General features: G+C 35.4%; 1 protein-coding gene across 1 annotated transcript; it reads left to right on the forward strand.

Annotated features, from left to right (window-relative positions):
* Nucleotides 1-3,432: 3,432 nt before the first annotated feature.
* On the forward strand, nt 3,433-52,723 carry Kif11 (kinesin family member 11). The gene is made up of 22 exons (XM_015500122.2): nt 3,433-3,804; nt 14,871-15,003; nt 15,231-15,328; nt 15,424-15,502; nt 17,492-17,677; nt 17,789-17,913; nt 18,916-19,006; nt 19,383-19,625; nt 21,116-21,211; nt 24,995-25,083; nt 27,969-28,056; nt 29,870-30,058; nt 30,718-30,925; nt 31,990-32,162; nt 35,023-35,148; nt 35,372-35,530; nt 38,599-38,705; nt 42,296-42,575; nt 45,122-45,344; nt 46,554-46,705; nt 47,035-47,151; nt 51,189-52,723. Exons 1-22 carry the CDS (start codon nt 3,728-3,730, stop codon nt 51,318-51,320), a joined length of 3,171 nt encoding a protein of 1,056 aa, XP_015355608.1. The 5' UTR covers nt 3,433-3,727; the 3' UTR covers nt 51,321-52,723.
* Nucleotides 52,724-72,089: the final 19,366 nt, after the last annotated feature.

Consider the following 72,089-nt stretch of genomic DNA (forward strand, 5'->3'; position numbering starts at 1 on the left):
TTCTTGGCCCCTTTATTGATTGAGTTATTTGTTTTTGGGGTGTTAAGTGTTTTTTTTTTTTTTAATTCTTTATATATATCCTAGAGATTGGTGCTGTATCTGATGTGCGTGTGGTAAAAATTTGCTCCCATCCTGTAGGCTCTCTCATCACCTCACTGATTGTTTCTTTTTCTGAGAAGAAGCTTTTCAGTTTGAATCAATCCCATTTATTGATTCTTGATTGTATTTCTTGCGCTATAGGAATCTCATTAAGGAAGTCATGGCCTAATCAGACATGATGAAGATTTGGGCCTACTTTTTTTTTTTCTATTAGGCACAGGGCCTCTGGTCTAATTCATTGGTCTTTGATCCACTTTGAGTTTTGTGCATGGTAAGAGATAGGGGCTTATTTTCATTTTGTTGCATATGGATTTCCAGTTTTCCCAGCACCATTTGTTGAAAAGGCTATCTTTTCTCCAATATGTTTTTGGCACCTTTGTCTAGTAGGAGGTAACTGTATTTATGTGGCTTTGTCTCTATGTCCTCTATTCTGTATCATTGGTCTACAAGTCTATTTTGGTGTCAATACCATGCCATTTTTGTTACTATTGCTCTGTAGTATAGTTAAAGGTCTGGAACAGTGATGCTACCTGTTTCATTCACTCTTCTTGCTAAGGATTGCTTTGGCTATTCTGGGTCTCTTATTTTTCCAGAAGAATTTCATGATTGCTTTTTCTATTTCTATGAGGAGTGTCATTGGGATTTTGATCGGAATTGCATTAAATCTGTATAGTGCTTTTGGTAGTATGGTCATTTTGTCAATATTAATTCTGTCTATCCAAGAACAAGGGAGATCTTTCCATCTTCTAAGGTCTTCTTTAATTTCTTTCTTTAGTGTTCTGTAGTTTCTATTGTAGCAGTTTTTCACTCTTTAACTTATCCCCAGTATTTTTTTTAGGCTATTGTAAATGGGGTAGTTTTCCTAATTTCTCTTTCAGAGAATTTGAAAGACTGATGTACAGAAATGCCTTTGATTTATGGGTGTTGACTTTATATCCTGCTACTCTGCTGAATTCATTTATTAGTTCTAGAAGTTTTCTGGTGGAATTTTAAAAGTTTTGATATTTGCTAATTAGAAGAAGTTTGAGATTATTTTTGTGTCATGCTGTTGATTTTTTTGGTACCTGTGACTGAACCCAGGGGTGCTGAACCACTGAGCCACATCCCCAGAACTTTTTGTTTTTGAGACAGGGTCACATTAAGTTGTTTGGAGCCTCACTAAGTTGCTGAGGCTGGCCTCAAACTTTAGGTCCTCCTGCCTCAGCCTCCCAAATTGGTGGGATTCTGAGATGTGCCACCACACGGGGGCACTTTATACATATACATATTATTATTTTAAACTTTATAACAACAATAATTATTATTATTGGTACTAGAGATTGAACCCAAGTACTCTTTACAACTGAGGTACATCCCCAAGCCGTTTTTTAATTTTTTTATTTTGAGATGGATTTCACTAAGTTGTTCAGAGCTTTGCTAAAAAGCAGAAGTTGGCTTAAATTGAGGACTGCTTGACTCAGCCACCAGAGTCACTGGGATTACAGGTGTGAGCCACCAGGAAGGGCAACAATGATTATTATTGAACCACTGAGCTACATCCCCAGACCTTATTTTATAGGTACTGGGGATTGAATCCAAGAGAGCTCAACCACTGAGTCACATTCCCAGCCCTCTTTATTTTAAGACAGGATCTCCCCAAATTGCTTAGCGCTTTACTAAGTTGCTAAAGCTGGCCTCAAAACTTGTGATCCTTCTGCCTCAGCCTGGGGAGTCACTGGGATTACTGGTGCATGCCACCATGCCAGGCAAGCTTTCTATTTTATTTTTTCCCAGCTTTGTGTTTTAAAACACCTTTCTTAGCCAGGCAACTTAGTGAGGATCTGGGGATGTGACTCAATGGTCAAACACCCTTGGGTTCCATCTCTGGTAAGAAAGAAAAGCTGCCTGAGATCTGAAGGATAATAATGAGTAAGCTATGCAAAGTCAAAGGAAGAGAGTTTCAGGTGGAGGGCACACTAAGTATAAAAAGGTCTGGATGCAAGACCAGTGGGTGGGAGTGTGTGTGTGGGTGGGGGGGAGGTGGGGGAGTGGGGGGGAGGGGTGAGTGGGGGGAGGGGTGGGGGGAGGGTGGGTGTGGGGGGATAACACTTAGAAGCTGTTTTGCATGGTAGTGAGGTATGGAGAGAGTGGATGAAGTTTATGGGATTGGCAAAAAAGCAGACAAAGGGCATAATCTGATTTTTATTTTTTAAGATACTTCCCATGCTGAGTGAATACAGGAGGGAGAGGAGAAAAGAGTAGAAATAGACAAGTAGACACTTGTTACCTGAGAGAGCTGAAGGTTCTGGTTAGCACCAATTGTCCAGATGAGAAAGATTAGGGTGCAGGTAAGGGGGTACAGACCTCCGTTTTACCTATGTCCACTTTGAGACGTCAGTGAGCCACCTAAGCTATAAGCTGGCAGACTGCAGAAGAGAGATGAGCAGGGGTCTGAACGTCAGATGCTTAAGGGACATGACAGCTTTCTAGCGCACCCAGCCATTACTTATGAGGCCCCAACAACGTCTAGGTTCCGGTGAGTTAGGATCCTGGAACTGACTACCGCGTAGCGACAGATTTCAGCACTTCCAGACCCAGCGACCCACACCTTAACTGGGCGAATCAAAGACGCTCACAGAGCGCCTACAGAAGGCCGGAGGCCGCCCGAGACTGGCAGGCGCGGGTGAGCAAGGCATGCTGGGTTTTGTAGGCCGCTGCTGCGTGTTTGCGTTACCTCCTCCGGACGCCGGAGGACTGCGGTGTGTCTGGCGCTGCACCGCGGTTGTTCTAAAAATCACAAATCTTCTCTTGCTTTCTTGTTTGGGATCATTTAGCGATGACTTCTTGTCTGCTAAAGGATAAAGTTCAGAGTCCATCCATGACACTCATCATGTCTATTTCATCACGATTGTGTTAGTTTTACCTCTTAACACTTCCTAATTATTCTGGACTGTCTCCGGAAGTTCGGTTCGTTTCGGACTTCTCTTCTGTACTCCAATACCACTCTTTTAAAATTAAAAATTTCTTGTAATTACAACCACGGTCGGCCTTTCCTGTGCACTTACTATAAAGTGCTGATCTAAGCTACTGAGCCGCACAAGCTCATTAATTCTCACCACAACCTTCTGAGATGGCTACTATTATTTCCATTTTGTAGTTGAGGGAATTTTGGGTTAACAACGTTATGTAAGACCAAGCTTGAAGGTGACGCTTTGACCCCAGATCTCTCTCCCCGGCTACGAGTTCCGGGGGCGCGCGGACAGACGGGTTTTTCACTTTCCCGCGGGCCACGCCCCTTAGGCGGGGATCCGGCGATGACATCACGTCCCATGGTGCTTTGCGCGCCCGCGCTACTATTGGCTTGGCAAATAGGCTCCTGTTTCAAATTGTGGCGCCGAGTCGTTGCAGAGTTTCTGGGCAGTGACAAGATTGGGTATTCTGTCCGGCTAGAGCGGGACAGGTCACCCACCGCCAGTCAGAGTCCTGGGTGGAGATCCGGGACGGCTAGCTGCGTGCGTCGGTCCTCCTGTCCGCGGCGGCACCCGGCGGAGGAGGCAAGCACGCGGGCCCGCATAGGTCGCCGAACCTCTTCAAGCCCCACAGCGCCCTAGTCCGCCGCCAGGCCTTGATTTTTTTGGCGGGGACAGTCATGGCGTCCCAGATAAATTCCTCCGCGAAGAAGAAAGAGGAGAAAGGGAGGAACATCCAGGTGGTGGTGAGATGCAGGTAGGAGAGACCTATTGGATTCTGAGAGTCGGTCTTTGCTGCTGGGCTCCCTCCTGCGCAGTCCCAGGAGAGAAGAGTTTTGTTTGCGTTTCCCGAGGGGATCCGGCTTACGGGTTTCTTGGTCCGTATCTGGTTACGTTCTGCTCAATAAGAATGATACTAGTTGGTGTAAGATGTAAAGTAGGGTCTGTTTTTCAGGCGAAAAAAAGGATGCTTGTGTTACAGGTTATAGTTAAACTGCTATTCAGGAGAGTTTTTGATCATTGTTCTTTACGGGAAGGTGCGTTATTTTTGAACTAATATCGATAAAGACTTAGGTGTCAGTTTTATGCGGTTGATACTCCATGCATTTTGTCAATTTAGAAATAGCACTGCATACCTACTTTGCAGATTGATTAGCGTTTATCTTGGGGTTATCTCCCATCACTTCGAAAAAAGTAATTGCTTACTTTCTTTAACTATTCTAGATACAGTATCTTTTACATCTCTGTTAAGTAAACCTTGCTGATTTTTTTTTAAGAGAGAGAGAGGGAATTTTTTTTAATATTTATTTTTTAATTTTCGGCGAACACAACATCTTTGTTTTATGTGGTGCTGCTGAGGATCAAACCAGGGCCGCACGCAAGCCAGGCGAGCGCTCTACCGCTTGAGCCACATCCCCAGCCCCAAACTTGCTGAATTTAAACATTGCAAGTTACGTTACAGAAGAACTAGACAGCTTAAGTTAGTGTAGGTGTCTGGTTGTGCGGCAACTTGACTTTCCTTTGTGGAATCATTTGTTCATATACCAAAGGAGACAGAATTTTCGGGATGAGGGGTGTTTAGGGGTGTGTTCAACTCCCTCCAGACTGTTTTCCAGATAACTTCTCAATCTTTGTGTTCTTTAAGAAACTGGGGTTTCGATATTTTGTCAGGCTGGCATTAACTCTTGGGCTCAAGGGATCCTTCAGCCTCACCCTCTCAAGAGCTGAGATTACAGAAGTGCGCCACCGCGCCCCAGTTTAACTAGTAGAAGAAGAACATAATTGTTGTAGAAACTGCTGCTTAATTAGAGATTGAATTATTCAGTTTCTTAGAGGCTCTTCACGTATACTGTATATGTATCTGTGTGTCTGTTTTTGTTGCTGTTGTTAAAAGTTGCTCTTGCTACTTTTCTGTACCCAGAAGTATCCTAAAATTAAAATGTTATTTTAAAAAACCTTTATCAACAAACTTTCTTTGATTTTGGTTTACTCAAATATGGTGACTTGAATTGTAGGTATCTAAGGTGATGACTGAGTTTCCAAACTAAGTGTCAGAGAGGAAATTATGTAGGAACCTTAAGCCTAGTCAATGATGACACTTGCTAGTTGAGGTTCTTGGGCTTTTTAAATTTTTTTTTCCAAATGTAATTTTTTTTTATTTTGATGTCTAAATATAAGGAAATGTGCCTTCTGTGGAAAAAATATTTCAGAATTATAAAAAGTTATGAAGAACACTGTAGCAAACATTGAGTATCTATCACCCAAATTAAGAAACATAATAATCCTTATAGCTGGAGTCTCCCATGGACCTCTCCCTATGCCTCCTCATCCATCCACAGTTAACCATTTTCTTGACCTTGATGTTTATTATCTTAATATATTTCAAGCCTTACCTTTTTTTTTATATATCTACTTTTTTTTTTAAGTTGTAGATGAACACAATACCATTATTTTATTTATTTGCTTTTAGGTGGTGTTGAGGATCAAACCCAGTGTCTCACACATGCCAGCCCCAGCCTGAAGGAGGTTTTTTTACTTTATCACCAATGAAAAATCCTCTGATCTAACATGTACAATAATTTTTATATAGAGAGGGTTTCTACTTTTTCTTTTCTAGTTAGGCTTTTCTCTTTCCCTTCCTGGTGCAAGTCTGTCATTAAGCATAAATAAATAATAACATGAATTACTATGCCTTCAGGGATTGGCAAATATTTTCTGTAAAGAGTCTGGATAAATAAGTATTTATTTTATTTAAATACTTTGCAGGCTACACATGGTCTCAGTGACATATTCTCTGGTTTTATTTTTTTTGAACAATACTTTAAAAACTGTAAAAATTATTTTAGATCTTTGGCAGGGCAAGAGCCAGATTTTATACAGACCTCCTGTATTCCCCCTTCCAACAACTTCCCTCTTTTCTATTCCCCCAGTTTTTAAAATATTCCAAATGCATATAACATAAAATTTACCACCTTAATCCTTTTAAGGAAACAACTTCAGTGGCATTTAATATATTCATAATATTGTGCACCCATCACCTTCATCCATCTGCATAATTCTTCATCTTGAAAAACTGAAACTCTATACTCACTAAACAATAACTCCACATTTCCCCCTTTCCCTGGCCCCTGTCCATAGTTTTTCCACTCATTACCTCATATAAGTGGAATCATAATGTAGTATTTATCCTTTTGTGATGGATTTATTTCACTTGAATAATGTCCTTAAGGTTCATGCATGTTGTAGTACATGTCAGAATTAGTTTTATGTTTAAGGCTATGTGTAGTACACCATAGTATGTATGTATCACACTTTGTTTCTTCATTTATGTGTCTGTGGACACTTGGGTTTCTTCCACATTTTAGCTATTGTGAATAATGCAACTAGGAACATGAGTATACAAATACCTCTTTTGAGACCCTGTTTTCAGTTATTTTGGGTATTTAGCCAGAATTAGGATTGCTAGATTATATGATAATTCTATTGCTAATTGTTTTGAGAAGCTAATATCCTGTTTTTCACAGTAGCTACATCATTTTACATTTCTCACACAGTGCAAGTGTTTCACTTTCTTTGCGTCGGTATCGGGATTAATTTGCGTCTGAATTAATTTGCGTCTGTATTAACATTTATTATTTTCTGCTTTTTTTTTTAAATTTTTTTTTAGTTATACATGGACACAATGTCTTTATTTCATTTATTCATTTTTATGTGGTGCTGAGGATCGAACCCAGGGTCTCACACGTGCGAGGCGCACGCTCTACCGCTGAGCCACAACCCCAGCCCCATTTTTCTGCTTTTTTTTGATAGTAGCCATCCTAATGGGTATGAGGTGGGGTATTTCATTATTTTTTTTTTTATTGCATTCCTCTAATGATTAATCATGTTAAGCATCTTTTGATGTACTTATTGGCCATTTGTATATCTTCTTTGGAAAAATGTCTAAGTCCTTTGCCCATTTTTTAATTGGATTTGTTTTGTTGTTCACTTTTAGTTCTTTACATATTCTGAATATTATATTAATCCCTTTTCAGATGTATGATGTGCACAATTTTTAGCCCATTCTGAGGATTGTCTTTTTGTATATGCCTTGTTGATTGACAAGGGCATTTAACCACTGAGTGGCCTCCCTAGCCCTCTTAATTTTTTGAGACAGAGTCTCACTAAGTTGCTTAGGGCTTTGCTCATTTTCTGAGGCTGGCTTTGGAATTGTGATGCTGCTGCCTCAGCCTCATGAGTTGCTGGGATTACATGCCAGTGATACAGTCTTTTGATGCCTACAATTTTAAAATTTTTATTAAGTCCAATTGTTTATTTTCATTGTTGCCTTGCTTTGGTGTGACATCCAAGAAATCACTGAAAAGTTCATTCTCATGAAGCTTTTGCCCTATGCTTTCTTCTAAGAGTTTTTAGAGTTATAGGTTTAAAGATTTAAAGTCTGATCCATTATAAGTTACTTCATTCTTTCGAATGTGGATGTCCAGTTTTCCCCACCATTTGTTGAAAAGTCTCTTTCCCTACTGAATGGTCTTGTCTTCCTTGTAAAAAATCATTTGCCCATATATGAAAGGATTTATTTCTGGGTTTTCTATTCTAATCCTTTTGTCTAATTGTCTGTCTTTATGCCATTACCTGACAATTTTGCTTATTATAGCTTTGTAGTAAGTTTGGAAGTCAAAAATTATGAGTCCTCCAACTTTCTTCTTCAAGATTGTTTTGGTTATCTAGAGACACCATATGACTTTTAGGATGACTTTTTCTATTTCTGCAAAACATGCCATTGAGATTTTAATAGGGATTATGTTCAATTTGTAGATCACTTTGAGTATACATCTTTTTATATATATATATATTTTGATATTGAGAATAGAACCCAGGGATACTTTAGCACTGAACTATACCCAGCCCTTTTTATTTTTTTTACTCTGAGACAGGGTCTCCCTGAGTTGCTTAGAGCCTCAGTTGCTGAGGCTGGCCTTGAACTTGCAATCCTCCTGCCTTAGTCTCTTGAGTCACTGGGATTACAGAGATGATCACCACACTTGGCTTAATGTCTTAATATTACTCCTCCAGTTCATGAACATAGATATGTTTCCATTTATTTATGTATTTTATTTTTTTCAGCTATGTAGTTTTTTTTTAAGTACAACCCATGTGATCCTGTGAGTGTTTTCATTCATTGTATTAATATGATATATTATGTTGATCATTTTACATCCTTGGTTAAATTAATTCATAAGTATTGGATTCTTCTTGATGCTATTTTAAACAGAGTTGTTTTTGTAACTTCCTTTTTAATATGTAGAAATGCAACTGACTTTTTTGCATGTTGACTCTATACTTTGCTGAATTCATTTTTTAAAAATACTTTTTAGTTGTTGATGTACCTTTATTTTTTAAATTTATTTATATGTGGTGCTGAGGATGGAACCCAGTGCCTCACACATGCTAGGCAAGTGCTCTGCCACTGAGCCCCAACCCAGCCCTGAATACATTTATTAAACAGTTTTTTGTGGAATCTTTAGGGCTTTCTACATATAAATTATCATCTTTGAACAGAGATAATTCTACTTCTTCCTCTGCAGCTAAATGTCTTTTATTTATTTTTTCTGCCTAGAACTTCCTGAACTTTGCTGAATAAAACTGGTGAAAGTGTACATCTTTGCTTTTTTTTTTTTTCTTCCCAGTTACCGGGTATTGAACTCAGGGGAGCTCTACCACTGAGCTACATCCCTAGTTCTTTTTTTTTTAAATATATTTTTTAGTTGTTGATGGACCTTTTAAATTTTATTTTGTTCATTTATTTATTTGGGCTGTGCTGAGAGTCCCTGCCTCCCACGTGTAAAGGAAGCACTTTGCCACTGAGCCACAACCTCAGCNNNNCCCCCCCCCCAGCTCTTTTTATTTTTGGCAGTGCTGGGGAAATTTAGGGCTTCATGCATGCTAGGCAGTGCTCCACTGCTGAGCTACATCCCCTGCCCTGTTTTTTTTAGTCAGGGTCTCATTAAGTTGCCAAGACTAGCCCAGGGGGCTGGGGTTGTAGCTCAGTGGTAGAATGCTTATCTAGCACACATGAGGCACTGGCTTAAATCCTCAGCACCACATAAAAATAAATACATAAAATAAAAATGTTATATCCATCTGTAACTAAAAAATACTAAAAAAAAAAAAAAAAAAAAATAAGACTAGCCCAGAATTTAGGATTCTCCTATCTTAGCCTCAGGAGTCTGGGATTACAAGCATGTTCCACCCATGCCCAGTTTGCTTTGCACTTGATCTTATTTATTTATTTATAATTGTAGTTGGGCACAATACCTTTATTATTTTTATGTGATGCTGAGGATCAAACCCAGAGCCTGCATGTGCTATGCCGCTCTACCCCTGAGCCACAGCTCCAGTCCCTGCACTTGATCTTAAAGGAAAAGCTTTCAGTCTTTGACCATTGAGTGTGATATTTCTGGTAGATTTTTCACGTATGACTTTTACTATGTTGATGTACTTTTCCTTCTATTTCCCCATTCATTGTTTTTATCGTGAAAGGGTTTTTGTCAAATACTCTTTTCTGCACCAGTTGATATGATTCTGTGTCTTTTTTCCCCCCTTCATTCTGTATCACATCAATCAGTTTTTGTGTGTTTAACCATCCTTGCATTCTGGGGATGATTCCCATTTGGGAGTGTATATAATCTTTTTAATATGCTACTGAGTTCAGTTTACTAGTATTTTGGTGAGCCTTTCTTTTACCCTGTGCTGGATATGAAATCCAGAGCCTCATACAAGCTAGTTATGTGCTCTACCATTAAGCTATACTCTTATCCCCTTGTGGAGCATTTTTGAATCAGTGTCCATAAGATATACTTATCTGTAGATTTCAAATGGTGTGTTTGACTTTGGTATTAAGGTAATGCTGTTCTCATAGAATGAGTTAGGAAATATTCTCTCCTCTTCAATTTGAGAAGATTTGGTACTAGTTCTTTTTTGTTTTTATTTATTTATTTATTTATTTTAATATTTATTTTTTAGTTTTCAGTGGACACAACATCTTTGTTTGTATGTGGTACTGAGGATCGAACCCGGGCTGCATGCATGCCAGGCGAGCGCGCTACCGCTTGAGCCACATCCCCAGCTCAACTAGTTCTTTTTTGAAATATTTGGTAGAAATTACCTTGAACTCATTAGTCTAGGACTTTGGCATATTTTTGATTATTGCTTCAATCTGCTTACCAACTACTTATAGGTCAGATATTCTATTTTTTGTGATTTAGTGTGGCTAGGTTTTATATTTCTAGGAATTTGTTCATTTCGGTTATAGTTGTTGGTGTGCAATTGTTCATAACACTTAACAATCCTTTTTACTTCTATTGAGTCAGTAGTAATGTTCCCACTTTCACTTTTGATTTTAGTAATTTGAGCCTTTTTCTTCCGTAGTTGATCTAGCTATGTCAACTTTGTTGATCTTTTTGAGGAATTGGCTTTTTGTTTCATTAATTTTCTATATTATTTTCCTCTTCTCTGTTTTATCTTTAATCTTCATTATTTTCTTTCTTCTCCTGTCTTTGAGATTAATTCATTCTTTTTCTAGTTCCTTAAATTGCAAAAATAGAGTGCTGATATGAGATCTTTCCTGTTTATTTGTTTGTTTGGTATTGATGGTTGAACTTAAGGGTGCCCAACCACTGAGTTACATTCCCAGCCCTTTTTATTTTTTGAGACAGCATCTTACTGAATTTCCAAGGCTGGCCTCAAGTTTGCAATCCTCTTGCTTCCACTTCCCAAGTTGCTAGGATTACAGGTGTGCATCTCCATGCCCAGCTCCTGCTTTTTTAATATAGGATTTAATATAGGATTTATAGCTATAAAGTTTCCTTTTAGCAATGCTTTTGCTGTATCTTATGAATTTTGATATGTTGTTTTAATTTCATTTGTCTTTTAAGTATTTTCTCATTTCCCTTGTGATTTCTTCTTTGATTCTTGGTCACTTAAGTACACATACATTTTTTTTTTTTTAAATGCATCTACTATACTTTTATCTCAGTACCTTTGGGATTTCTTTTCTTTCTCTCTCTATTTTAGGGGGAGTGATAATGGGGATTTAACTTGTGTTCTTTATCATTTAACTACACCCCTACCTCTTCTTTTTTTTTTTTTTAAACTTTAAGACAGGTTTTCCCTAATTTGCCAAGGCTGGCCTGGAATTTGTAATCTTCCTGCCTCAGCCTCCAGAGTCTCTGGGATTGTGGACCGCTGTGTCTAGAGGCCTTTGCAATTTCTATTCTGTACCAGAAAAGCTTTTCCTCCCAAAGATCTACAATGAATGGCTCCCTCACATTTTAATGTTTTTCTTGTGGGTTTTGTTTGTTTTATTCCTTCAGGTTTTAGATTGGTGGGGCTGGGGCTGGGGCTAGGGGTGGGGTGGGTGGGTGGGTATTGGGTATTGAACCCAGGGACACTTTGCCATTGAGTTAGAAATAGAATTTAAATTGCAAAATAGCTCTTTTTTAGTTTTTATTTTGAAATAAGTTGCTTAGGGCTTCACTAAGTTGCATATTTTATTTTATTTTTTATTTATTTATTTTTTAAATATTTATTTATTTATTTTTAGTTTTCGGCGGACACAACGTCTTTGTTTGTATGTGGTGCTGAGGATCGAACCCGGGCCGCATGCGTGCCAGGCGAGCGCGCTACCGCTTGAGCCACATCCCCAGCCCCAAGATAGAACTTTAAAAAACATTTTTTTTAAATCATTAATCTCTCTTTCCTCACCATTTTGGTTGTTTAAATTTTTATACTGAGACCAACAAATTGATGTGTTTGTTAGCGTAATCAGTGGTGATTTTGCAGTTTTGAATTAGCTAGAGAAATCTGGATAGGAAAATAGTGGCTCAGCAGTACTCTTTCTACTAGTACAGATAGTTCCAAAAGCTCCTCTAGGAGTTTTGATGACTTTTAGGAATGTGTGATCTATATGAATTTCCTATGACTCAATTCTGACAACTTGATCCGTATTTACTTGGTAACTTAATCATGTGCCCAGGCAAGAGAGTTCAGGGATGCGAGGAATAATAGAGTAATTGGCTTTAGTCATTGGAGAGCAGTTCACCCCACTTGTTGATACTTTCTTAGCCTACCTCCATATAAGTAGAATGTTTAATAATATTGCATATTCATTTGTGTTGTATGCATTGTGTAGGCTTAGTACAATTGGCAAATGATATCATTATGAGATGTTTTCTGGGAATTGTTCAGTTTCCTGATATCACAAATTTGGTCTTCTTTTTTTTTAATTAAAAAAATTTTAGTCATAGATGGACATACTACTTTTATTTTATTTATTTATGTGGTGCTGAGGATAGAATCCAGTGCCCCACACATGTGAGGCAAGCGCTCTACCATTGAGCCTGAATCCTAGCCCACATATTTGGTCTTCTGATCACTCAAAAGTAAGCTAGTGAAATTGCACACTCCTTCTGTTGTCTGAGTTTATGTAACAGGTATAGCTTTCTTAAAATACATGTATACGTGGGCTGGGATTGTAGCTCAGTGGTAGAGCGCTCGCCTAGCACGTTCGAGGCCCTGGGTTTGATCCTCAGCACCAAAAAAAAAAAAAAAACCCCAAAACCCCAACATGTATATGTAAAGTTGTTTTCTTAGAAACATGAATGTTTACAACCATTGATTTTTAGGAAATTGTTACTACATATTCTGTTTTATGATGTTTTCATGAAGCCTGTTATACAAAGCGGCTTCTGATGAGTAATGATAACCAATTTTAACTGCCTATATGTACCAGATTGTGAATTAACCACACACACACACACACACACACACACCCCAAAAACCAAAAAAACCACACAATAAAATGGAGTTTGCAAATATAAAAAATATATATGTAAGCTAATGACATGAGGTATGCTATGGGGAATTGAGGTATCCTTTTAAAATAAATGGTAACTTGGGTTGTCTAGTGATAAGGGGAAGATAATTTCCTATTTGGCTCTTCCTTCCAAAATGTACACTACTCAGTGAGGGAAATGAACTTGGAATAACAGGTTGTTTCCTTTGGCCCAACTGTGCATTATGTGTATAAATGTCTTAATGGATGCTGCTCTATGGACTGTGATTCTTTTTAGTTTCCCCATCATTCCTCTTAGAATGACATTTTTTTAAAAAATATTTTTTTAGTTATACATGGGCACAATATCTTTATTTTGTTTATTTATTTTTTATGTGGTGCTGAAGATCGAACCTAGGGTCTCACACGTGAGAGGCGAGTTCTCTACCGCTGAGCCACAACCCCAGCCTCTAGAATGACATTTATTAAGTAAAGTAGTAACACAAATATTTGAGAACCTATTGTATGCTAAGCATAGTAGTGAGCCCCAGGGAAACAGTAAACTAAACAGGATTTCTTTCCCTAGCAGTCTGAGGTCTACTAAGAAACACTGGCAAATTATTATATGAGAAGTGATGTTTAAGAAAGGATAAATAAGGGCTGGGTTATGGCTCAGTGGCAGAGTGCTTTTGCCTAGCATGTGTGAGGTACTGGGTTCGATCCTCAGCACCATATAAAAATAAATAAATGAAATAAAGATATTGTGGCCACCTAAAAACTAATACACATATTTATTTTATTTTTTAAAGAAAGAAAGGGTACCTAAAAGGTGCTTTAGGAATATGGGGCACAATTCAATGTGATCTTTAGACAAGTGGGGGAGGGAAGTGTCCTGGGAAGAATTCCCTGAAGAAATAATCTTCTAAGTGAAATACCTTTTTTTAGGCAGTTCAGTAGAATGAATCAGTGATCCTATATGTTTGAGCAATGTAGCCCTTCTATTCCATTTTTTTCATTTGAAAAATAAATCTAGTGATACTATAAATGTCACAATGTTGTGAGGACAAAGTGAGTTAGCACATATTAAGTATTGGGAACAATGAGTACTTGACACATGGTGCTCAACATATTTGTCATTATTTTTTATCTACTATTTATTTTGTGCCAGATATACACTGGACGTTTTGCATTTTGAATAAAAATTGACCTGTTATTTCTATGCCATCATAACCTAACTTGATTAGATTGTAAGAATAGTGAAAATAGAATTCTGGGGGGGAAAAACAGCATTTTTGACAACTTAGCATCCACTCGAAGAAACTGTTAGAATTTGGTTGCGGGGGAACCATACTGGAGGTTGAGCCCAAGGACATTTTACCATTGAGCTACATCCCTAGTACTTTTTATTTTTTATTTGAGACAGGGTCTGACGAAGTTACTGAGACTGGCCTCAAACTTGGCCTCAAACTTGCATTGTTCCTGCCTCAGCCTCCTGAATGACTGGAATTATAGCTGTGTGCCACCACACCCTGCAAAACTGTTAGGATTGTAATGTTTTATATATCTTTGAAAATTTTTTTAAAAAGAATTTTATTTCTGGGACTAAATCCTTATAATTTTCTCTGCTTTAGCATTTAGCCCCCACTTAATCCTCATCACTAACAGTGAGTCACAGCTTCATATTTCACTTTTTTCTTTTTCTTTTTTTTTTAAGGTGAACACAATATCTTTATTTTATTTTTATGTGGTTCTGAGGATTGATCCCAGTGCCTCACGCATGCCAGGCGAGCACGGCACCACTTGAGCCACATCCCAAGCCCCTTCACATTTTTCTTATCAATGTTGTTAGTGAAAATGTCTTGTTGTTTTTTTTGGTTATGGTATGGAACCCCCCAGGGCATCATGCATGCCAAGTAAATTCTCTACCACCGAGCCACATCCCCATCCCAAATTAAGAGTTCTTGAATAACTTTGGGTTTTTGTTTTTACAGACCATTTAATTTGGCAGAGCGGAAAGTTAACGCCCATTCAGTAGTGGAGTGTGATCACGTTCGAAAAGAAGTTAGTGTACGAACTGGAGGATTGGCTGATAAGAGTTCAAGGAAGACATATACTTTTGACATGGTACTTACTTTCTTATAAAATGGTGCTACTTTTTAATTATTCACTACTGTAAAGTAATCCTAATGTACATATTTCTCCTGGAAAATGGCATACTCTTATGAATTTCAGTTATCTCTTCCAGTTGTTAAGTGATTTCTCATGAGCTGAATTAGTTAACATATTACAAGTAAAATTATTAAAATGAATATCTTTTACATTTTCTTTAAGAAATTTCTTTATCTTAATAGGTTTTTGGAGCATCTACTAAACAAATCGATGTTTACCGCAGTGTTGTTTGTCCAATTCTGGATGAAGTTATTATGGGCTATAATTGTACTATCTTTGCGTAAGTTGATGAAAATTTATATGTATGTGTTTTTTCAAATTTATGAAAAGGTTTATGTATTTGTTTTTGATCAAACACTTTGTTAATCTTGACAGGTATGGCCAAACTGGTACTGGAAAAACCTTTACTATGGAAGGTGAAAGGTCACCTAATGAAACATATACCTGGGAGGAGGTATTTTTTATAACACATTTATCTCTAATATGGCAGAAATTTAGCAGAATAAAACTTGTGTGTGAGTCTCTCACGAAATAGAGAAGTTCAGAATACCCATGTCAAACATGAATTTAGGAATGGGGTATCATACTGTTCTTTGTAACTTTCATTGCCTCACTGCAAAATCCTTTCTTTTGTTTTATAAATTGGGCACAGCAAGAGTAAGGCACATTAACTAATAATAAAATAGAATAATTATGGCATTATGACACATTATAATTATGACAATAATGTATTATAATAAAAGTTATGTGACTGTGGTCGCTCTCTAAATATCTTATTGTACTTTTCACCTTTCATTTAAAAGGAGCACTTTACGGCCTCTCTTTGATATTTCCAAATTGCTACTATTGATACCCTTAATGCTTTGGGGGACATTACTAAATAAAATTAGTGGTACCTGAATCCTAGGGCAATTGATCTAATAACCAACAGGGCTACCAGAGACTAATAGGCAGGAAGCATATATTGTGTGGATGTGCTGGATAAGTGGATGATTTCATGTCCCTGTCTGGATGGTGTAAGATTTCACCATGCTACTCAGAATGGTGCACAGTTTAAATTGTAATAAAATGTTTATTTCTGGAATCTTCCATTTAATATTTTGGACTGTGGTTGATCATGAGTAGCTGAAACCACAGAAAACAAAACTGTGAATAAGAAAGGGGACTTCTGTATTGTGGAAAAGTTGGAGCATGAATAGAACTTATAGGAAAGGATTTTACAATGAGGTAATGAAAGTTACAAAGAGCAGTATGGTGTTTTATTAATGATGACCTTGAGTGTTCAAGAAATTAAGACCACTATATGGTTTAGTTTTGAAGAAAGCATATAGAATATTTCACAAATATTTTCACCAAATGTGTTTAATAACTTAATTCTTCAAATTATTGAGTTTTAGATAAGTCCTTTTTTTAGTGGTAACATAGCTGAGCTGTCAGCATATTCTATACATGGATGATAAAGTTATAGAATTATAATCATTATAAGATATAGAATAGACATATCACTTCAAATTATAGAGACTTTTAACAGTTTTATTAAGGATGCTTTGATAGTTGAGAAACATCCCTGTTTTTTTTCTGACTAAAATGAAGGTATTACATTTTCATGAGGATAATTGGATAGGATAATTGAATTTGGTTTTATAAGTAGTATGATTTAATTGGTTTCTGTAATGCTCAGATAGGAAGATGGATAAACAGTAAGACATATTTGTGCAATGTTTGGCAAATACTGTTGAACAGACTGTTGAAAATGAGTTGTCTAACATTAAGTTGTTTGTTTTTAACTTGCTTTAGTATACAGTATCTCTCAGTATCCACAGGAGTTTGTTCCAGGATAACCTCCCTGCTATGTCCCCTATGTATGCACACATTGCTAGTTTCATGGTTTGTGCCAAAATCTGAGGATGCTCAAGCCCCTTAAGTCAAATGTTATATTTATATATATAACCTATGTATGAAGTCCTGGATTCAATCACCAGTATTACCAAAACAAAACAAAACAAAACAAACATACCTAGGAATTTAAGCATTTATCTGAGGAAAAAAAATCATAGATGACCAAAGACATCCTTCTTTTCTGTATTAATGGCACTTGGTGAACATCATTATGTTTGTCATTGAATGCTTAAAGATGATTTAAGGTATATCTCCTGTATACCTTAAATCATCTTTAGATTACTTATAATATTTAATATAATGTATATGCTATATAAATTGCTCATATGCCATCATGCTTAGGAAATAAAAAATATAAAATTACAATTTTTTTCCTAATATTTTCTATCCATATTTGGTAAAATGCAGAGCCAGTGGGCACAGAGGGCTGATTGTACTTCTGTTTAAATATAATGTAAAGGAGGTCCTTTATAGTTATATGAGTTTTAAGTGCCATAGTAAATGGCATTCTTCATTTATTTTAATCATCATTACATAATTTCAGGATCCTTTGGCTGGTATAATTCCTCGAACCCTTCATCAAATTTTTGAGAAACTTACTGATAATGGTACTGAATTTTCAGTCAAAGTGTCTCTGTTGGAAATCTATAATGAAGAACTTTTTGATCTTCTTAATCCATCTTCTGATGTTTCTGAGAGACTACAGATGTTTGATGATCCCCGCAACAAGGTAACTATCTTTGAGAATGATATGTTTCCATATTTTAATGTGTAAGGCTTTAAGAAGTCTGTCCTTTTAAAAAAACCCAATTTAATTGATATTCTTTTGATATTTGATCAGAGGGGAGTGATAATCAAAGGTTTAGAAGAAATTACTGTACATAACAAGGATGAAGTCTATCAAATTTTAGAGAAGGGGGCAGCAAAAAGAACAACTGCAGCAACTTTGATGAATGCATACTCTAGGTAAGAAAGCCATAGTTTTCATCCTAGCTCCATTTTCTTTTTTAGAAAAATTAGGAAATTAGGGGAAATCCAATTGGGATGATTCAAGGTGTGTGGATTACATTCCTAGGTATGTTTGTTTGTTTTGTTTTGGTAATACTGGTGATTGAATCCAGGACCTCATACATTTTAGGCAAGCACTGAGCTATAGCATCCAGCCACCACAATGTACAAAAATGATGCTTATAAAGTTTTAAAAACAGTATGAAAGCACAAAGAAGAAAATTAAACGTTATCATATTCTCTGCCAACTGTCAATGACATTAACAAACATAGTGATGTTCACCAAGTGCACATTTTAATACAGAAAAGAAAGATGTCTTTGGTCATCTATATGATTTTTGTTTTCCTCAGATAAATACTTAAATGTCAGTATTTAGCTTAAGGTATACTTTAAAAAACTTTATGGTCTAGCAGGGATTATTTTATGGTGTTTTTGTAGGCATGCTGTTTACTATTTCTGCTGTTTAGGAGAAGGAGTTACTTATTTCTGATAACATTTTCAAAACAGAAATATACTTGTACACAACAGTAGACATGGAGGAAGAGTGATCTGATGGCTTGCCTGGTGGTATCTGAATTTATGGTAATGACATATTTCAAGTGATTCTTACAAATAGAGAGATTGATTGGGAGCCTTCTGCTCTGACACACCAAGTAATTATTCTGATCCCACCACATAGCCATTTTCCAGGTGTGTCTAAAAATTCTAGTTTCTAATTATTTTAGGTTATTTTCAGGTAGCTTCTTATTGGGGTCTCCCCTATAGGCAGTATATATAAGAAAGGAAAAACCTATTCATTGTTCTATACCTTCTGTCTTCTAAAATCTTAATGATATCTCCTGTCTGATAATATTTTTCTTTACCCTTATGGATTTTGGTCTTTTCTGGGTCTTCGTGTTTTATAGGAAGCAAACAATATTTTACTTTATAATGAATGGGCAATGTGGTCTTTTTTCTAGTCGTTCCCACTCAGTTTTCTCTGTTACAATACATATGAAAGAAACTACAATTGACGGAGAAGAACTTGTTAAAATTGGAAAGTTGAACTTGGTAAGCATCTACCTTAATACCACTGTTTCATTCTTATGGAATGGCTTGACATTTTTACTTCTAGATAATATTTCTGTAGTCACTGGGTTATTAGCTTTCTTTTTTTTTTTCTTTTAAATATTTATTTAATTGTAGATGAAAACACAGTATCTTTATTTTTGCATGGTGCTGAGGATCAGACCCAGTGCCTCACATGTTCAAGGCAAGTGTTTTTACCACTGAGCCTCAGCCCCAGCTCCATGGGTTATTAGCTTTCTAGAGGGAGAAGAAATTTGTGTAGAAAATTGATTTGCTGGTAATTTAGTATATTATGTGTGAGAATGCATATCTTTGAATTCAGTTCCAATAGGCTGACTTTTTATTTTTAAAATTAAAGGTTGATCTTGCAGGAAGTGAAAACATTGGTCGTTCCGGAGCAGTTGACAAGAGAGCTCGGGAAGCTGGAAATATCAATCAATCTCTGTTGACTTTGGGAAGAGTTATTACTGCTCTTGTAGAAAGAACACCTCATGTTCCTTATCGAGAATCTAAACTAACTAGAATCCTCCAAGATTCTCTAGGGGGCCGAACAAGAACATCTATCATTGCAACAATTTCTCCTGCATCTCTCAATCTTGAGGTAAACCCTTTGAAAGGAAGCTGCAAAATGTAGAAGTTATAATTCTATATTTAGCTATCATATATTTTAAAAGTTCATTTACTAGTTTCATTCATTTTATACTGTGATAAAAGAATCTGTACATTGCATATGAATATGTTCTGGAGGACAACACTGAAAATATACAGTTTTTAATCTTAGAAAGCCAATTTTGTAAATGGCTTTTCCACAGTCTTCCAAGAAAATTGCTTTGGGTCAATAGCAGTGGGTGTTGTAATTTCATTAGAACTTAGGATCGAGTGAATTCTACTGTTGCAGAACCAAGTTGAATGTTTGAGAATCCCAGCAAAGCAACAAAGATGGTAAATTCTGCTCTTATTTTCTTGTTATCCTCTGCTTTAAATGATATTAGAAAAGTTTTTCTAGGGGCTCCAATTCCCCTTTCATTTAAAAAATATTTTTACTGAAATATCATTTACATCCATAAAATTCACCCATGAAAATTATATTAATTCAGTGACTTTAGTATATTCACAGAGTTGTACAATCATCAAAAAAAAAATTTTTTTTTTTTTTCCGGGGTGGGAGGACAGTTACCAGGGATTGAACTCAGGGGCACTCAACCACTGTGTCACATCCCCAGCCCTATTTTGTATTTTATTTAGAGACAGGGTCTCACTGAGTTGCTTAGTACGTTGCCATTGCTGAGACTAATTTTGAACTTGAGATCTTACAGCCTCAGCCTCCTAAGCCACTGGGATTGTAAGCATGGGCCATAATGCACAGTTACTCCAGCCCTTTTTATGTTTTACTTTGAGATGGGGTCTCACTCAGTTGCATAGGGCCTCGCTAAGTTGCTGAGGCTGGCTTTGAATTTGTGATCCTCCTGCCTCAGCCTCCTGAGTTGCTGAGATTATAAGATTATGCCATCACTTAACTTTTTTTTATCATCCCCAGAGTTTTGCTCATTAATAAGCATTTTTCATCCACTCCATTTCCAGCTCTAGATTACTATTTTTTGTATTTATAGATTTGCCTTTTTGGACATTTCATATAAATGGAATCATACAACATGTGGTCTTTTGTGAATGGTTTTTTCATTTAGCATAATGTTTTTAAGGTTCATCCACATTGTAATGTGTATCAATACTTCATTCCTTTTCATGGGTGAATAATATGTTATCACATGGATATGGATATATGACATTTTGTTATTCATCAGTTGGTAAAGCTCATTGAGTTTAAGACTGTTCTGAACGGTCAAATTATAAGGGTAAAGACCCTGAAAATTACAGAGAAGGACGAAAACACAAAGTAAAATTGAATAGAAGAATAAAGAAGAAAGTGTTGAAGGAAGGATAAAAAGGTTTGGCATAGTAGTCTATTTTAAGATTTATAGATTAGATATAACCATGAATTATTACTTGTAAATTATATAGTACATCCTCAATGACAAAAACTACATTATCTTCATGATGTCTTCCCTAATTGACCTTTCCTTTTTATGACAGGAAACTCTGAGTACACTGGAATATGCTCATAGAGCAAAAAACATATTGAATAAGCCTGAAGTTAATCAGAAACTCACCAAAAAAGCTCTTATTAAGGTATTGTGAGTTTTTGTGGTATAATATGATTTTGTTTGAGAAGTGTGAAAACAAGGAACTGAAACAGATGATTGTTAAACAAGATTTGTTAAACTGCCTGTGATAGACATCCTTGTTGTTGTTGAGACAGGGGCTCACTATGGCCTCCCCAGAATCTAAGCCCTGCTTAAGATTTTTTCCCCCACTTTGAGTTATTATCATTTTTTTTTTTGTGGTGCTATGGATTGAGCCCTGGCATGCTAGGCCCTAAGGCTTCCTACTAAGCTATACTCCCAGCCTCTTGGGGTTGACATTTTATCTAGTGATTTAAACTGAATGCTTAAATGATATGTTAGTATTTTTTTCTAATGCTGATATGTTGAATTTACCAGTATTATTCCTGAGTTTGCACTCTTAACAGTTTGCATTTATTTACAGTTACAGTTCTGTTTATTTATTTGCATCTTTGAGGTATAATTTATATACTTTAACATTCATCTATTTTTAATGCATTTATGGATTGTATAACATTGCCACAATTTAGTTTTAGAAATTTTTATTATTCTAGTCTGCCTTTGCCTCTTTACAATTGAGTGGATACTGATAGGATTTCTGTTGATAGATTTGCCTTTTCTGTACATTTGCTATAAATAGAATTATATAATATTTGTATCTAATGTTTCTTGGCTTAACATTTGAGGTTCCCTTTATGTTTTAACATGTACTAGTGGTTTATTTCTTTTTATTGCTGAATAATATCCCTTTGTGTGGATAACACTGTATCTTTTTTATACACTCACCAATCAGTGAACATTTGAATCATTTCCAGAAATGCCACTATGAACATTCCCATTCTCATACATGCCTTTGTGTTGATGTTTTACTTTCTCTTGGCTAGACACCTAGGGATTTAATTTCTGCATTACATAAGGAGTTTATCCTTATCTTTCTTTTTTTCTTTTTCTTGTGCTGAGCTTACCTTGACACTATGCTTTATTCTTATTTGGTACCAGGGATTGAACCCAGGGGCACTTAACCAGTGAGCCTCATTCTTATCCCTTTTTGTTTTTTATTTTGAGACAAAGTCTTGCGAAGTTGTTGGAGCGTTGTTAAGTTGCGAAGGTTGCCTTTTAACTTACTATCCTCCTGCCTCAGCCTCCTGAGCCACTGGGATTACAGGCCTTTACAACCACACTCTTTTATTTATTTTTTAGTTGTAGATGGACACAACATTTTAATTTCATTTATTTATTTATTTTTATGTCATACTGAGGATCGAACCTGGTGTCTCACACCTGCTAGGCAAGCATTCTACCACTGAACTACAGCCTCAGCCCGAATGCTTAATTCTTTGTATGTGGTGCTGAGGATTGAACCTGGGCCGCACGCACGCCAGGCGAGCTTAATTCTTTATAAGATACCTTTTCAAGGAGATTTTGCCGCTTGACTTTCTACTAGCAATGTATGATGGCTGCAGTTTCTTCAATATCTTCTTTAATACTTGTTATTGTAACTTTTTAATTTTAGCTACTCTAAAATTTTAAACATTTTTCTTTTTTTGTTTTTTTAGCTGTAGATGGACATAATACCTTTATTTAATTTATTTATTTTTATGTGGTGCTGAGGATTGAACCCAGGGCCTCACATGTGTCAGGCAAGTGCTCTACCACTGAGCCACAACCTCAGCCCTAAAATTAAAGTTAATGTAAACCGATACCTCATATAGTTATAATTAGTATCTCCCTAATAACTAACGGTGAGCTTCTTTTCACATACTTATAATATCATTTGTATATTTTTCATTGAAATATCTGTTCAGGTACTTTATAAAGTATTCATATATTCCAGACATGACTTGCAAATATTTCCTTTCCTTCTTGGCTTCTCATTTTTTTTCATGTTGTTTTCTTTCTTTTCTTTTTTTTAAATATATTTTTAGTTGTTGTTAGACCTTTATTTATTTATATGTGTACTGAGAATCAAACCCAGTGCCTCATACATGCTAGGGATGGATGGTAAGGGGTAAAAAGGGAGTAGTTATATGAGGGATCTTTGTGGTGATGACCTGTTAGCATCTTGAGTGCACTACCACTGGCCCCAGCCCCAGCCCTGTGTTTTTCTTTTTTAATATCAAAGTTTTAATGAGGTCTTTGGAGGTTCACATGCCTTTGTAAGAAATAATAGATTCTTTGGGCATTTTGTCAAACTAGGGTATTTTTCCACAGGGATGTTGACATCAATAACGATCCACTGATTTTATTTCTCATTTTTCCTTATAGTTGTATGAGTGTCTGTGTGTAGGTCCTTTGGGTTTAGCATCCGGTCAAGATATTAACAGCTTATCACCACAAGGATCCCTCATATGACTACCTCTTTTTTACCCCTTACCTGCCATCCCTAATTGCTGTTACCCACTAATCTCGCCTCTATTTATAAAATTTTGTCATTTTAAAAGTTATTGAATGGAATTGTACAATATATAAATTTTTGTTATTTAATTTAATTTAATTTATTTTTTTACTTTAAATAAATATTGGGGATTTACCACGTTGTTGTTTTTATCAGTAAGCCTTTTTAGTGTTGTTATATTCCATGTTACTTATGTACTTGATATAGTTTGTGTAATTGAAACATGACTTTAAATTTTGCTATTACAAATAAAACTATTAGCATCCATTTATAGTGATTTGTATAAACAAATTTTTATTTCTTTGGGGTTATTATTTGAATATGTTTGCTGGGTTGAATGACAACTTGAAAGTTTCATTTTTTCAACCCATTAAGTCGCCAAGTTTTCAATTCTGCCAATATTTCAGAGAAACTGACATAGGTACATTAAAATGGTTGGAAATCATAGTCTAGAGCTTATGTATAAGATTATTAATATTATTATAAATATTATAATTATATTCTTCTTATTATATATTATATATTCTATTTCAGATTTATAGATGTTCCATATCTGGAATGATGGGACAAAGTGGGTTAAGGAACTGCCACACTTTTTTTTTTTTTTTTAAATATTTTTTAGTTGTCAGTGGATCTTTTATTTATTTATATGTGGTGCTGAGGGTTGAACCCAGGGCCTCACACATGCCCGGCAATCGCTCTACCACTGAGCCACAACTCCAGCCCTCCCAAACCGAATTTTAGGTGCTGTACCATTTTACATTTCCATGAGCAACATGTGTCATATAATTTCTCCACATCCTCACCGGCATTTGATGTTATAATTATTTTTTGTTTTAGCTATTTTGATATGTGTGATGGTGTTAGATATCTCACTATGGCTTTAACTTATATTTCTCTAATGGCCAACAATGTTGAATATCTTTTCATCTGCTTATCTGATATTTGTATATCTTGCTTGGTGAAATGTCTGTTCATATCTTTAGGCCAATTTTCTAATTGGATTATTTATTCTTTATTGTTGTGGTTTGAGAGTTTGTAATATATTCTAAATACTAATTTTTGCATACAAAGGTTTGCATATATTTGAGGTTTGATTTATTCATCTGTCCTTCTACCAGTATTACCCAGCTTTAATTGTTGGAGCTATATAATGATTCTTGAAATTGGGTGGACAGTTTAAATGGAAGTGTATAATGAGTACATTAAAAGTAACTTTAAAGACCATTGAAAGACTATTTCTAAACCAATTAATATTGATTAAAAATATAGTGGTAATTTTTAAAAAAGACAAACATAAAAATTCAACCATATTTTATTTGTTGTATGTGTTCCGCAAACTGAATGGGGAAAAAAAAATACTAAATTGACACCTACAACCTTCCTCTTGTGCAGGAATATACAGAAGAGATAGAGCGTCTGAAACGAGATCTTGCAGCAGCTCGTGAGAAAAATGGAGTGTACATTTCTGAAGAAAATTTTAGGTAAACCCTTGCTATGGAGTTAATTTCCAAGAATTAGCATTTGCTGATAACAGGCTGTTTGAAATAAAATTTATCTATATAGCAATTAGTAAAGTATATCTAATGTTTATAAATGCTTCTTTTGATTTTAACATTTAAAGGTAGTTATCAAAGAGTTTTTAGAAAATCTTTTATCTGACTTTTTATTTACTTATTTATTTTCTTTTTGCAGTAATAGGGGTTGAACCCAGAGACATTCTTACCACTGAACTGTAATCCTCAGCCTTTTTTATTTTTAATTTTGTCCTTGAACTTGTGATCCTCCTACCTCAACCTCCCAAGTAGCTGGGATTATCTGTGTGCAAGCTGATTTTTTATTGCGCCAAGCTAACTTTTTATTTTAAGTAATTATTGATTTACATGAAAGTACAAGAAGAGTACAGAGAGGTCCCAATGTATTATGCTTCCAGTTTTCCCCAATTATTACCTCTTACCTTACTATGGCTTAATAGCAAACCAGGAAATTGACATTGGTAGGATGTGTGTATATAGTTCTATGCAATTTTATACATGTGTGATACTCGATGGGAAAAATGAAATCAGGTCAAGAGATTCCTGGGAATCAAACTCAGGGTTTCCTGTGGTAGGCATGCACTCTACCACTGAGCTACATCCCCAGCCCTTGCACTTAATTCTTTCTTTTGTTGGTTTTTTTGTGGGAGAGGAAAGAGGGAGTTTCCTTTTTCTTTTGTGATGCATTATAATTATACACAGTACTGGGATTTATTGTTACATATTCATAAATATACACAACAGAACAAGGTAATGTTGGTCAACTTCATTCCACAGTACCTTTTCTTTCCCTTTCCTCCTCCCTTGCCCTGGTCTTCTACTTTACTGGTATCCCTTCTGTTTTCATGAGATCCCTGCCCCATCCCTGTTCTTTTTCTTTTTTTCTTCTCTGTCTTCCTCATATGAGAGAAAACATATGATCCTTGACTTTTTTTTTTTAATACCTTTATTTTGTTTATTTATTTTTATGTGGTTCTGAGGATTGAACCCAGTGCCTCACATGTGTGAGGCAAGTGCTTTGCCACAACCCCAGCCCCATGACCCTTGACTTTTGACTTTCTTATTTAGCTTGACAAAATATTCTCAAGTTCCATCCATTTTCCTGAAAATTTTATTCTTCTTTATGGCTAAATAAAACTCTATTGTCTGTACTTAACTTCTTAAAACTTTATATTTTATTATTTTTTTCTGTTTCTCTGTAGTGTTCATATATACTTCATCATAGTAAACATTTCATTTTTTTTCTTTTCTTTTTTAGTGTTTTATTATGTTTTTTAATTGTTTCATTTTACAGATGTCCCTATATCTACCACTTTTATGTTTTTTATACTTTGATTTTTATTCAGTAAAAATTGTTTATATTTTAAGTTTGATATCAGAATTCCCTTGCCTGGTAGAAACTCCAACTTAAACTGTCTTAAAAATAACAAGGGGATTTAATTGGCTCATAAGTATGAAAAACCCAGTGAACTTATTTGATCTGGGCTGTAGGGTCCAGTTTCTGTCTCCTCACATTGCTTTCTCGATTGGTGGCTTTCTCATAGGGCTGGCTTTTCATCATGAACAATGGTCAGCCACATAGTTGTTCTGTGATTTCTCATTATGTCCAGTGCAGATGAGAAACTGTTTGTCCTTTTTTTATGTCCAAAACTGGCTAAGTAACATCACTTATAAAATTAGCCCATTATTTAGTATGTGAATTTTCATTTAAATGCCAGTCTCCAGACCCTAAACCTTATTTCCACTCCCATTTGGGTTTAATGAAAGTGACACTGGAAGTTCAGGTAGTGAGGTAGACCAATGGCTCTCAAGGAAGGGGGGATGATGCCCTCTAGAGGATATTAAATAATATCTTTTGTTTTGTTTTGTTTTGTTTTGTACTAAGAATTGAACCCAGGCGCCTTTACCACTGATCTACATCCACAGACCTCTTTCTCTTTTCTTTCTTTTTTTCTAATTTTATTTTATTTTATTTTTTTGAGATAGAGTCTCACTAAGTTGCTTACAGCCTCACTAAATTACTGAAGCTGGCCTGGAACTCAGGTTTCTCCTGTTTAAGCCTCCTGAGTTGCTGGGAATACAGGCATGCATCATCATGCCTGGCTAGTATATTTCTGATGGTTATCACTGGTAGGGATGCGGAGCACTACTGGCAACCAGTGGATGCTACTCAACATCCTAAAATGCATAGGATATTTCCATACCAAAGAATTATTGGCACAAAATGTCAGTAGTGTTGAGGCTGAAAAATGCTGCCCTAGAGTATAATCCTCTTATCTCATGAGGGTTTATGTGCTGATGTGATGATGATATTTGTTTCTTGGGGTGGGCATAACATACAGTGGCTAGGAGATGATATTATTATGCCTGCTGCTTTAGTTCTCCCTTATCCTCTCATGATATCAGATGTTTTCAAGTATCAAATCTTTCCAGCATTCTGGGAAGGCATCTTTATATTCCATATCCCTAATTATAGACTCTTAGGTTGTATCCCTCCTTGTCTCTACTGTAAGTGAGTTACAGCCCTCTTTTAGCTTTCTGGCTTCTCAAATTTGATGCACACACACACATGCTTTACCCTTATATGTTGGTTTCAGTTTCAGAATTTGAGTCAAAAGAAAAATGTTTCATTTATAAAACAAAGACTGAGAAAACATTTGTTTTTTGCAATTTATGTTTATTGCTTATCAAAACTTAGGTGTTATTTCATGGTGTTATTTCATTTCTAAGTGGTGGAGATGAGTTTGTGTAACTGTCATCATTATGTTATATTCTAATATTTTGTAGGATTGGAAAAAAATATTAACTGTTAAACTCATTAAACTTTATTTTAGAGCCATGAATGGAAAATTAACTGTTCAAGAAGAACAGATTGTAGAATTGATTGAAAAAATTGGTGCTGTTGAGGAGGAACTAAATAGGGTAAGCATTCGAAACATTAAATGTTACTTGAAAAGCAAATATTAAAATAAAACTTTAGAATGGGAAGGACCCATTTTTCTTTTCTTTTTTTTAATTTTTAGGTTTTTTTTTTTTTTTAAGGTGGACACAATATCTTTATTTTTTATTTTTATGTGGTGTTGAGGATTGAACCCAGCACCCACGCATGCCAGGCAAGTGCACTACCACTTGAGCCACATCCCCAGCCCCCCATTTTTCTCTTTTAAGGATTTTTTTTTTCTGGCTCTTATGCTGAAAGTAAATTATATCATAATTTTACTATTATTAATTTTAATGAAAAAGCTACAAAAATTTAGCCAGGTGTTGTTTAATGACTGGGATATTTTCTGAGAAATGCATTATTAGATTAGGTGATTTCATTGTTGCATAAACATCATATACAAGCCTATACATCTAGAATATACAGTATAGCCAATTTTTTAAATATATTTATTCTTTTACTTTTCAAATTTTTTTGTTAAAAGTTAGGATAAACATACACATTAGCCTAGGCCTATAAAGGGTGAGAATCATGAATACCATTTTCTTCTACCTCCACATCTTGGTTCCCTGGAAAGTGGTCAGTAAAGGGGCAATAAACACACAGTGAGCTGTCATCTCCTTTGATTATAATGCCTTGACCTTCTAAAGTGAGGTGCCTAAACACCTACCTACGGCTGTTTTACTATTAACTAGGAGTACACTCTAGATAGAGTATATAGTACAGTAAGTACATAAACCAGAAACATAGTCATTCATTATCATCATTTATTATGGTTTATACACGATTGTGTTGTTTTTTAATATGACTGGCAGCACAGTGAGTTTGTTTATACTAGCATCATCACAAACACATGAGTAATAACATTATGACAGCTCTGGCTTCACTAGGTGATAGAAAATTTTCAGTTCCATTATAATCTTTTCTCTCTCATCAGTACTGGGGATTGAATCTAGGGTCTTATGCCTGCTAGGCAAACATTCTACTACTCAGCTATACTGCTAGCCCCTGGCTTGTTATAATCTTATAGGACTATCACACACAGTCTGTTGTTGACTGAAACATCATTATGCAGCAGATGAATAACTGAACTTTGAGAGTTGTTAAAGTTGTAAAGTTAATGCTGAGGAGTTTTTGTTAACATGTTTATCAGATGAAGGAATACAGAGATTGGGAAAGATTGGGTGTTAAATAAAAGTATTATATTAGGGGGGAGACCTGACTCTGCCATACGTCCTCACATTAACACCTTTATAACACAGATCCACTGACAGTGTTGGAAGAAAACTAAAGAATTAACACCACTGCATAGATCTGTTATTTAATCTCTAAAGTTTTGAGTAAACTTACAGGAAGAAACCAGATGCCATATAAAATGTGCTAACCTGCCTGGTAATTTGTTATAACTTTTATCTAGGAATAATTTGTTTTGTTCTCCTGAACTAACCAGGTAACTAACCAANTTTTTTGGTACCAGGGTTGAACTCAGGGGCACTTGACCACTAAGCCACATCCCCAGCCCTGTTTTGTATTTTATTTAGAGACAAGGTCTCACTGAGTTGCTTAGTGCCTCGTTGTTGCTGAGATTGGCTTTGAACTTGGGATTCTCCTATCTTAGCCTCCTGAGCCAATGGGATTACAGGCGTGAGCCACCTCATCCAGCTGAGACTGGTCTTGAACTTGTGATCCTCCTGTCTCAGCCTTCCAAATTGCTGGGATTACAGGTGTATACCACAATGCCCAGCTAGCCCCAGCATTTTTAAAATTCTTAAATGTTTAATGTATTATATTTAGGTTACAGAGTTATTTATGGATAATAAAAATGAACTTGACCAATGTAAATCTGACCTGCAAAATAAGACACAGGAACTTGAAACCACTCAAAAACATTTGCAAGAAACTAAATTACAACTTGTTAAAGAAGAATATATCTCATCAGCTTTGGAAAGTACTGAAGAGAAACTTCATGATACTGCCAGCAAGGTTTGTCCTTTGTTTTGATTTGTACTTGTATTAAAGAAATTAGAGAATGGTAGAAGTAACTTTCTATGCTTACATATTAACTATGAGATTCTGTTTATTCAACATAAATGACATTTGTGTCAATTTAAAAAATATTGTTGTACTATTTTATCTATATTTTTCTCACATTAGATGCTGACTCAAGTCAAAAGTTAAAATGGAGCATGACTTTATATTTTGTAGACACTTATAATATGATGGGATGCTTTTGCTTTGTGGTGAAGACAAACTAAATAGTCATTAAGATTTTGCTGTCTTCTAATGATGGAAGATGATGAAAGTATTGCATTTTTTAATTAGGTGTACTTTGAGGAGATAGTAAAACATAATAGAAAAAAAATGTGAGGGGATATGATTATTGCAATAAATTTGCAAAGTCAATTTCCTTGTATAGATAGCTGAGGAGAAATAAGCATTACTAGAGATTTGGATAAATTACCATATAAGCATTTCTTTTGATGTCTAAAATTTACCAGTTCTTATAGAGAAATTCTTATGTAGCATACATATTTTCATTAGATTGCTTTTATCTTAACATTTTCCATGTTTTTTTTATTGGTACATAATGGTCAGATTTGTTGTTACTCAATATTTATTATTATTTTTTAAATTTTATGTAGTTGCTCAACACAGTTAAAGAAACAACAACAGATGTATCTGGTCTCCATTCCAAACTGGATCGTAAGAAGGCAATTGACCAACATAATGCAGAAGCTCAGGATATTTTTGGCAAAAACTTGAATAGTCTATTTAATGATATGGAGGAATTAATTAAGGATGGCAGCTCAAAACAAAAGGCCATGCTAGAAGTTCACAAGACTTTGTTTGGTAAGTTTCAGTATTTCTAATTATTCTAGACTTTATGTGTTCCATGTGAGGCGAATTTCAAAACTAATAATTTAATACAGGAAAATAATCAGGTGACAGTATCACTAGTACCCTCCCCAAGGCATACACTATTTATTTAGAGTGGAGATTAATGCTTTTTTTAAAAATTTTTTGTTGTTGTTGTTGTTGTACATAGACACAATACTTTATTTATTTTTATGTGGTGCTGAGGAACAAACCCAGTGCCTCACACATGCAAGGCAAGTGCTCTACCATAGAGCTACAACCCCAGCCCCAAGATTAATGCTTTTTTGAGTTAAACAAAACAAACCTTAGAGGGTAATTTCCTCCTGTTTTCTATATATGTTTGTTAAATAATCAAATAAATTTAGAAGTTAAAGTTCCCTTTTTTCCTGACCCTGGGGATTTAGTACTCTTAAATTTATTGAGCTCTTATTATAGAAATTTCCTCTGCACAAACATTTTGCAACTCTTATTTTTTTTTCCTCTTTTGGGAATATATATCTTAAAAGTTTGCTTTACTCTCAGAATATGTATGTGTGTCATTATTTTTAACTGTTCCATTGCTCTCTCCTTTTAGAAAGAACACGCTTAAAAGTATTAGTTTACTTTTTATTAAAATATACTCAGAAAATTTAGAAGGTCCAGAAATGTAAAAATTTTTAAATCATCTAGATTCTAGTCACATTCAGCCAATCACTATAAATTTTTGTATTGATTTCTAGTTCATTTCCCTTCTATATTTTAGAGATTAATTTTAGTATATTCTAATTTTTGGTTTACTGTTATAGTTAAGTTTGATATACTTGTAAATATGTCAAGGGCTTATAGAACACTATAGGACATATATAAGATGTATTTAAAATCTTTTCTTCCTTCAGTAGGGAGCCATTTCTTTTAAGCTTTTGTATTATTACAAATTCCACAACAAGGATATAATTTTGCCTACCTTTTTGAAGTGGGTCTATCTGTATTTAAATATGTTTGTTTATGTCAAAATTTACATATTTCTTTCTTTTTTTTTTTTTTTGTCATTGTTATAGGAAATCTGATGTCTTCTAGTGTCTCTGCATTAGACACTATTACTACAGTAGCACTTGGATCTCTCACATCTGTTCCAGAAAATGTGTCGACTCATATTTCTCAAATTTCTAATATGATATTAGAAGAACAATCATTAGCAGCAGAAACTAAAACTGTACTACAGAAATTTATTGTTAGTAAATATCTTTAATTATTTTTGAAGGGCTTTATTTGATAAGTCATCAAAAAACAATGTTAATTACTCTTCTTTTATCTTAAGCTTTGCTAGACACAATGATATACATCTCTTTGAAAGAGTATATTTACAGTTTTAGAGACAAGTCTTTCCATTGTTTTGTTTTTTTCTCGGTACTGGGGATTGAACCCAGGGATGCTTTATCACTGAGCTACATTGCCACTGTACCCCCCGCCCCCCAACCCACACTTTTTAAAAAAATTTTGAGACAAGGTCTCACTAGGTTGTTTAGGGCCTTGCTTAATTGCTGAGGTTGGCCTCGAACTTGAAATCCTTCTGTCTCAGACTCCTGATTCACTGGAATTATAGGCATATGCCACCATGCCAGCTTCCACTGTATTCCCCCCCACCCCCCGAAAGATTGGTTTCCAAATGTATGTAATTAAGTTCTGACACTTTTTTCACTTGTATCTGGTATGGTTAAGAATAGGAGTTATCAATAAGCTTTCTAATAAGTAAAGGGCAGCTTTAACTCCAAATGAATCAAAGAGACTCATGACTTGTTAGTTGGCATAGAAATTGGCACGCCCTCCTCATTTCAAGGGTCCTTGGCATAATCATGTTAAACTAACTTTCAACCAGAAAGGGGATATTGGATAATTTTTAAACTATAATAGTGTATGATAATAATAGTAATGTGTGATAGTAATAGTCATATGTACTAGTAATAGTAATTTAAGAAAAATAGTAAATAGAATTCTAGGAGCACAACCAGGCATGGTGGTGCACGCTTAGAATCCCAGTGGCTTGGGAGGCAGAGGCAGGAGGATGGTGAGTTCAAAGTCAGCCTCAGCAATTTAGTGAGGGCCTAAGTAACTCCAGTGAGACCTTGTCTCTAAATAAAATATAAAAAAGGGCTGGCGATGTGGCTTATATGGTTAAGTGGTCCTGGGTTCAATCCCCATTGCCAAAAAAAAGAAAAAGAATTCTAGGAGCACATACAACAATATCCAGGTTTAGATCTGTGTGACCAAGCCTTTCTTTCTTTCTTTTTTTTTTTTTTTTAATATTTATTTTTTAGTTGTGGTTGGGCACAATATCTTTATTTAATTTATTTTTTTTCTATGTGGTGCTGAGGATCAAACCTCGCACATGCTAGGTGAGTGCTCTACCACTGAACCCCAACCCCAACCCCAAAGCTTTGATTCTAAAGCTTTTCCCCATGATTCTATAGAAATCACTCATGTAATTATACTTAATATTACCTCTTTCATACCTGATTTATATTTTTTATACTGTAATTATATGGATTGCTAGGAAGTTCTTGACCATATTCTATTTTTTTTCCTATGCAGGCTCTCTGCCTCCCTTTTTGAAGTTAACAATATTTATTCAGTATTTTCCAAATAAATATTATAAATGTTAGCTGACCTTCATTGAAATTGACAAAGTTAAACATATTTTGTCTTTACTAATGTTTCAGAAATTGATTTATTCACTAAATGGTAGTCTTTATTTATGAATGTTTTCCTGCATAACAAGGTGAAAACATTGCCTAATTCAAAAGAAGAGATGACTATTGCTCCTACAGAATTAGTTGGAATTAGTTTTCCAAAGAAAACCAGTATTTTTTAAGTACTTACTAATTTATTTATTTATTTATTTATTTATTTATTTTTTATTTTTTCCCCAAGTTTAAGTACTTACTATTTTATTTCTGTTTTTGTTTCCCCTTCCTTAGTGAAAAGAGGTTTAGATCAGAATTTATGTTTTAATTTTTTGATACTAGGGGTTGAACTCAGGAGTGCTTAACCACTTAGCCACATTCCCAGCCCTTTTAAAAAAAAATTTTAAAGTTGTTTATGGACCTTTATTTTATTTATTTGTATTTGGTGCTGAGAATCGAACCCAGTGCCTCATGCATGCTAGGCAAGCGCTCTACCACTGAGCCACAACCCCAGCCCTTTTTGTTTATTTTTTATTTTGAGACAGGGTTTTGCTAAATTGCTTAGGGCCTCACTAAGTTGCTGAGACTGGCTTTGAAATTGGGATTCTACTACCTCAACCTCCCAAACTGCTGGGATTACAGGCATGCTCCATAGTGCCCAGCTTTTTTTCTCTTTTTATAGAACTTTCTAATCTACACTACATTGTTAATTTTCCATATAACTTGATAAGAACAAGAACTTCACAAGTTCTTCTGATAGATTAGGCTCTTAGTCATCAGACCTTCAGAGTCAAACACCTCTAGCCCAAAGCCTACTCTTGGTAAATATTTGTACTCAGTCTTTCTGACTGGTAACCTAAACTTAGTTGAAATTTATTTTCAAAAAATATACCTGTGGGTTTTGAGGTTTTGTTTTGTTTTTTAATTTCCTTTGGAATGGTGAAATCTTATCAATTGACTCATTTCCTCTCTTCTGAATTTTGACTTGTTTCATTAGACTGTTAGGAATATACTATGTGGGCTGGAATTATGGCTCAGTGGTAGAGTACTTGCCTAGTAGCATGTGTGAAGCACTGGGTTCTATCCATTAGCACTGCATAAAAATAAATAAAATAAAGGTTTGCTATCATCTACAACTAAAAAAATAAAATAAAATAAAAAGAATATATTATGCACCAACTGACCATTTTCTTAATTACTAGATGTAGGACTAAGTGACTTATGCTGAATATTAATTTTAGATATACAGATCAGATATCTTAGTAGATTATAAAAAATAGAGAATGTCAGTTTAGAATTTTAATGTTCATGTTTAGTTGCTGAAGATTTTAAGATATTATTATGTAACCAGCCAGGTTTATGGAAGTAAAATACTCTTTATAAAGACTGTTTGCTTATTTTTAAAACCAGAATGAATTTTCAACTGGCCTTCTAAGTTCACTGGAGACAATTTTAAAACCTGCTGTGGTGCATATATTGGAGATCAATAGTCAACTGAAGCATAGTTTCAAGACTTCATTGACAGTGGCTGATAAGGTAACAAATGTTATGTTCTTTCTTAAAAAAATTTTTTTAAATACCTTTGTTTACTTTATTTATTTATTTTTATGTGGTGCTGAGGATAGAACCCAGCGCCTTGCAAGTGCTAGGCAAGCGCTCTACCACTGGGCCACAACCCCAGCCCCTGTTTATGTTTTTTATATGTCAAAATTTATGTGCTATTTAAGAAAGAAACTAATGTGTTTTTTTTCCTTCAAAGATAGAAGATCAGAAAAAAGAAATGGATGGCTTTCTCAGTACATTGTGTAACAATCTACATGAACTACAAGAAAATACAATTTCCTCCTTGGTTGAATCACAGACACTTTGTGAAAACTTAAGTGAAGACCTGAATACCATAAAACAAACCCATTCACAGGTATCTTCTTCTTTTTTGTTTTTTTAAATTTTTTTAGTTGTTGAGGCTGGAGTTGTGGCTCAGCAGTAGAGTGCTCACCTAGCATGTATGGGGCCTTGGGTTCTATCCTCAGCACCACATAAAAATAAATAAATAAAGGTATTGTTTCCAACTACAACTAAAAAATAAATAGTTTCAAAACATCTTTTAGTTGTTGATGTACCTTTATTTTTTATTTATTTATATGTGGTGCTGAGGATTGAACCCAGTGCACACGTGCTAGATCAAGCACTCTACTACTGAGCCAAAGCCCCAGCCCTCACAGGTATCATCTTTAATTGATATGAGAATGTAAAACGAAAGTTTTATGATGGTTTGATATGGTTTAATGATCTGTTACACAATCTGAATGCTGTTAAAACCAATTTAGAAAACCTGTCCCAGTGGAATGTAGTATATTTTAGTAACCAAAACAGAGAATCCAAAATCAAAGCAAAGTCAGGTGCAGTGGAGCACATCTGTAATCCTAGTGACTGGGGAGGCTGAGGCAGGATGCTTGTAAGTTCCATAGCCATTGTTCCTTATAACAATAATTAATGTCAAATATTTGAAAATACTTCTCTTAATCAGTTAACATTTGAGAATTTCCTACATGTAGAACCCTATGCTGAAGCACATTATGACACAACAGCCTTTCTTTACACCAAGATGAAAGATTAGCAAAAAAAGAAAAAAAATATCTTTAGAGAAAAATGATTATAACAGTTAAACTGAACATGATGTTGCAAGTTCTTTTCTCTAGAATGACATGGGTAGTAGTATCTTTCATAAACTAAGCCCTACTTTCTCTTCATTATGTCTTTTTTTTTTCTCCTTTTTTTGTACTGGGGATTGAACCCAGGGACAGTTAGTCACTGACTCACATCCCCAGTCTTTTTATATTTTTCATATTGAGACAGGGTCTCGCTGAGTTGCTGAGGCTGGCTTTGAGTTTGCAATCCTCTTATCTCAGCCTCCCCAACTGCTGGGATTACAGGTGTGCGCCACTGCACCTGCTCTCTTCTGTCTCATTGGTGACAGATATTTAAATTCTAGTAAATTAATACAATTTTTAATTTTTAATGATTGATTATAAATATAATTCATGACTTCTCTTCCAGGTAAACTATTCTTCAATATGTGCAGCTTTAAACTAAAGCCAAACCTTCAAACCATAATCTCTATTAGCAGATATGTGGAAAAAAACTTCTATTATGATTAAGATTTGAGAAATGGGGCTGGGGATGTAGCTCAAGTGGTAGCCCGCTCGCCTGGCATGCGTGTGGCCCGGGTTCGATCCTCAGCACCACATTCAAACAAAGGTGTTGTGTCCACCGAAAACTAAAAAATAAATATTAAAATTCTAAAAAAAAAAAAAAAGATTTGAGTAATAATGAAAATCTTAAGTTTTATTAAATTAGCCTATCATGAAATGACAGCACTGTGGTCAATAAAACTGAAAACTGTTGACATGATTTAGTGAGCAAAAAAAAGTTCTTTTTCTTTGGAGGTAGGGAGGAAGTCATATCTATGTCAATCAAAACGAGAGGGGGAAACACATCAAGGTTTTTAGGTATGAAATACAACAACTTTAAAATAGAATATTAGTTTTTGAAATAGGTAAGCATGAAACTTTTCAGGGAGGATTAACATCAGAAATTAGTAAAAATTATAGTTAACACTTGTTTATTCTGTTTATTCCTCCCATCAATACAGATACAGATCCTATGACTTGCCCAGTTTTCTAATGAAGACACTGAGACCTTGGGAGCTCAAACAATATTTCATTTTACATATTACACATGCCTAAAAGGCATTCATTTGTGAGTGCCTCTTCTATACATTTCTTGGCAATTTGAAATTGCAGTAATTTCTTATACCTCTATGTAGGGTATCTGCCTTAAATCTATTTATAACTTTGTAGATACCTATACATATATAGATCTTTTATTGTATGTAATTCCTGAGGGAAGAGTTGTATAGATCTTTCTCTTTCTTTTATATATATGTATATATATTTGTTGTTGAGATTTGGTAAATTCCATCGATCTGTCTTTAAGCTGCTTTTAAACTTGCAAAAAAAATTGTTTTATATATATGTCATATTCTAAGGCTGATCATTTTTTAATAAATTAGCTGTTTTGTAATGCTTAAAATTGGTAGCCAAATAGGAAACTTGATCCAAAATATATCTTGCATGAATGCTTTGATTTCCCTGGCTTTAAAGAAGCAAATTTACTAAGTGAACTATTCCTTGGGTTTTCTAGAATTTAAAGTGAACACTAATGAAACAATTGTGTAAACTTTGAACACATATTGTAGATAAATCTGATAATACCTGTATTACCCTCTACTTTTGGACTAGTAGAATTACTAACAGACTTTTTCACAATCAGAATGTTAGGTATATATTAAGAGATATTAAGTGGAATGAACAGTAAATATAAGTCCTGGATATGTTTCCAACTCTTCCTTGTAATCTTTAGTGTAGCTTCTTCATTTTGCAATTTCTTCATTTTGTTATGTGCCTATAAGAACTTGTTTTTAAAGATATTATGTATAAGTAAAGATATAAGAATCTAATTATATTTTATTAATAAAACTCAGCTAGATCCTATAAATTTTTTTAGTTCCAGTAATTAATATTTTTGGATTGCTTGACCCATTAAGTTATCATCATCAATTTCCCTTTCTAGTGTTATCATCAGTTAGAAAGTAACTATGTACCTGTCACAATGGTTCTCAAACATAATGTGATACCTGGATGTGTTTTGAAGTATAATGAAAGTAATTTGTTACTAACAATTAAAACAGCAAAGTTTGCAATTATAATTATTTACTTTTTAAAAAATATCTATAAATACTATCCTTTTTGTATCACTTTCACTTCTTTCCTCTATGGGAGAGAAGTGAAGTTAAAGAACTTCTCAAGAATTTATATTATTCTCACCTACAGAAGAAGACTTCATGTCATCCATCAGTCATATGCAGAAAAAAGTGTTCAACTGTCATAATTACAAGTCTTTTCCCTTTCTCCCATCTTCTTATAGGAGCTTTGCCAGTTAATCAATCTTTGGGCAGAGAGATTCTGTGCTTTGGAGGAAAAGTGTAAAAACATCCAGAAACCACTCAAGAATGTCCAAGAAAATACAGAGCAGTAAGCTATTTTTAAATTCTTTTCAACTTTCTATAAGTCTTCTGAATTATTTAAGAAAAAAAGAGTTTCAAATAGTGCATATAGTTCTTATATATTTTCAAGTAAATTTCTCATTTGTTAACAAGTTAGTATGTATGTGGGTATAACTTAAGTGTATAAACACATAAATAACTTTCTATCCATATTTGTGCTTCTTTTTCAGGCAGTGAAAAATTTGGCTATTGTTCACAATATATTTTCTTATTTTTTTTTTAAATAACACGTTTATTTTATTTATTTATTTTTATGTGGTGCTGAAGATTGAACCCATAGCCTCACACGTTAGACACACACTCTACCACTGAGCCACAACCCCAGCCCAATATATTTTCTTATTTTTCAGTCTTAAAATACATGTTGAGTAATTTCACAATTTCTAATCTACATCACTGATAAAAAAAAATATGCTTACTAACTGGAACAGGGTTAGGTAAACAATGGCTGATGGGCTGGATTCCTATAATCATAAACAATTTGTTTATAATTTACCTCTTTGTTTACATGTTGTCTTTGACTGCCTGTGCACTGCAGCAGTGTAGTTGTCATCAGAATCATTGCACCATAAACCTAAAATACTTGCCGTCTGGCTTTTTAAGAAAAAGTTTGCTTATATCTGCACTAGGGTTTTCTGTGGTTTTCTAGCCTCATTGCTTGTCAGTCCTGTATACTTACCATATTGAACCCAGGACCTCCATGATAGGCAAGTGCCCTGCTACTGAGCTGTATCCCCTATGTTTTCTTTTAACAGTTTTAGAATTTCATGTTTTACTTGAAATTAAATTTAGGTTGGTGTATGTATGTTTGGTATTAGAGATCAAACCTAGAGCCCTTGACACACGCTAGGCAAGTGCTCTACCATTGAGCTATACCCACTCCCATCTCAATATTTTACAGTAAGTCATTAAGTCCATGATCTATTTTAAAGTATGTATACATATGTATTTAAAAGTTTATAAGATTTGTCAAGTTTCAATTTTTTTTCCTATATATATTTTAAACTCATGAGAAGGATATTCTACTTACCCATATTTTTACCCTTTTAATTTTTCCTTATGGAAATCTCAAGCTTCCTTTAAGAGCAGGACAGGTTTACAAGCCACAGATTCTATTTTCCTTTGTCTGAGAATGTCTTGATTTCACCTTCATTCCTGAAAGATATTTTTATTGTATGTAATATTCAGGATTGAGTTCTTTTTTTCAGTATTTGAAGTATGTTCTTCCATTTCCTTCTGGCCTCCATAAGATCAGATTTTCATTATTAAAGTAATTGTTCCCCTATTGGCAGATTATCTGCAGCTGCTTCTAAGAATTTTGTCTTCATCTTTAATTTTTAGAAATATAATTACATGTCTATTTAATGTATTTATTTCAGTGTGCCCTATTGGATTTGTTCAGCTTTTGTAATCTGTTGGCTGTGCCTTTCACCAAATGTGGAAATTTTCATCTTTTATTTCTTTGAATATTTTCCAGTCCCATACACTCTGTCCTCTCCTTCTGTGACTTTTTTTTTTTTTTTTTGGTACTGGAGATTGAACTCAGGGGCACTTGACCACTGAGCCACATCTCTAGCTCTGTTTTGTACTTTATTTAGAGATAGGGTCTCACTGAGTTGCTTAGTGCCTTGCTGTTGCTGAGGCTGGCTTTGAACTCTCTATCCTCCTGCCTCAGCCTCCTGAGTTGCTGGGATTACAGGCTTGTGAGATTACACACCCAATTTCCTTCTGTGACTTTTGATGACACAATGTTAGCTCTTTTATTATGTCCCCTGAAGAGAAAGCTTTATATCTTTTATTCAGATAAATAGATAAACATACATCTTTCTTGTTCAAATTCAATCAATTCTATTGACCTCTCTTCAAGTTCACTGAGTCTTCCTCTATAATTTCTAAACTACTATTGAACTCATCAGTAAGGTATTTTATTTATTATTGCATTTTTATAACCCATTTTGTAACTTTTATTTTATAATCGACTTTATAAGTTGCTGGGGCTGGCCTGGAATTTAGGATTTTTTTTTTTTTTTGGTACCAGGGATTGAACTCAGGGGAACCTGACCACTGAGCCACATTCCCAGCCCTATTTTGTATTTTATTTAGAGACAGGGTCTCATTGAGTTGCTTAGCACCTTGATTTTGCTGAGTCTGGCTTTGAAATTGCAATCCTACTGCCTCAGCCTCCCAAGCAACTGGGATGATAGGTGTGTGCCACAGCACCTGGCAGTTTAGGATCCTTTTGCCGCAATTGCTGTGATTATAGACATGTGCTACCATTCCCAGCAACGATCCCTTTTTATCCCTGGTAGTCCTCCGTGTTCTGGTCTGTTTTATCTGAAATTAATATAGGTACTTCAGCTTTCCTTTGATTTGCATGATGTATCTTTCTCCATCCCTTTACTTTTGGCCTAAATATTTATATTTAAAATATGTTTTTTATAGACAAAATATAGCTAGCTGCTCTTTTTTGTCAAACTTAACAATATGGACTTCTTTTTTTTCCTTTTTTTCTTTTGTATAGTGCTGAGGAGCAAACTCCAGGCCTCATACATGCTAAGCAAGTGCTACCATGCCAGAGCCCCCAATTTGTGGCTCTAATCATATATTTAGACCACTTGCATTTAAAATGAAAGTTAACATGATTATATTAAAATCTGTAGATCTGCTGTTTTCTATTTCTTGCATCATTTGTTCTTTATTTCATTTTTCCCCTTTCTTTTTCCTAATTTAAATTGAACATTTTTATGTTTTCATTTTTCTCTCTTACATTGACTTTACACTTTTTATTACCTTTTAAAGTGGCTTTTTCAGGATTTGAAATATGTTTTTTTTGTTTGTTTTTGGGTTTTGGTTTTTGGTTGTTCTTGTTTTGGTAGTGGGGATAGAACCCAGGGACACTTTATCATTGAGCCACATCCCCAGTCCTTGTTTTTTTATTTTTTTAATTTTGAGATAGAATCTTTCTAAATTGCTGAGGGTCTCACTAAATTGCTAAGGCTGATCTTGAACTAGCAGTTCTCCTGTTTCAGCTTCCTAAGTCACTAGGATTATAAGCATGAACCACCATATCTCATATAGTGTTTTAAAATAACTTAAATCTATCATCAAATAATCTTTTCTTTCATGTGTAATAAAATGACTTTATAATAGTATATTCCCATTTCTTCCTGTGCCTGTGTCATTATTTTCCTATATTTTATATATGCTATGTATACTCACTAGAATTACCTAGGAAATCTGGGTGATACTCATGTACAATAATCATAACTGCTTTTGACATTTTAGTAACTATCTAGATAAATACTGTGAGAACTACAAACAGAAGCATCATATCTGGAAGAGGGCTGAGAAAGGTTTTATGAGAAATGACCACTTTTTCAAAAGTCATTTAATGGTAGAGGTGATGTCAGTCTGCTCTTAATGAATTTAGAAGATTCATTTAGAGCAGGAGCCACACTACCTGCATCAAATCTCACTTGAGAGGTATATAATCTTGGGAAGGTATATATCCTTTGAGTCTTAGTTTCCCATTTCAACAATGATGTTTTCTTTTTCTAGGAAATCTAAGGATATAATCAACAAAACAACTTTTCACAGTAAAAAATTTGGTACTGATTCTGATGGCTTGTCTCAAGAACTCAGACATTTTAACCAAAAAGGTAGAAAATTAGTTGAAGAGTCTGTGAAACACTGTGATACACTCAGTAGTAACCTGGAAAAAATATTTCAAGAGACTGAACAGAGATGCAAGTCTCTGACCACAAGCACAGCTTGTTTTTCTGAACAGTGGGTATCTTGCTTAAATAAAAGGGAAGAGGAACTCCAGAACATGTTGGAGGTAATAATTTTGTACCTGGAACCTACTTTGGGGAGAATAGTTATAATCAGAAAATTAAATATTCTTAGCTTAGAACTGATTTCAAAACAAATTATATTTTAAGACATAATGACTTAACTTTTTAAAAAAAATATTTATTTTTCAATTGTAGTTGGACACAATACCTTTATTTTACTTATTTATTTTTGTGTGGTGCTGAGGATCGAACCCAGGGCCTCGAACGTGCTAGGTGAGCGCTCTACTGCTGAGTCACAACCCAAGCCCGACTTAAACTTTTAAGTAAAATACTTGGTATGCTTATACATGATCTTGTTTTATGCTTTGGTATGTGTCTTCTACATGCCTAATGTAATATCCAATTTCTGTCTTATATCTAACCTTGATTTTTTTACTTATTTCTTTAGGGAAGGGCACTCTGTCTTTAAATATTTAATACTTTCCATTTGTATTTACTTTTCTCCAGGTACTTTCAAGCCTATTGTTGTTTTAAGAATTTAGGATTTGGTTTGGTTGCTCAAAGGATACTTGATAGGCTTGTGGGTTTGCTTGAACTTAACACTTGCTTGAGCCCTTTATGATTTGTTTTTCTTTTCTGTTCAATAAAAGGATTTCACTATGTTCTCAGAAAGTAGACTCAAAGAATTTAAGTATTTTAAGTTATATAAACAACCTGGGATAAGGAGAAGAAACAGGGTTCATAGAGAAATAACAGACAAAAAACATACAGGGTTATGAGCCTAGACAACAAGTCATACCAGAAGGAAGCTATGAAAGAATCCTGATGTTGTGTCCAGATAACTTAATAGCCAACCTGTTAGCATTCCCCTGCTCTAAGATGGTATAATGGAGCATCAATAAGAATAATTAGGGCTGGAGTTGTGGCTCAGTAGTGGAGCACTTGTCTAGCATGTGTGAGGCACTGGGTTGGATTCTCAGCACCACATATAAATAAATAAATAAAATAAAGGTCCATCGACAACTAAAAAACTATTAAAAAAAAAAAAACAATTATGAGGGCTGGGGATATAGCTCAGTAGAGTGCTTGCCTTGCATGCACAAGCACCTGGGTTCAAGCCCCAGCACTACCACCACCAAAAAAAAAAAAAAAGAATAATGACGACAATAGATAAAAACACATCAATTATATTAAAGCTAATTAATTCATTAAAATTTCAGGGGTTTCTTTTGGATCATGATAGGGAAACAATGCATTATTTTGAAAACAGGTAAATAAGGAGAAACAACATCCATCTATTTTTTTTTTCAAAGAGCCATATCTTGGTTTAACAGGATAATTGATAAAGAAAAGTATTTCATAGAATCTCAGCAAGTAAAATGAAGGAAAAATGATACAATTTGAATATCATCACTTTGCAACTCCCAATGAAATAACCTCTGTGGCCATTAATGATTGCTAAGTCATTTTATCAGATGTTCAAGAGTTAGGGGAGAGATTAAGAGGAACTTTCTAATTAATAGGGTAACTACTTCTGAATCCAGTGATTAATATATATATATATTTTAAGAGTCTGGTTCCAGGAATTGAACTCAGGGGCACTAGACCACTGAGCCACATCCCCAGCCCTGTTTTGTATTTTACTTGGAGACAGGGTCTCACTGAGTTGCTTAGTGCCTCACTTTTGCTGAGGCAGGCTTTGAACTCGTGATCCTCCTGCCTCAGCTTTCCAAGCCTCTGGGATTACAGGTGTGCGCCACCTTATCTGGCCCCACTGATTAATCTTAACAGATATAACCAGGGCATTGTATGCCTGAAGTTCCACCTGTGAAATAGGCCTGAATTAGATCAAGCCTGTAAATTTAACCAGTTTATAGAAAATACAGATGAACATAGGAATATATGGGATGGCAATGCAATAGACCAAATCCAGAATTTGAGATATCCAAAAGGGTAAAAACCTGATTTTTTCAACAATAGTTTTAAAGGAAAAAAGATGAGGAAGGATAACTTGTAGATCAAAAGAATCTTAAGTCTTAGTTTGCTTGAGACAATCCTTCCCTATATCTGTTATGTTGGAGTAATTATTAGGAATAGGGCTTATTGCTTTGAAAAGTGTCCTAGTTTGGATAAAAATTATATAGTCACTTAATTAAGATATATTCAGTATCTAGTGATGAATTCTGGTTCATAGAAACCAATTGGGGAAAACATTTGGTGAAATTTGAATACTCTAGACATTTGATCTATAGGAATAAATATTAAATTTTTAGATAGGATAGTTGTCTTAAAATGCTCTTAATTCTTAGACATATGCTGAAGTAAATGGATGAAATGATGTGGAATTTGCTTCAAAATAATCCTTATGATGAGGACTGGGAGGTCAGTCTTATTTTATCTGTGCCCATGTGTTGATAAATGTTGAGACTGGCTGATGAATACAAGAGGTTAATTATCTTGTTCTCTTTACTTTTGTATAAGTTTTTAAATTTTATAATGGACAGTTTCAAGGTAAAGAGATATGACATGTTGAATAAAGCATTTGATAACTTTAATTTTAGTAATGAAAGCTTATTTGTATCAATTACAGGTTGTAAACCAATGTTGTGAGACTTCAAGTTCAGAGATCACTGAAAAATTAAGTGGACATAAAGAAGCTAATGAGAACCAACATAATATTTTTCTTGGTCAGATAACTACTGATGAAAAGCAGTTGATAGTACAAAGTCTAGAGCTTAATGAAAGTATAAAAATTGGCTTATCTAAGCTTAATTGCTTTCTGCAACAGGATCTGAAACTGGATATCCCGACAGGTAATTTAAAAAGGAAATAGAATTGTTAATTTTTTGAAATTGAATTTAATGCTATACAGTGTTAGATGTTATTTAAAACTGATGCTGATCAATTGCCTGATATGAATTTTTCATCTCACTGTAATCAATTTAATAATGGAAAAATTAGAACCTCAAAATAGTTTTAATATCAAGTATTAGGTGTCATGTTATAGCTGGTATATACAAAATTTAGACATCATAATTTAGTAAAATTTCACATTCGAGGAACTGACTAATCTAAGAAAGGGCATTTTAAAAATAAATCATAAAACTGACCAGCCATCTATCTAGCACTCTGTAAAATGACGTTTTTTTTTTTCAGGACCAAGGACCTAACCCAGGGTGTGTCCTAGGCAAGAACTCTTGCCACTAAGCTAAATGCCCAGCCCCTATAAAATAATATTTGAATATCAAGAGTATTGGAGGAATTTGTTGACTAAATCCAGTTTAATGCAAAGTTTACCACATTGTGCATTTTGTTATGTGTCCCTCTCATTTTGTTGTGGACTGTTAGCATATAGGAATTATTACCATTTGAGAGATCAGACATGGCAAAGATCAGTAGATCATAATGATTCAGAGTCCTTCATGAAAAAGATTTTATGCAGGACAAATAATTGGATTATTCTTTGGATTGTGGTGATAGTTGCACACCCTGTAAATTCACCAAAAATCATTGAATTGTACATTTAAAGTAAGTGAAATTTATGGTATGTGAATTATACCTCAAAGCTTTTTTTTTTTTTAATTTTATTTTAAAAAAGCAACTATAAAAGAAGATTGTGCTAAAGGATGTTGGGTTAGCTGCTGGACATGGTGGCACATGCCTGTAGTCCCAGCTTCTCAGAAGGTTAAGGAGGATCACTTGAGTCCATGAGTTTGAGACCACTCAGGGCAACATACTGAGACCCCATCTCTGAAAGAAAAAAAAAAAGTTAGTTTATTTTTTCTGCTAAAGACCTATAAGGTTATTGTTCACTTATCAGTGAAATTAGGAATTTTGTTAAAATGTTGAATGAAAAGCAAGAGCCAAATAATAAAAAGGTGTGAAGATGTAGCTAATTGTATAGCACCCCTGGATTCAATCCCGAGTACCACCAAACTTTTTTAAAATTTATTTTAAAAAATAAAAATTATTATTTATATCTCAAACTTCTACTTTCCGCACTTGTCTAATGTTCACTCCAGGCACAACACCACAGAGAAAGAATTATTCATACCCATCAACATTAGTAAGAACCAAACCACGTGAACAGCTCCTTGATCAGCTGAAAAAGAATCAGCCTGAGCTGTTAATGATGATGAGTTGTTCAGAAAACAATAAAGAAGAAAATAATCAGGTAAAATTTAAAGTATCATAATTTTAGAATTCTCCCTTAATCTTGACGTGATTGATTTCATGTGAAAAATGTTATTATTTACCCTTCAAACCTGCCCTGCATCTCATTTATCTACACCCCCCTCCCCCCCACTTTTAAAATATTTTTTAGTTGTTGATGTACCTTTATTTTTTAATTTATTTATATGTGGTGCTGAGGATTTAACTCAGTGCCTCACACATGCTAAGCAAGTGCTCTGCCACTACGCCACAACCCCAGCCCCTATCTAACCCTTTTTTATGATGATTTTAAGCATTGGACTTAATCACTCATCTGACTTATTATTTTAGGACATGGATGAAGAAAAGGCAGTTCTGGTGCAATACATTGAAGAACCTCTAAATCAAGAGTCATCTGTAGATACCAGTGTGGATTGTTCTTCAAGTGGTGGGGTTCCGTTTTTCCAGGTATCTGATTATATAATTTCAGATAATCCTTCCACAACTCCCACAAGTCAGTCACTTACTATTCAGTGTAAAGGCATTACTCTTGGTGTACCATAACAAACAAATTTTCAGTCATTGCTTTGGGATGGCTTATTGACTTTTCTGATTTAACTTATTTATATAGTCTGATATTGATAAAGGGTTTTCTATTAGATAAATAAAGGCAAATTTTTACTTAATCTACATACTTAGCTGGTAATTTTTAGCTATTACATTTATCCTCTTTCTCCTTCTTATATACTCAGAATGGATACTAAGAGGAGTCATTTCTCTCTTCCTTCTGCCTTCCTTCTTCCAAACCTTGTAGATCTTGATGTGGAAGGCCTAGATCTTGTATCTGACCATTAAATTTTGAAGGCTTAAGCGATTTTTAGAGTGAAGTCCTCTTATATTAGTGATTTATCCTGCCTGAAGCTCTTCTCTTATTAACTATTCCTCAAAGTTTCCTGAGCTCCTTAACTGCCCTGATCTTATGCAGTTAAATCCTATGACCTCTCCTTATCCTCCCCACTGTTGGGAACATGGCACTATAAATTGTCATCTTTCCCTCTATTTTGAAGATATGAGCATAGGCAAAATAAGAATTTCCTTATGTAAGACATTGACATCTACAGTTTACAGTTAGAGAGTTGCTTCTGATAGGTATTTGCGGGTACCTGTTTTTAATAGATTTGCAGGTCTTTTTTCCTCAAGGTCCAAACATTCTTTCTCTATCCCTGATTTAAACTGTTAAAAATTCTAGCACAGATGCCCTTAAATTCCTCTCTGTCTACCTCAGAGCAATTTCATCCCCAAATTCTTCCTACTTTTTGCTTTACTTTTTTGCTTTTTAAGAACTGTAAGTATATTTCAGTTTTTGATCCCTTTCTTTTTCTTATGAAGTTAGGAAAAGGGGGAAAGATAGAACCTTAGTGACCACTTAATCCCCGGTCAGAAATCCTTTAATTATTATTGTTTGTGGCATTTTAGAGGTTAGACTTAGTGACTTAGCTACAGCAAGGAAGTCCCTACAGTATTGGAAGGCTTTGGGGTTTGGTTTTAGATGTTTAGGTGAAATCTAGAGGTGATTTTTTCTCTAATAGCAGTCTGATGTGGGGTGTTTGCTGGATTTAAAAGACAGTGATATGGAGAATTTCTCTAGGTCTAAAATTTTTTTTTTTTTTTGGTGAGAGCTTTATTTTTGCTGTGCTGGGGATTGAGCCCACAGCCTGATATATATGCAAGTGTTTTGTTTTGTTTTGTTTTGTTTTTTAATATTTATTTGTAGGTGTAGATGGACACAACACAATGCCTTTATTTTTATGTGGTGCTGAGGATCGAACCTGGGTCCCGCCCATGCTAGTTGAGCACTCTACCGCTGAGCCACAATCCCAGCCCTATGCAAGTGTTTTACCACTGAGCTCATCCCCAGCCCTGTGCTGGGTCTAAAACTTGAAAGTTAGTTTAGGATTTGTCTTAACATTGACGACTGAGTACACAATCAATGTTACCACTATCTTTTTTTTTTTTTAGTAGTAGTACTGGGGATTGGTGCTTAATGACTGAGCTACATCCCCAGTACTTGTTACTTTTTATTTTGAGACAGGATCTCACTAAATTGCTAAGGTTGTCCTCAAGCTTGTGATCCTCCTGCCTTAGCCTCCAAAGTTGCTGGGATTATAGGTTTACTTATAGGGATTATAGGTATAATTATACACCCAATTATCACCAATTCCTTATGGGCAAGTAGGAGGATTCCAATGAAATAAAACTCTCAAATAAGAAATGTGAAATAAATTTTTAAAAACAAGATACACCAAAGTTTCTCTTTTTTGTTTTTTCAACCTTTTAGTTTTTAAAATTTTTTTATTTGTTCTTTTTAGATATACATGACAGTATAGTATATTTTGATGTATCACACATATACATACATAGAATATAACTTATTCTAATTAGGATTATATTCTTGTGGTTGTACATGATGTGGAGTTACACTAGTTATGTATTCATATATGAATGTAGGAAAGTTATGTCCAGTTCATTCTACTGTCTTTCCTATTCCCATCCTTCCTCCCTTCCTTCACTCCTCTTTGTCTAATCCACTGAACTTCTATTCTCCACCCTCTAACCCTGCCCCATTGTGTGTTAGCATCCACATATCAGAGAACATTTGGCCTTTATTTTTGGGGGATTGGCTTATTTCACTTAGCATGATAGTCCCCAGTTTCATCCATTTACTGGCAAATGCCATAATTTCATTCTTTTTATGGCTGAGTAATATTCCATTGTGTGTACACCATATTTTCTTTTTCCATTCGTTTGTTGAAGGGCACCTTGGTGGGTTCAATAGATTAAACACTGTGAATTGAGCTGCTATAAACATTGATGTGGCTGTGTCACTGTACCATGTTGATTTGAAGTCCTTTGGATATAAACCGAGGAATGGGATAGATGGGTCAAATGTTGATTCCTCCAAGTTATCTGAGGAATCTCCATACTTTTTTCCAGAGTTGTTGCACCAGTTTGCAGCCCCACCAGCAATGTATGAGTGTAACTTTTCTCTATATCCTCGCCAACATTTATTGTATTCTTGATAATTGCCATTCTGTCTAGAGTGAGCTGGAATCTCAATGTGCTTTTAATTTGCATTTCTCTAATTGCCAGAGATGTTGAATAGTTTTTCATATATTTGTTCACCATTCATATTTCTTCTTTGGTGAAGTGCCTGTTCAGTTCCTTTGTCCATTTACTGATTGGGTTGTTTGCTTTTTTGGTGTAAAGTTTTTTGAGTTCTCTCTGTATCCTGGAGAATAATGCTCTATCTGAAGTGGCAAAGATTTTCTTCCATTCTGTGAGCTCTCTTTTCACATTCTTGATTGTTTCCTTTGCTGGGAAGAAGCTCTTTAGTTTGATGCTATCTTATTGATTCTTGATTTTACTTCTTATGCTCTAGGAGTCTTGTTGAAGAATTTAGTTCCTAAGCTGACATGCTAGATATTTGGGCCTACTTTTTCTTCTAGGAGGCACAGGGTCTCTCTGGTCAAATGCGTAGGTCCTCGATCTACATTGAGTTGCGTTTTGGCAAGGTGAGAGATAGAGGTTTAATTTCATTTTGCTACATATGGATTTCCAGTTTTCCCAGATCCATTCATTTGTTGGAAGAGGATACCTTTTCTCTAATATATGTTTATGGTGGCTTTGTCTAGTATGAGATAACTGCTATGTATATGGGTTTGTTTCTGGATACACCAGTTTCTTAAATAGCCTATGTACTAGCTTCTCTGTCAAAAATAGAATTGATTTTTATAAATAATAATAATCTTTGTTTCCCTAAGCAGGATATCTCAGCAGCAATATTTATATTTAAACTGGATAAATTTTGTTATAATTGTATGATGTTTAGTAGCATTTGTGGCTTTTACTCAATTCAGTAGCACCCACTTCCTAGTTAACTGCCCCAAAATGTCTTCAGACATTGCCACATGTCCATTGGGTAGAAAAATCACTCCCTGTTGAGAACCACTACTGTATAGTATAATTTGCAATTTTGTCTTAGAAAATAATGCAGAAAACTAATATTTCTTTTATCTGATTCCTTCCATTGGTGAATATAAAGACACTCACCTGTACTTGCCAGAAATACAGTTTGCTCAAATTTGTGTTGAACTTTTTCTGAATTTTTCCATACCTAAGCTGTCATGCCTACAACCCAGAAAACTTTGAAATTAAAATATAATTAATGTGTATAAAACATTATATTGCCGGGTGTGGTGGCACACATCTGTAATCCCAGCAGCTCGGGAGGCTGAGACAGGAGGATCGGGAGTTCAAAGCCAGCCTCAGCAATGGCAAAGCGCTTAGCAACTCAGTGAGATCCTGTCTCTAAATAAAATACAAAATAGGGCTGGGGATGAGGCTCAGTGGTTGAGTGCCCCTGAGTTCAATTCCTAGTACCAAAAAACAAAAACAAAAAAACCCATTATATTATATTGACTTAATTTCTCCTCTTAAATCCACAGCATAAAAAATCACATGGAAAAGACAAAGAAAACAAAGGCTTTAACCCAGTGGAGAGGTCTAAAGTGGAAGAATCTACAGAGAACTCTGTTACAAAGAGCAGATTACCATTACGAGCCCAGATAAATATTTAGTTAATTTGAGAGTTGATATTATTTTTAAGAAAAATCAAAAATAAAACCTGAAACCCTAGTACTTGAGCCTTGTGTACAGATTAAAAAGGAGTAGAATATGTCAAGACAGTACAGTAAATGTAGTTGAATTTTAATCAATTGTTTGGTCATCCCTATAATTTCTATATATTAAGTTGGATTTCATTTGGGATTTTTATTGAGTAAGTATGTTTCTTGCTTTTCATATAAAGTAGCCTTTCTACAACAAATGAAAAGTATTTTTCTTGTATATTATTAAATATAAAACGTATGTGAATTGTGTTGTTTTAGGCTTGAACTTACATAGATAAATATTTCCAACACTTGGCCTTGGAAAAGACCAACTCATTTATTTTCTTGATGAGACTTATCTATATTTTCTTGCCTCTTCTATAAACTCTGTTGCCTTCTCCTCAGCTTACTTTCTCCCTTTTAATTTGTCACCAAACCATATGTTGAACTACAAAGTTTCCTTTTTTATTATGAGAAAACCAGAATTTTACCCAGAAATCCTAAACTATTTTTCAGTGATTATGTCTAAAATTACTGTTACTGATAAACATACCCCTGAGAGTATCCCTTCCTTCAGGGATAATTTAAAAAATGTATGTATATATATATTTAGTTTTAGGTGGACATAATATCTTTATTTTATTATTTTATTTTTATGTGGTGCTGAGGATTGAACCCAGTGCCTCATGTGTGTCAGGCGAGTGCTCTATCACTGAGCCATAGCCCCAGCCCCTCTTCAGGGAGATTTTAATTGATTTTCCCTAGATATGAAAGCATTTCATTCCTTTATTAGCCCCCACAAAACCCAACTTTTCTACAATATAAATTGCTATTATGGGCAAACTGTCTAGAATTCTGATTCATGGCTTTGTGGCCATGTCTTTTGGAGAAGGTCACCATAATTTAAAGAATTTTCAAAATTGTCAATTATGACTAAAGTTTATATTCTTTTGCTTATCTTTGTATATAATAAATTTGTATATATATATATATATATTTTTTTTTTTTTTTCTTCTCTTTTGAAATCTTAACCTTGAAAAGAACCCTGGCATTTTTGATCTGGTGATCATATTTCTGGAAGTTGAGATATTTCAACATGAAGAACCAGAGCATATAGAATTTTGTGTCTACATCAAGTTTAGTATATACATTTTAGAAAGATGATTTTTGATTAGTGATATAAAACTGCCATATTGGAGAATTAGAAAATTTTCTACTTCAAGGAATTAAATTTACCTTGCAGAAGTATTAATTATTTTAATAGAAATAGGGGATATAATTTTTCTGCAAACAGGTGTCAACGTAAACTATCACAATATCTAATAAAATGCCGTTGGAACATCCATAATTAATAAATTTGGTTTCCTCATTAACTTGCTTGCCTTATAATTCTTATCTGGCAATTATTGAGTTTAATAAACTGCCTTAGTACTACTAAAATGAACTTCTACATAGGTACCACCAAGGAATAATATCCCTGGTAAACATGCCAAGCTTCCAGTTGCATTCCAAGGGGCTATTCCTTAGGTATAAGATTAATGAGAAATAGACTGCAGTTTAGCTTTAAATCATCTCATTCTATTCTATTTTAAACTTGAGACTGTTAATGCACCTAATTTAACTGCCTGACAGAAGGAAAAACAATCCATAAAATTTTAACTTCTAGAGACATACATTAGCTATACAAATAAATTTTCATATACAGTGTTAGGCACTCAAAAAGTAACCAAGAGTTGCATCCACTAAAATGGCATAGTATTGTAATCCCAGCAATTCAGGAGGCTGAAACAAGAGGATCGTAAGTTAGAAGCCAGCCTAGGCAATTTAGTGAGACCCTGTCTCAAAAAAAAAAAAAAAAAGCTGGGATGTAGCTTGATGGTAGAGCACTCCTGGGTTCAATTCCCAGGACTGTTAAAAGCAGGGTAGGGTAAGTATTACTTGTAGTAGTTATTACTACAAGGACATGTTCTTTCACAGAAACAATGAAAAAAAAATGAAGCAAAAACATTGAGAAACAATGTCTTAACTTGGAAAACAGTTTATATGCTGAGTCAAGAAGAAGGTAATCCCAAAACAGTAGGAAAGCGTTGTGGTGTTTTATGTGGTCTTCACCATCCCCTCCCCATTTTGAAGTCTCTTCGGTAGTCCTAAAAAAGGCAGCCCATGTTCTCCTCATGGGTTTCTGGTGGTCCCTGGTTTCTAGGGAGCAAAGAGGCTTTGTTCTCAAAAGATTGTTCTAATTTGAGACAACTGAAGGAATTGCTTTTGTTTCACTAACTCAAAACTCAAGGTAGAAAAGAGGCAAGCATTTCTCAAAAACAAGGCAACATGGCATGGTGGTGCACACCTGTAAACCCAGCAGTTTGGGAGGCTGAGGCAGAGGATTGCGAGTTCAAAGCCAGCCTCAGCAAAAGCAAGGCACTAAGCAACTCAGTGAGATCCTGTCTTTAAAGAAAATGCAAAATAGGACTGGGTATGTGGCTCAGTGGTTGAGTGCCCCTGAGTTCAGTCCCCAGTACCAAAACAAAACAAAACAAAACAAAAAAAACATAAGGCAAATGAACAACTCACTGCTCTCTGGGGCCAACAGTTACAGTTGAGGCAAGGGAAGAAGTGCTGAAAGCCTGAGAGGAAATGCAGTGGAGAGAATTTTTTAGGGAAATTAGATCATCCAAAGTACCCACAAATGTGCTGGGGGAATCTAGGAAGCTACATGCCCATGGCAAGTTGCAAAGTGAGAAAAGATCTGAGCCTTAGCTTCCAGCTGTCGGCTCTCTAGGCTGTGTAAGCAAGAAGTAAAGGCCGTGCCAGATTTTAAATGGCCTGGCTAAGTGCTGAAGGTGCAGCCCAATACAGCCAATCTACAAATCTAGGAGGGTTTTTGTTTTATTTATATTTTGGATGACTGGGTCTTCAAGGAAATCTGTCAACACATGAGCTGAACATAAGCAAAAAGAAGAGACCTTAGAAACCACATAAGTTAAAAAAAAAACAGCTTAAAAAAGTCACTAGGCTACTATAACCCACAGCCTCTGAGAAATAAAGGATGATTTTGAGTTACCACATTAAAGATTCAAAATGCTCACCTTTCAACAAAATGATGCATGACCCATTCACGGAACAAAGAATAAACGCTGAGAAAGTACACATTGGACTTTTTTTTTTAATTCTGAAAGTGATTTTTCTTTAAATTTTTAAACATACATAAAATCTAAAAAGTACATACATTTATGGAGTACCATGTGATATTTCAATACATGTACACCTTGTATAATGTTTACTATCAATTCAACATATCTACTTTTTCTTTCTTTTTTTTTTTTTTTTTAACTTGTACTGGAGATTGAACTATGGGGCACTTTACCACTAGCCTTTTTTATTTTTTGAGACAAGGCCTCACTTAAGTTGCTTAGGGTCTTGCTGAGTTGCTGAGGCTGGCCTCAAACTTGGAATACTCTTGCCTCAGCCTCCCAACTCACTTGTATTACAAGTGTGTACCACTACACCCAGCCAATTATCATTTCCTTATGGTGAAAATATTCCAAATCCTTTCTTCTAGATTTATTGAAATGTACAGTATAATGTTATCTATTGTCAACCCTACTGTGCAATAGGACATCATAATTTCTTACTCCTATCAGTGCTAGACAAAAAAATTTTAAGCAACTATTTCAAATATATTCAAAGAGCTAAAAGAATCCAGGAAAGCAATGTCTCCACAAATACAGACTATCAATAAAGAAATTATAAAAAGGAGATGGACAAATTAAGATCTGGAAAGTATAATAATGAGTGAAAAAAATCACTAAAGGATTCTAATAGCAGATGTGAGCAAACTGTAGAAGCAGTAGAAAGAATCAGTGGAGCTCAGACTAAGTTATTAGAAATTATCCAACAGGAGACCTGTGGTGTGCCAACAAACATATCAACATTTGCAAAATTGGAGTTCAAGGAGAAAAGAGAGACAAAGGGACAGAAAGAATATTTGAAGAAATAATGGTCCCAAACACTTCAAATTTGTTAAAAAAATTTTTGAATCTACATACCCAAGAAGTTTATCAAATTCCAAACAGGATAAATTCAGAAGAAATCCATGCTACCAAAGTAATCATAAGAAAAATGCAACTCAAAGCCACAAGAGAGCTGGGCATGGTGGTACGTGCCTGTAATCCCAGTGGCTTGGGAAGCTAAGGCAGGAGGATTGCGAGTTCAAAGCCTGCTTCAGCAAAATCGAGGTGCTAGCAACTCTGTGAGACCCTGTCTCCAAATAAAATACAAAATGGGGCTGGGGATGTGGATCAGTGGTCAAATGCCCCTGAATTCAATCCCCGGTACCAAAAAAAAAAAAAAAAAGAAACCCACACAAGAGAGATCACTTTTCGTTCATGAGAATGACCTCACTAAAAAATACAGAAAAAGATCAAGTATTGATGAGGCTTTGGGATAGGGGAACTCTTGTATGTTGCTAGTGGGAATGTAAAATGGTCTAACACTGTGAAAGAAGGTGAGTTCTAAAAACATTAGGATTGCTCAGCAATTTCACTCATAGGTATCTGCCACAAGAAAATAAAACATGCACCCATACAAAAATCAGTAGATAAATATAGCAGCACCACTTAAAACAGCCAAATATCCATCAATTTATGAATAGCTAGACAAAATGTGGCATATACATGTGATGGACTACTTAGCCATAAAAATTAAGTACTGGTGCATTATGTGGAAAAAACTCCAAAACATTGTGCTCAGTGAATTAAGTCAGACAAAGCTTGCATATTGCATGATTCCATTTTTATGAAATATTCAGAATAGGTAAATACATAGAAACAGAATAGGTAAACATAGAAACAAGACTGGAGTGAGGGGGGAATCTGGGAGTGATTACCTAAGAGATATGTGATTTTCTTTAGGGTATTGAAAGTGTGTTAGAAATAGGTAGAGGTGGTAGATGAAAAACACTTGAATATATTAATAGTCTTATGCTCTACCAACTGAGCTACCCAGTACCTTATTAAAATATATTAAATGCCACTGAATTACATATTTTAAAATGGTTGTCTTTATATAATATGAACTCACCTAAAAAAACTCATTGAAAATATCAAACAGCATCAAAAATTCAAGACATCAATATTGTTGACAGATTAATTTTTTTAAATAGTACAAATTAAGCAATGATTTGTGTGCTCAAAAAACTTAGTAGTTTTCAGCTATTTTAAATGTATTTGAAGAGCTAAAGGATACCATATTTGTTTGTTAAATCAACAGAAGCATGAGATTGAAGGGTTCTTAAGTAAGAGACTAATGTCTCAACAAATAGAGAGTATCAATAAGGAGATAGAAATGATGAAGAACCAAAAGGAAATTCTGGAGTTGAAAATTGCAATAACTAGCAGGGTGCAGTGGCACATGCTTGTAATCTCAATGCCTCAGAAGGCTCAAGTGGGAGGATTATAAATTTAAAGCTGGCCTCAGCAATTTAGTGATACCCTCTCTCAAAATAAAAAAAATTAAAAGGGCTGAGGGTGTAGCTCAGCAGTAAAGCACCCCTGGGTTCAATTCTCAGTAGAAAATAAAAAGGGGGTGCTGCAATAACTAAAGTAAATTTATTAGACTCAAGAGCAGATCTGCTTAAGCAAAACAAAGACTCGGCAAACTTGAAAATAGGTCAGCTGAGATTGACCCAGAAATAGAAAAGAAGAATGAAGAAAAGTTCTGAGCATCAGAAACCTATGGGACATTGTCATACATACCAAGTTAGACATAATTGGAGTCCTAGAAGAAGAGAAATGGACAGGATATTTGAAAAAACAATGAAAACCTCCTAAATTTGCTGGAAAACATTATATACCCAAGAAACCCATCAAACCCCAAGTAGGACAAACTCAAAAAAGGTCCATATCCATACGCATTATAATTCAACTATCAATACCCAAAAGAAAAGAGACAAAGGCATTTGATCACATGGGTCTTTCAGAAGATTAACAGCTGATTTGTCATCACAAACCATGGAGGCCAGAAGTCCATGAGAAGACATTTAAAGTGCTGAAAGAAAATCACTGTCAACCAAAAATTCTACATCTGACAAAACTATCCTTCAAAAATGAGACTATAAGTCATTCCAAGAAAAACAAAACTGAGGCAACTTGTGATTAGGAAACCTGCCACACAAGAAATATTCAAGGTAGTCCATTGTGATGAAATGAAAAAACACTGGAGAGTAACACGAGTCCATGTGAAAAAACAAAGAATACTGGTTAAAGTAACTGGGTTAATAAAAGACAATATAATATATTTTTGTTTGTAAAGCTTTTTTAAATTGTTTAGTTTTAGGTGGACATAATATCTTTATTATATTTTTTGTGGTGCTGAGAATCAAACCCAGTGTCTCATGCATGCTAGACAAGCATTCTACCACTGAGCCACAACGCCAGCCCCTTGTTTATAATTCTTTTTTCCTCCTTTCTGATTTAAAAGACAACTGCATACAACTATCATTATGAATCTGTGCTGTTGGTCACAAATGTATGATTATGTAATTTGCATGACAACATCACAGAAGGGGGGAGGGGACAGCTATATGTGAGCAAGGTTTTGTACATTGTTGATATTAAGTTGGCATTAATCTGAACTAGACTGTTATATTAGACATTAATTATAATCCTTACAAACAAAAGGAATGATTCAATATATGTACATGTAAGGAAAATAAATGACTGGGCTGGCGCTGTAGCTCAGTGGTAGAGTGCCTGCCTTGCACCTGTGAGGCACTGGGTTCAATGCTCAGCACCACATAAAAATAAATAAATAAATAAAAGATATTGTGTCCATCTACAACTAAAAAAATTAAAGAAAATAAGTGACAAAAGAGTTAACATGGAACATTATGTTAGTGGACATGGAGTATAGTGGACAAAAAAAGTATAAAACATAGGAAACAGTAAAATGGCAGATATAAATCCTTCCTTAATAGTAATTACATTAAATGGATTGAATACTCCAATCAAAAGTGAGAGACTGGCAGAATAGATTTTTTTAAAAAAATTGTTTATTTTCTGGTTGTAGGTGGACACAGTACCTTTATTTTTATGTGGTGCTGAGGATTGAACCAGTGCCTTATGCATGCTAGGCGAGTGCTCTACCTCTGAGCCAGAACCCCAGCCTGCAAAATGGATTTTAAAAAATATGATCCAGTAGCTCAAGGCTGTGTTTACTTTAGCATACACAAAGCCCTGGGTTCAATACTAGCCAGAAAACATAAAAACAATCCAATATATGCTGTTTATAAGTGGTACAATTTAGATTCAGTGTCAAAAATATGTTGAAAATAAAAGGTTAGTAAAAAATTATACTGTGTATATGGTAACCAAAAGAGACTTGTAGTGGCTATTCTAATTCTCTCCAAAATATATTCTAAGACAAAAATTCTTACTAAGTATAAAGTGGAACTTTCCTTCTTTCTTTTCTTTTTTCTTTATTTCTTTCTTTCTTTTCCTTCTTTTTTTTTTTTTTTTTTTTTTTTTAAGATGGGTTTTCACTGTGTTGCCCATGCTGGTCTCAAATTCCTGGGCTCAAATGATTCTCCCACCTCAGCCCACTGAGTGCTGGGGCTGTAGGTATATACTACTATGTCCAGAAAAAGGGACATACTTTATTGATAAAAGGATCAATTCATCAGTAAGATGTAATGATTATAAAGCATATGTAATTAACAGCCCAAATACTCCAAAAACTGATAGAACTGAAAAAAAGAAACAAAGAATAACAGTTGGAAACTTCAATTTGTTACTTTTCATAATAGAACAAATAGGAGGTCAAGAAAGAAATAGAGGGCTGGGGTTGTGGCTCAGTGGTAAAGTGCTTGCCTAGCACCTGTGAGGCCCTGGGTTCGATTCTCAGCACCACATTAAATAAATAAATATGTAAGTTATAAAAAGTATATATCTAAAAAAAAAAAATAGAGGGCTGGAGTTGTGGCTCAGTGGCCTAGTAAAGGTATTGTGTCCAAAGATATAGAAAACAGGAACAATATGCCAATTAGAAGTCAGATATGGAAAGAAAAAAGAATATATTAATATATTAAAATGGGAAAAAAGATCTAACAGACATTTAAAAAATTGTTTTTAGTTGTAGATGGACACAATATATTTGTTTTTATTTATTTTTAATGTGGTGCTGAGGATTGAACCCAGTGCCTCACACATGTGAGGCAAGCACTCTACCACTGAGCTACAACCCCAGCTCCCTAACGTATGTATATTTATAGAACACTTCATTCATAGTAGCAAAACACAATCTTCTTAAATGGATATGGAGTGTTCTGGGATAGACCATATGTTAGGTCTTAAACATGAAACATGCCTCAACAAATTTAAAGAACCTGAAATCATAGAGTAAGTTATTCAATCACAATGGAATGAAATTAAAAATTGACAATAAGAGGCTCGGGTTGTGGCTTAGTGGTAGAACACTCACCTAGCACATGGGGTTTGATCCTCAGCACCACACAAAAATAAATAAATAAATAAATAAATAAATAAATAATAAATAAATAAATAAAGGTATTGTGTCTGACTTACAACTAAAAACAATTGACAACAGAAGGACATTTGAGAAATTCACAAATATGTGGCAACTAGAATCCATATTCCTAAATAACCAGGTGTTCAAAGAAGAAATCATAAGGGAAATTAGAAAGTACTTAGGAATGAGAACAAATACACAGAATATCAAACTTACAGGACACACTTAAGCAGTGCTTATAAGCAAAGAGGAAGAAAGTTCTTAAGTCAAAGGTCTAAACTTCTACAAAAAGAGCCAGACAAGGTGGTAAACACCTATAATTCCAGCAGCTTGAGGCTAAGTCAGGAGAGTCACAAGTTCAGAGCCAGCTCAGCAACTTAGCAAGGCCCTCAGCAACTCAGTGAGACCCTGTCTCAAATATGAAAAGAGCTGGGAATGTATAAAGCACCCCTGGGTTAAATCTCCAGAAGGAGAAGGGGAAGGGGAGAAAAGGGAATGGGTTATGGGAGGAAGAGAAAGAAGAAGGTAGGAAAAAAGAAGAGCAAAACTTGAAACCCAAAGAAAGAATTAAAGATTATCAAACAGCTTGGTGTGGTGGTAAATGCCTGTAATCCCAGTTACCTGGGAGGCTAAGGCAAGAGAACGGCAAGTTGGTGGGCAGCCTCAGCCACTCTGTCTCAAAATTTTTAAATGGGAGAGGATGTACCTCAGTGGTAGAGGGCTTTCTGAGTTCAATGCCCAGTACTACAAAAAAAAAAAAAAAAAAAGAAAGAAGAAGAAGAAGAGAAAGAAAACTGCCATCATAGCACTGCATATCTAATAAAAGTATTTTCTTTGAATGATAAGGAATTAAGTACTGGATCAAATCCTGGGCCTTGTGCATGCTATACAAGCACTTTACCACTGAGTTACATCCCAACCTATCCTTTTTTATTTTACTTTGAGACAGGGTCTTGCTAAATTGCTGAGGCCAGCTGGCCTCAAACTACCAAGAATCTGGAATTACAGGCATGTGCTACCATACCTGGCAGTTCATGTGTCTTAAGAAATGAAATTTGAGCTTGGCATCATGAAACTGTCAATGTTAATTAAAAGAAATAGTAAAATGTGTTCATTAAGCAGAAAAAAAATTACCAAATACCATCTCAGAAACGTAGAAAAGAATGAAGAGCAATGGAAAATATAAATGCATTGGAAAAGGTAAATTAATCACTCTAAAACAGTAACAATGTTTTGTAGAGCCTAAAATTTGTATGAAATTAAAATCTGCAAGATGAGAAAAAGGCGAGTTTCTAAGCTCCTTTGATTGTCAGGGAGATGGTAAAGTTTCTGATTAATGTAGACTTTTGTAAGTAAAGTATAAAGTAAATTTAGACATTGATGAGTAAAATTTTAATTGTTTCAGATAACCATTGAAAGAATAGTAAAAGAATCTAAAACTAAAAAGCTAATACAAAGGGAAGATGAAATTTTCCAAATAATCCAAAAGGAAAGAAAAAATAAACACAGAACACACAAAAGGAACATCTAGAAAGCAATATATAAGAGGGTAGATTTTTAAACCAAATATATCTAATTATGCTAAATCTAAATGGTAAAATAATTCAAGTTAAAAAGCAAGGATTATAAAAATGGATAAAGTGAAATTCAACTATATATTGCCTACAAGAGTCATCTTTTACAAAGATGTGAAAAGTTCTTCTAATCAAAGTAAAGTTGAGGGCTGGGATGTAGCTCTGTAGTTGAGTGCTTGCCTAGCACCTTTGAGGCCTTGGGTTTTATAACCATCATCCCTCGTTGCAAAACATCAAACAAACCAAACAACCACAGAGTGTCAAAAAGTAGTAACTGAAAATAAAAACATTTAATTTATAGATGGTAAAAGTCAATCCACTGGGAAAATATGACATTGCAAACAACTAACAATATTAAAACACAAAAAAGCAAAAGTTCACAGGACTAAAAAGAGAAATAAATAAAAAGCTTGAACAGACTAACAAAATGGCACCATCCCCAAATGTCCTTACCTTTTTAACTGTCTATTTACTATATTATCTTCTAGCCTCTTGCCCACCCAAAGTCTTTCATGGATCCCTTCCTTGGCTTCCAAGTATACATCTCCAATGTGTACTTGAAAAACCTAAGAAAATAAGTATTTGATCTGATATCCTATTAATCTAACCTAACTTCCTTATTCAAAAGCTTTTGTTTTGAAGGAGACTTAAACCTTTGCTGCTATGCCTTAGATTGGCAAAATAACTAATGAAGCAGGTGGCTTTTGTTCAGCAGAAGTATCAGGAGCAGATCTCATTTAGGACATGTTCCCTCTCACTGTTGTTACTGTCAATTGTAGATGAGTTGGCTGGATAAGTCAAAATTAAGCTGGTAAAGACAAAATCAGTTATCCTTCTAGAATCACTCCAATATTTCTTTTTATCAATAGGATTAAACTATGAATTGGTAAACCTAATAATCTTTCCTGAGTCTTCTACAGAGACAATGAGCCTATATATATATCTTTAGTATGAAAAAATTACTTAATTAAAATATTCAGTAATTGAAATATTATGTATCATAATAATATTACACATAATATATGATATTTGAAATAGCTTGTAATTTTTGTATTTTTTCAAATAAAAAGTAGAAATCAAATTTATTTAAATAATTTTGCATAATATACTTATGTGGCTGATTATAATAGGCAACATAATTTGCATATACATTTAGATTTGATTAAAAAAAAACTTTGCTTTTTTTTCTTTTGTAGAGATTTCCTGGCTTTCACCTTTATATCTAAGCGCACCGATATGGGTGCACATCCAGGGAATACAGAAAGCTATGGGTTTCTAGTTCATAAAGTTTCTTCCATGTGTTACCATTGCTGAAACAATATCAAAGGGTCTCTGGAGCCACAGAAAGCCTTTACTTGAGATTAAATCCTTGCTTCACTGTTTATTACCTCTGTGCCTTTGAACAAGTTGCCTAACCTCTCTAGACCTATTTCCTCACTTGTAAAATGGAATTTTTATCTGCTGAATTCTCAAAATGTAGCAAAAGTTTCTGAGGCTGCCAGGTTTGAAGGTAGGTTGAAAATAATGAGCCTGTAGTCACATAGTGGCTGGTCTCACGCCAATTCCAAGGCTGGAACTCCATGTGATAACCTCCTGTCTACCTCCACAATCAATGCTCCTGAAGATCATGAAAGAGAAAGGTCTTATAAAGTCTAGCTCAGTGCCATGAGTCATTAGAGTTTAGGAGAAGCTACTTTCCATCCTGTAATGATATTGTCATTGTCATTACTGCTGTTGTAGCCACAACAGCAATGCCACAGCCATCACTACAATTATTGTTGCTCCTGTCTATATCCCTTGTGTCCTCATTTCTTCTGAGAATTCTTCCATATTCCACTCCACTGGATATTCACCTTACCACCTAGAGAAACATAATAGACTATTTCTCACTAGAAGCCCATAAAGCCCCTTGTACACAAAGTTGGGCTTTCAGCCTGAGTACTCCTGCAGGGGTGATGGTGACCCATGCTTGATGATGCCTACCTGGTGCCAGGTAAGGTGCTGGGGGATGAGGGGACAGGGATAACCAAGATATAGTGCCTGCTCTTTGAGAACCATTAGTCCAATGGTGTCCTCTCTGATCTTGGGGACTATTCCCTATTTTATTAAATCCAGTCCCCTAAATCAATCTGGGCATTCATCAGCTTTTTTCCTTTTTAAGCTATTTCTGCTTTAACCATTCAATCCCTTTTTCTCTCTACTTTCCCTCTTCCAGATATCAAACATGGCTCTTTCCTTTCTAGCTTGAGTGACTGTGTGGTTGGAGATACCAACAGTCAAGAAAGGGAACCCATGAGGAACCAGTCAGAATAATCTTTTCAAACTATCAAAGGCTTAGGAAACCTATCTCTGTTGTCAGTTTCTGTTTTTCCTCAACAAAAGTCATGCACAACAATTTTTTATCATAAAAAACATAGTTTATCAGGCTAAAAAAATTAAATCAGCCAAAAATATTTTGCCCTTCAAATTCAGAGAAGGAAAGATGGGCTGAAGTAACAGCTGTTGTTCTGCCACCAGGCAAAATTTATTCCCCTCAAAGGGAAGTTGAGAACTTACTAGTTTGGGCATGGAGACTAAAACTTTTTAAAGCATAGTACATTTAATTCTTACAACCATATGATGTAGGTGTGATTATTAGCCTGGCTTCTTTTTTTAAGGCTGAAATCAAAACAAAACAATAATACAAAACAGATTGAGAGAGAACACTGGGCCACCTACCTTCTATGAATATATATAAAGATTACACAAATGTCCAGATGCTAAGCAAAGAAACCTAAGAAGATTAGAATATTGTCCATGGATATCCAGATCCTTCCCACTCTACTGACTACAGAATCTTGAGTAGCAGTTTCATTGCATTTCTAATTTTGAATCTTCATGTTATGTGTTCATTATAATTAAATCCATTACAATAACAAAAATATCAGACAATCTTAAGTTTGTTTTTGAGACATTCGTTTATCAATCCTAGTCTAACAAAGCTTTTCCAGGGCAGGAACTTTGTCCTATCAACCTTTATAGCTCCCACTAAAGATTTAAATCTAGTGTGATAGAATTGTGAATTTACAATGGACTTTATTCTAGTCAAAGATTTCCAAAATCCATATTTTGTGTACTAATTCCAAGCATTATTTAACTAGATCAATATCATATTATCCTAAGAGTCAGGAGAACCCCTCAGATAACTTCTTCTCCATCGTTGTAGTCGTGATTGGCAACAGCGGCATTACCATCATCACAGTGACCACCATGTATTGAGTGGATACTGTATACTAGAGATTTACATGTAACAACTCATTTAATCCATACAATTTAATGAGGAGAGAGTATTACAATCCATGTGCTACTTACTGTTAAGGAAACAGGAGCCCAGAGATTTTAAGAAATTCATCAGGTCTGGGGATGTAGCTCAGTAACAGCTGGGGAGGCTGAGACAAGGGGATCACAAGTTCAAAGCCAGCCTCAGCAATGGCGAGGCGCAAAGCAATTCAGTGAGACCCTGTCTCTAAATAAAATAGAAAATAGGGCTGGGGATGTGGCTCATGGGTTGAGTGCCCCTGAGTTCAATCCCCAGTCCCCCCAAAATAAACAAATTAAACCTAATAAAAACCAAAGTAAAAATGATGGACACTACACTAATTCACTTTTTCAAAAGTATCCATCAAGCCCTTACTCCCTTCCTGCATACCAGTTAGGGACAGGCTTCAAAATTCAGAAAGTGCAGAATGGGATGCTTCATAAAGCTATTTTTTACCTTATTCTCCTCCATGTCCCCACACTACCCAGTTTTCTTCTTCTAAGCAACCTATGCTGCCAATTTCTTGGGAGACCTGTCATTTCAGCTAGGTATGAGTATTAGGATTCTCTAGAGGAACAGAATCAACAGGAAGTATAATAAGGGAATTTATCAGGTTGGCTTATGCAACCAGAGGCTGGATAGTCCACAATGGCCATCTGCAGGCTGGAGAGCTGGAAGAACCAGTAGCTGTGAAGTCCAAGGGCTGAAGTCCCAGAACAAGAGTGATCAATGGCACTACCCTAATCCCAGATGGAAGGCTTCTGGAGAATCCGCTTTGGAAAAGTGAAGAGGCAAGAGTCTGATATCCTCAGATGACCATAGCAGAACTGGTTGAAGAACTTGCATCTGCTGGGGCCTCCCTGTTCTTCAACTTTTATTCCATCCAACCCATTTCAGTTGGCTATCCCAAATGCCAATCATTCCTAGACACACCCTCATTGACACACCCATAAGACTCTTAATCCAAATCAGGTGAACAATTCAAGTTGACCATTACAGTAGGTCAATTTGGTGTACTATCCCTCAACTCTCCTAATAGTCCCAGACTTCTTTGATGAGCTAATCTTAAATAATTCAGTATTTCAGGCCCATTTCACAGCTAGTGGAAAACATGACCTCTGGAGGACAGCTGATGGCTTGAACTGAGATGAAGTCTTTGTGAAACAGCAGGGTAAGTTCCTGTAGGTTAACTTATTGTGTTTTTACCCAGAAGCCTCCATTTTTCTAGGAGAACATTGCCACCCTTCATAGATCCGCCTACCTCAGATGGCCACAATGTTTTCCTGCCATTCTCTCTGAATTGAGGTCTCCGACACCAGCAGCCCTGAAGAACACAGGTCCTGTGACTTCTCTGTGGACCTGGCATTGTGAAAATTGTTGCTTTTTCCTTTTCTCAGAATAGAATCTTTAGAGTTAAGGATGGGGGAATTTTGTGTTCATGATATCTCAAATGGCTTCATGAAAACTTTAAAATCAGGATGTTTTAGTCAGTGTTGTATCACTGTGACCAAAAGATCTGACAAGAGCAACTTAGAGAAGGAAAAGTCAATTTTGGCTCATGGTTTCAGAGTTTCAGTCCATGGTTGGCTGACTCCACAGCTCTGGGCAGAACATCATGACAAAAGGGCATAGTGGAGGAAAGCTACTCAGCTTATGGCAACCAGAAAGGTGAGGGCAGCAGAAAAATAGAGATAGAGCTAGAGATAGATAGAGGTAGAGATAGAGACAACACTAGCCAAGAGCCAGGAACAAAATATATTCCCCAAGCTCATGCCCTAGTTACTTCCTCCAGTAATGCCCCCACCTGCCTAAAGATACTACCCAGTAATCCATTCAAATTATTAATTCATCAAATGGAATAATCCACTGGTTATAATCTAATCATATCACCTCTGAACATCCCTGTTAACATGAGATTGAAAGGCACCTCATATCCAAATCATAATAGCTGCTTTCTACTTTTTGGCTATTAGGAATAATTCTGCTGTGAACATTTGAAAACAAGTTTTTGTGTGAACATGTTTTCATTCCTTGGGTATATTTCTAGGAGTGGAATTATAGTAGTCTGTTGCAACTTGTATTCCAGGTGCTGTTTATCCTGTTTAGCCTTTTCAGGAACTGCCAGACGGTTTTCCAAAACAGCCATTTCATTTTATATTGTCAACAGCAAAGGATAAGGGTTCCAAATCACCGTATCTTCATCAAAATTTTTTTAAATTATTATGGTTATCCTACCATGTGTGAAATGGTATCTCATTATGGTTTTGATTTGCATTTCCCTGATGACTAATGATGTTGAACATCTTTTTTTTTAAAATATATTTATTTATTTATTTTTAGTTTTCGGTGGACACAACATCTTTGTATGTGGTGCCGAGGATCGAACCCAGGCCGCATGCATGCCAGGCAAGCACGCTACGGCTTGAGCCACATCCCAAGCCCCGTTGAACATCTTTTTATGTGCTTATTGAACATTTGTATATCTTTTTTGAAGAACTGCCTATTCAGATCTTGAGCCCATTTTAAAAACTGGGTGCTCCAGAGGCTGGGATTGTGGCTCAGTGGTAGAGTGCTCACCTAGCAAGTGCAAGGCCGTGGGTTCAATCCTCAGCACCACATAAAAATAAATAAATAAAATAAAGATATTGGGTCCAATGACAACTAAAAAAATAAATATTAAAAAAAATTGATGATCTTATTATTGAGTTAGATCTTCATCACTTTTTAAATTGAACAAATAAATAACATGAACTCCACCTAAAGCTCCTTGGTCAGTAAAGTGCACCCACATCACAGTGCTATGGAAAGCACACTCTCATGTGCAAAATAAGCAAAAAGAACATGGGGAAGAGATATCATGGTGACTACTGCCCATGTACTTCAAGGCATTCATGACATAGATGTTTCTAGTGGTTCAGATTTACATTTCATAAGTTAGAAAAACATGAAAACTCTAATTAGATTTTGTCAAATATTAAATAAAATATAATGAAATTATTTAATTAATTAAATGCCATTCCAACAGTTGAAGGTAATAAAACTTGTATTATCAAACAGAACTAAGTTGCTATAACAAAATGTACTGATGCTTTCAAGCTATAGCTAATTTGACATTTTACCTCTACATATATTTAATTATTGAAAATAAGTTGCAAAACACCTAAATTCCTACTTGATAAATTAGAGGTGAGAACTACCTTTTCTTCTTACAAAATTTGGTTCCTTGCACAATAGCAATGACTAGAATAAATGGTGCCAAATTTTTGGAGTCTTGTTTAATTCGGTATATAATTAAAATCTCATGTAGCTTTATTGGTTTTAGTATCCAGCAGAGAAAAAATATTGAAACTCCAAGAGATTTTGAATTAAATAGCTACAACAGTTTTGTTTTATTAGTTCTGACTGTGTGAAAAAAATCATAAGGACAACTTTGGAAAAATCTAGTTCTTTTAGAGCCCCAAATGACTTTTAAAACAATAAAACAAACTATAAAACCTACACAAGTGATATTAAAAATTATGTAGTTCAATAAATGTGACATTCACAAATGTGGTTGTAATTTTTTTAAACAACAGCAAAGTGAACATGGATCTGATGATTGGATTTAGAAAAGGTAGTGTTATATAGCTTAAAAGAATTAAATGCTTCAATTTGTTGGTGAGGATTATGTAGCTGAGTTGGAATGTTATACCATGACTTTAAGATCTCCATCCATTTCCCAGGGCCTATGGCTACATCAAAGAAAGTAATGGTCTTCCTTTATTAGTGACTATTTACTAGTTCTATATTATTGATTATTTTCTTAGCATGTCTAATATTCATTTTTGAAAGTTTAGAGATTTAGACCTTTTTGGATGGTGGCTGCATCAAGCACAGAATAAACAAGTACTATAATGCCACAGTCTGGCTGGGCACAAATGCCGCAGTCTGGCTGGGCACACAATCACGAGCCACCACACAGCTTGTAGATTCAAACAGCAACTCTTTATTCCCGAACTCACACCAGCCGTCTACAATCACGTTCTGGGGAAATCCAAGTTCTCTGCCCAAATCCACGTTCTCTGCATACTCTTTTTTTTTTTTTTGGCGGTATAGGGATTGAACCCAGGGCCTCATGCATGCTAGGCAACCACTCTGCCACTGAGCTACATCCACAGCCCAACCCATACCAATTTTTGTAGGGGGGTGGAGTCCCAGAGATTGAACTCAGGGGTACTCGAACACTGAGCCACATCCCCAGCCCTATTTTGCATTTTATTTAGAGACAGGGTCTCACTGAGTTGCTTAGTACCTCACTTTTGCTGAGGCTGGCTTTGAACACGAGATCCTCCTGCCTCAGACTCCTTAGCCGCTGAGATTACAGGTGTGTGCCACGGTCCCTGGCCCAACACATACTATTTTTGAAGATGGAAAATGAAAGTTCAATAGTAATTTCTGTAAAGGCATTAAATGCATTAGAGGAATCATCCCAGTTACTTGCTAGATAGAAGGGACAGGGAAAAGGAGAAAAACATAGGAGGGGAAACCTTCTGTGAGAAAAACAATTAGTTATCTGCTTAGTTCGCTGAGGTCTCACTCTTTGAAAACTCAAATATAGCTTTAGAAGTCACATTTGAACATTAGATGATACTGTCCTTTCTTAGTCCTCAGAGCCTGTGCCTGTCCCTGGAATACCGAAGAAAATACCTAATTCTCCATCAGGCCACATGATAATGATGCTGGTGGAACTAACAAACATCAGAGTTACCCACAGAGATTGAAGATTCTCCAATCCAGTCCCCTCACTGATGTTTTCCAGGGGCAAGGCACTACCTGAAATTATATACAGACTTAACAAATAATTCAAAAATTTTTACCTTTACAGAATGAGGTGGTACATTCATTTTAAAAGACAAAATCATGCTTATTTTTTCCCAGTTTTTATATTGAAAACAGGGAAGCTGAAACTATACTACAACAAACATCCATATTCTCTCATAGAATGCGATGCTACATTGTATACAACCAGAGAAATGAAAAGTCGTGCTGCAATTGTGTACACTGAATCAAAATGCATTCTGCTGTCATATATACCAATTAAAATAAATAATTAACTTAAAAATCCATATATTCTTCACCTCAAGCCACCAAATAATAACTCTATATTTGGTTTACCTCCCTCTTCATGTATATATCTATGCATACTTACACAGATGGTATACATAGGCGTATATACAATGTGTGCACATGTGTTGTATGTTAAAATATTTGAAAGTAAGTTGCAGATATTATGACCCATCACCACTAAAAACTTTAGATTGCATCTTCCAAAAATAAGAACATTTTCTCATATAACTCACACATAGGATATTAATACTGTTGTCTAACATATAATTCATATTAAATTTCCCATGGGTTTTTAAAAAACCCAGAATCCAATGAATTGGGGTGATACTATGAGACCTTGTGGAAATCCTCATCTTTAACATTTTACCCATGAGTTGAGGTGTTCAATGATTTTTTTCTTAAATGAATTATTATATTTTCCAATTTTAGCAAATTTTCTACATTTGTTAGAAGGAATTCTTGCAGTTTTCCCATCCACCATCCCTTTTTCTCACTATAGGGGCTGGGACTGAGGCTCAGTAGTGGTAGCGCACTTGCCTGGCATGTGTGAGGCACTGGGTTCGATTCTCAGCACCGCATATAAATAAATAAAATAAAAGTCTATCAACAACTAAAAAATATACTTAAAAATGCATCACTATGGATTCATGAATTGTTATAATTAAAGTGTAATAATCTATAATGTATTTTTGAAGCTTAAATCTTCCCAAGTTCAGCCAGTGGGAGTCCCTTCAAGGCAGCCTGTTTTCTTTCCATGGTTTCTGACAAAGGGTATCCATAAACACTTCTTGTATCTTCCTAGACCTAGAATTAGTTACTTCAAGGACTTACTCCATGAATGGATCACAGATGCCGATGGCTCAATTCTCCAAATATTCAAGAGGTATATTCTCCCTCCGACCTCATCCCTCTCTTCATGGACAGCCAAAGGTATTAATTTTCTGTTATTCTTCCATATATAGTTTATGTAATAAAGCAAATACACAGATATATTCTTACTGGTCCCCAGTATTTTGAAAATTATAACATATACATTTACTGGGTTTGTCTGTATTTGTAGCTCTTCATTGTCATTAGATTCTGAAAGATGCCTATGACCTGTCCCAGAACGATTAGGAGGACCCTTTAGGTCAAATGTTTCAGATGAGAAAAGTCCAGGGTGGTAAATTTACCAAAGCTGCATGAGCTAACACTCACATGCTATTCTCTGGACTTGGATGTTGGTCCTCTGACTTTAGCTTGTTGTCACCTACCCATCTTTCAAACATAGCTTCTGTGGGGAAGCCTTTGCTTTCCTTAATGCTCTTCCCTCCTCCCTGCCCCCACAACTAGGTGATGTCCCTTGTTATAAGATTCCTGCACATACATATTAGAGTTAAATGTTTCCTGTCTCCGTGAACTCAGGGATTAGATCTGTCTTGTTCTCTGCTGGCACACAACAATTGCTCAAAATGTACGAAGTGAAACTCGAATCCAGGATGTCCGGCTCCCAGTCAACTCTTCCTACTTCGGACCCACTGCAGTTGAAGAAATAATATTTCAAGGATGTAAATTAACCCATACACAGAAAAAGACACACAGAAAAAGCTCGAGAAGTCTTTCTATATACACGACTAATAGAGAACCTTAGCAGAAACAGCTCGCCGCGAGGTGTGACCACCGCAGGAGGGCGTCAATCAAGAAAATTCCCCTTTGCCCCCGAGGCGAGTAGAGGCGCACTGGGCCGCGGCCACGCGGGCCACGCCACCACTCCAATAGAAAACACGTGCAAAAAGCAGGAGCAAGGCTGGGCATAGCTGCCACCGCCAGGGCTCAGGGACAGAGGACATGGGTCAGCTTTCTTGGATTGCAAAGCCTCCTCCTGGAGCCTCAGGACCTCCACCTTCTCTTGAGTCCTGTCTAGAGCAGCTTCTGCCAGCATCCTAGGGAAGAGTCTTGAGTCCGGGGGTCCCCAAATGAAACTAGCTGCAACGGCCTAAAGCCCGGAACACCTGAAGTCTAGTCCTTTGCACCACCTAAGGACTGCCGCTCTTTTACTTTGGGGCAGCGCTAGGAACTGCTGGCACAATCTAGCTCTGAGCTCGGGAGGCGCCTGAGGCAATAGCCAGTACCACCGTTATTCCAGGGAGCGCGCCGACCAAGGGAAGTTTCTCTCCGGCCCATGAAGGGACGGCCCTGTTACCATCCTCCGCGCCCCTCGCCTGGGCCCATCTCCTGTCACCCTGAGGCAGGCTTGGA

Source organism: Marmota marmota, unplaced genomic scaffold (genome assembly GCF_001458135.2).
Source record: "Marmota marmota marmota unplaced genomic scaffold, marMar, whole genome shotgun sequence".
In the NCBI taxonomy this organism is placed as follows: Eukaryota; Metazoa; Chordata; class Mammalia; order Rodentia; family Sciuridae; genus Marmota; species Marmota marmota.

Coding starts and splice junctions, on each gene's coding strand:
- Kif11 (XM_015500122.2), top strand. CDS start 3,728: ATGGCGTCCCAGATAAATTCCTCCGCGAAGAAGAAAGAGGAGAAAGGG. Junction 30,926..31,989: donor AGTTCACAAGACTTTGTTTG/GTAAGTTTCAGT, acceptor TCATTGTTATAG/GAAATCTGATGTCTTCTAGT. Junction 32,163..35,022: donor CTGTACTACAGAAATTTATT/GTTAGTAAATAT, acceptor TTTTAAAACCAG/AATGAATTTTCAACTGGCCT.